This window comes from Balaenoptera ricei, chromosome 10 (assembly GCF_028023285.1).
Source record: "Balaenoptera ricei isolate mBalRic1 chromosome 10, mBalRic1.hap2, whole genome shotgun sequence".
NCBI classification, from domain to species: Eukaryota; Metazoa; Chordata; class Mammalia; order Artiodactyla; family Balaenopteridae; genus Balaenoptera; species Balaenoptera ricei.
In genome coordinates this window covers 95,811,406-95,882,117 of record NC_082648.1, presented here as the reverse complement: position 1 = coordinate 95,882,117, position 70,712 = coordinate 95,811,406, and the positions used below count along the sequence as shown (strand labels likewise).

Genomic DNA, 70,712 nt, shown 5'->3' with positions numbered 1-70,712 from the left:
GACAGATATGATCTCTTCCAAATAAAAGCAGAGAATATCAAGAGGTCCCTTTCCCTTCTTCCCCTCCTGTTGACTGAGCAGTCATCTTGGACTTTGAGATGTTAGCTGGGTATTGAGATGGCAGAGCACCAAGCTAGAAGGGGGCTGGGCCCTGGGCAACCATGTGGAGAAGAGACATCATGTGCACCTCCACCAGCTACCCACTTGGACTTTTCAATGAGAGAGAAATAAGTTTTGAGAATGTCTCAGTCACTGTTATGCTGAGTCTTTTTGTTACATCAGCCACACCTGAAACTCAACTTATACAGTGTCCTTGTCTCTGAAGCATGAACCATAACCTAGACGGTGGTTGTCAGGATTAAAAAAATCTGAATTGTGTCAAACGCTCAGTGAGGATCTGACGTGCGGTAAGGGTACAACACACGTATAATGGGAGCCATGTTGTGTCACCCAGTTCTCCCCCTCAGGACCAAGGCACCCACTCCCTCAGCTGCTGTGTGTGTGTGTGTGTGTGTGTGTGTGTGTGTAGCCTCCTGATGACTCACAGCTGAGCCCCTCCTCAGGAACTTACCTCAGCCCAAATGGAGCTGCCTCGCCCAAGGATACGCCTCTCCCAAAGGGCAGTCACTACATGAAAAGCCAAGAGCCCTTGCCTGGTTTGTGGACCTGAGCAGGTTTTAGATCCGAGGCCCTACTGACTGAAGGAGAGGCCAGGCCCCCGGAAGGAAGGCTCCTGCAACACTGTGGCAAGTGTAAATGGTAATGATTCCCCTGTCAAGCAGCCAAGATGGGTCTGACCCACCGAGTCATAAAGTCGAGTGAGCCCAACAGCAATCCTTTGTAAGTGGTTCACCCAGGAACAGGTGTGAGCAGAGACAGAGACAGATGGCTCCAGGAAGCCCCAGGGACAGGTGACACAGACCCCCATGTCATCCACTTGCTGTCATTCTGCTGTACCAGGTCCCTCAGCTCATACTATGTCTTTATGGATGGGTCCCTTGTGACCTCATGACAAAGGAGAAAAATGCCTGAACTTGGTTCCAGGATGGGTGGCTCAGTGTTTGTGTACAAGTAAAACTGGACAGCTATTGAACTACAGACCTGCTCAAGGTGTTCCAGAAAGAGAGTGGTGAGAAGTCCTCCCAGTGAGCAGAGCTTTGGGTAGGGCACCTGGTCATCTATTTCATGTGGAAAGAGAAGCGGCATGAAGTAAGAATATACATGCATTCATGGGCAGTAGAAGATGCCTTGACTTCTCGGTCAGGAGGAAGGAAAGAAGGAAGTTTGGGAACAGAGAGGTCCGGGGAAGAGTCAAATGGGTGGCCCTATGGGAGTGGGCACAGAGTATGAAGATTTCTGTAAAGCACACTAATGTTCCCCAGGAAACAGCCACCACAGGAGAGGCACTAAATCACCAGGCAGATAGAATGACTCAGCCAGTTGACATCAGCCAGTCTCTGACTGGCTAGCTCAGTGCTGGTACAACGGTACACGAATGAATGTGGCCTCTGTGGAGGTTCTGTGTGGACCCACTCACCCAGGCTCTCCAAGCTACCACCACTGCTGAATATCAGACCTGCCAGCAACAGAGACCCATTGTTTCTTGAGAAGACCAAACAGCAACTTGGTGGCAAACCGATTACATTGGATCCCTTGTTCTGGATATGGTGGCCTTTCCTGCCCACAGAATCTTGGCCAGCACCATTATCCAAGGGCTTGATCTGCTGACTCAGAACACTGCAACATATCACATTAGACTAAAGGACGACCCTCTTTACAGTACAGGAGGTGTGGGAGGAGCATGTGGCCATGGGATCCAATGGTCCTCTTACACATTTCACCACCAGAGGATGCTGGCCGGATGGAGGGATGGAGCAGCCTATGGAAGGTGCTGCCGAGGTGTCAGCTTGGAGATGATAAACTGCTTGGATGGAGCATGGTCCTCCAAGATGTACTATACACCCTAAATCCATGACCATTAGATGGCGCTCTTTCCCCAAGAGGTAATCTCCTGGGATTCAGGGACAAGGAAGGAATAGGAGTGGTACCATCCTTCTAGTGACCCACTTGGGAGTTTTCCTTTCTGTCCCTGCAACTATGAGGTCTAGAGATCCTGGTTTCCTGGGGGGTGGGGGGAGGTGGCACTTTCACCAGGGGACAAAGCAAGAGTCTCATCAACCTCTAAATTCAAACACACCTACTCCATGCCAGCAGCTCCATGTAAATTATGTCATTTAATCCTCACAACTCTTGCAAGTGGATCCTTCTCAGTTTAAGACACTGAGGGTCAGAGAGGTGAAGTGACTTGCCCTGGGTCACATAGCCAAGAAGTGGCAGTGCTGGAATCAAAACATTAGTTTGCCAGCACCTAAGCCTCCATCCCAGGAGAGGTGGATTCTGCATGCCTTTGGGGACATGCAGGGACAGAAGGAATGAGGGGCCATCCTCACGGAGACAGGAGCAGGGCCATAGCAAGGGAGGCAGCGTTAGAGGCTGGGACCTGGAACTCCTCTGTCAGGAGTGAAGGGAGGCTGAGTTCCAAGGTGGAAAAACCCAATCACCTCTAGTTGACTTTGGGGTGAAAGAGCAGACTTTTGTGTTTTGTTTGTTTGCTTGTCATTGTTTTCCTGTTGGCTGGGGCTTGTGTCCTGAAGGCCTGTTTCTGGCCCAGGGCACACCTGCTGCTGGAGGCCACATGGATTCCAGACAGGCTGCTTGTTGGAGAGAAGCTGGGTGGGAATTCCGTGTTTCTATTGATAATCCCCGATGTGGATCCCATGGCTGGGTCCCAGGCCGACTTCTCCTCTCTCCCCGCGGGGTCTCGTTAATCCCCCTCTCCCCTCCTGGGCCAAGGAATCACACACATACCCTCAGCTCCAACCCCTTCCCCGAGCTTCAGACCCTTCCATCCCCCTGTGTCCTGACCATCAGCCTATTTGTCACTGTGACTGAAACGGAACTAGAATTTCCCGTCAACCTGGCCTTCTTCCTGAGTTCTCAAGCTCTGGGAATGGCCCCCCAGATACCCCAGCCAGAACCCCAGGAGGCACCTTGACATGCACCCCCTCTCTCAACCTTGTGTCCATCACCAAGCCCTGTCCATCTTCTTTCTGTTTCCATGGCCTCCACCCCCCACACAACCCTGGACTCCGCTGTCTGGATGACTGAGGGCCTCCTGAAGTCTCGCTGCCTCCACTCTGCCCCTCCCATTGTCCTGGGGATAAAGCCCCCAAATCTTACCGGGTCCACCGGACCTGCTGGTGCCCCACCCTCATCTCACATTGGGCCCGCCCCTGCCCCAGGCTTGAGGCCTCCTGGCTGCCCTTCATGTGTTCCAGTGCGCTCTCTCCCTCCACGGGCCTTTGCACATGCTGTTCCCCCGTGTCTGGAATGCCCTTCCTTCTCTTTTCTGCCTAGCGGCTCCTACTCATTGTCTCCATCTCCTCCCAGGGGCCCTCCTGTGCTCCGTCTGGGCACACCCCCTCCCTCACCTCCTTCCCATCCCCGCAGCAGTTCTGGGATCTTGCTCCCTAAACAAGCCAAGCTGTTGGCTAAGGAAAGGCATGCTGGTTGAACACCTACTGTGTTTCAGGCCCTGGGGGCTCCAGGCTCTTGCCATCCACTCTCTTGTTTGATCCTGACCACAGCTCTGGAGGAAGGTATTTCTAAATCTCATTCTATAGATGAGGCACCCAAAGCTCAGAGAGGTTAAGTGACCTGCCCGAGGGGACACAGCTGGAAGGGGGCAGAGTTGTGATTTACACTCATCTGGGGCTCCAAGGCCACAACCCTCACATCGATCTTCAGAAACCAGGTATCTCTGCGCAAATCATCAAAACCCCATCAAGACGCTAAGCTTGGATATTCTGACACAGAAATGTTGACCACGGCTGACCACCAAGGAGAATGAAGACAAGATGCTGGATGATGTCTACAGTCTGAGCCCCTTTCTCTTTTTGGGTAAGAAATAAAACAAGGCCAACATGGTAGAGCTGGGGAAAGTGCTTTTTTCTTTTTCCTGGAAGAGTGGGTTGGCGTGAGGGTAGACAGGGGTTATTTGCCTTTTTTTTCATGCAGCTCTTTTCGTGGTTTGACAGGCGCATTCCTGAACCCTCTCAGTCCACTGTCCCCTTCTGTCAGGTCCTGACCCCAACAGGTGGCAGCTGGCCGAGTACATCTGAACCCTGAAACAGTGCTGACAGCCCCGAGCCTGTGGCACTCATCCCATGGTGCATGGGGGGATCTTCCAACCCTTCACCTATTTGTTTAAAAGCGGGGATTTCTCTCCATTTCAGAGCTGACGACACTGAGGTTCAGGGAAGGTGACAAGGACACAGCCTGAGGGGGGTCACTTCTGATTCCAAGCCTAGTGATGATGGAGTTTCAGGCACTGGTACAGCTCATGGGAGATGGATTTTAATGATAATAATAGTGACAATAATGATAAAAAACACAAAGGTATTAAAATGATGGTAACAACCGCCACCACCGCCACCACCATGAGCTCTGTTTACTCCTCACTGGGCTGTGCTTCCCACACCTCGTGAAGGCCACCCTTGGACACCGACCCACACACCCCGCGGCTGGGCTGCCCTCCGCACCCCGTGCCCAGGCCAGCTGAGTGTGCCCAGGTGCCGCCCCGGCCATCTCCCCAGCTCCTCTCTACTTCCCCTTTGTCCTTCCTCTTTCCCATCATATTTTTAGAAATCTGCTCGCAGCCCGGCTTCCAGGACAGCTGGCCCCGCTTCCCCTTTCCAGGGCAGGAGGAGGGTGCGATCCTGGGGCCCTGAGGCAGAGGATCCTCAGAGTCTGGGTGCGAGGGGGTCTGAGATGGGAGGCGGCTAGCAGAGCTGCACCCCGCCCCAGCCCCAGAGGGCCTCAGGCGCATCAAATCGTGTGGCTTCCTCCCCCAGCCCATCTGCCTCTATTTTTAATCTGCAGTCTTGCTGCAGCAGCCCCACGGCGGTCTTTGGTCACACTGGGGCTTTGTTGCCTGGACCTCTCAGCTTTTCAGCAGACGTAGGGGGAGGGGACCTGCTTCTGGGTGTCAGACACCCACAGCTGGAGGAGGGCAGGCTGTCCCTTTGCCACCATCCTGTCCATTGTATGAGCAGGGAAACTGAAACCCACAGAAGGAAGAGGCCCATCATGACCACTGGCAGGTTGGTGCACAGCTGGGATCTGAGCCAGGTCGGGCTGACTCCAAATCCTTGTTCTTTCCCCACTTCCCCGGGGTGAGGCCAGGATGATGGTGCCCACTTAGAGATGACAAATCGGAGCTCAGAGAGGGAAAGTCACCAGGCTGTGAAGGACCTCCGAGTAAGACCCAGTCTGGGTAGCAGAGAAATGACCTTCCCTCCCTCCACTTCCTCCAGGAAGTCTTCCCAGATCTCCCTTGCCCCAGGTAGAGAGAGTCGCTCCCTCCCTGGCTGCAGGTCTGTGCCCATTTGCACATCTGCCCTGGGTCGCTGTCCTATAGGGTTTTTCTCCCCCTCCCTCCATTCCCGAGCCAGCAGCTCCCTCAGGGCTGGGCCTGTGGCTGGGTCATTGCTGTCTCTAGCATTGCACAGCCCAGGACCTGCACACCAGAGGACTGCTTATTGAATGAATGAATGAATGAATGAGTAGATGAACTGATCAGTGGAGTCCTCACATCTCCCAAGAGACTGCCTGCAGTGACTCCATCAATCCCTGTCGTCCCAGGACCAGCCTGAAGCAAAGCAGTGACGCACCTCTTGGCCTCCCTGGGAGGCCTCGCCCCTCCCCTCCCTGACAGCCCAGGCTAAACTGGGGCTCTCGCTCCTCTCAGATCTTGTCCTTATTCTGCCACTTATTGGCCGTCCGACTTTGGGCAATTCCTTCCTCTCCTCCAGTTCACCTCTGTGGGCCTCAGTTTCCTCTTTGCTTTATGGGAACAACCATCCTAAGGACTTCTGTACATGAAGACCCCAAGAATAATGGTGGAAAGACAGGCAGTGTGTGGGGGGATTACTTCACTGTTTCTTGTCACCCTCGCATCTGCTGAGTGACCTTGAGCCAGGCACTGCTCCTCCTGGGTCTCCTCTTGCGTCCCTACTTGCCCCTAAGATGTGTTCACTGAGCCGTACAGTCTGTGAGCCACCTGCCCCCAAAAGCCCCCAGGAGAAGCATGGGGTTCGGGGAGAGAGCACTGGACAGGGAGCTAGGAGGTGGGGAGTCATCCTGCCTCCGCAAGACTGTCCCTCTCCTGGCCTCCTTTGTTCCAGCTGTAAATGGGGGCTGTTGAAATGGATCAGTGCTTCTCTGTGTTCCCCAGAACACTTGGGGCGAGGGGAGGCGCAGTGGGTGGGCTCAGACTGCTTTGTTTTAGGTTTTGTTTGAAGAAAGGGGTCTGTTGCTAGCAGGGTTCACGTCATCTGGACCTGGGGAACTGGACAGCTCCTGGCACCCCTTGTCTTCTGGAGTTCCAGGCCATGCTGGAACATTCTGAGATGCAGAGCGCAGAGACTTGGCCGCTCTCCTCTAGGCCTCACAGAAACACAACACAACACAGTCCTGTCCTCTTCCTGTACCAACTGACAGCCTCCTCTCCTGCTTACCAAGTAGGGTCTCAGCCATGGTCCCCTGCTGCTCATCCCCTGCTGGCCCCTCCACGGGCAAAGGTGGTGCCCTCAGCCTCCCCAAAGGCCACTGTCACTCACCAGAGGCCAAACGGGCTGCAGGGCCCTTGTGCCACCCAGACAGTTATCATTCTCACAGACATCATCATCTTCGACACAAACAACCTTTCTCAGTCCCACCTCAGGGCCTTTGCACTGGCTGTTCCTTTGCCTGGAATATTCTTTCCCCAGAAACCCACATGGATCACTCCCTTCCCTCCTACAAGTCTCTGCTCAAACGGTGTCTCCTCTTGAGGACTTCCAGCCACCCATCTTCCTTATCTCACTTTACTGGTCTTCATCCTGCTTGTCACCACCTGACATAGTACATTCATATATTTACTGTCTGTCTCCCCCTCTAGAGCGTAAGCTCATGAGGGCAGGGGCCACGCCTGCTTTGTTCGCGGGACTCCCTGCATATGCAACACAGCTTGGCACCTAGCCTAAGCTCATAAATATCTGCTGCCTGCTTCTGCATGTCCCATCTGTGTTATATCTATTTACACACCGATTCCTGTGAGGCAGGCACTATTATCCCCATTCTACAGAACAGGAAACTGACAGGGCGGCCCAGGTGCTTACCTGGGTGGCACAAGTCCATTCTGAAGCCCCCGGGGAAAGGTGGCCTGTGCTCCTGAGGCCCACTGACCCAGCTGCGGCTCGGGCTGCTCAGGCAGGGATCCGTCATCTCAGCTACAACAGGCCCCTTCCCGTCTGCCCCGCCCAGCACAGTGTGGGGAGGAAGTCCCGTCCTGCTGGGGTCTGGTGCGTAGTCTCTTGATGTAGCAGCACTTCCTAAAAACCAGCAGTTTTGAATAGCGGGGACTCTTTGCATTTTGGGTGTGGGCAAGGGAGGGACAGAGGCAAAAGAGACAGAGAGGGATAAAAAGAGAAAGATGGTGACACAGAGAAAAACACACACACACACACACACACCAGAGGAAGATGATTACTGGAGGACAGAACCTCCCTGCATATAAGCTTAAGGATCATTCAACTTGGACTGTCTAAGCTGAGCCCCATCAATTCCACCCCACAAGCTCTCTTTCATCAACTCTCCCTTGAGCAAAGAAAAATTAATTGAGTGCTAGGAAGGGCTTTGCTTCCCCTCAGTGAAATGCCTGGCTTTTTCCTGTCTAGTGATCAGTCGGGCATTATGTTCAGTTTCCCTTTTCCCCCAGGCTGCTAGGAAGCTCAGTCAAATCTGAAGCTCTTTTACAGCTGTTCTGTTGTAGCATACAGACTTTAAGGCCAGACTCAGCAGTGTGATTCAGCTCTGCCACTCAGGACCTGTGTGAACTTGGGTGAGTCACTTATCTGCCATGAGCCTCAGTTTGCTTAACTACGAAAGGGGAATAATAATCCTCACCTCAGGGTTATGGAAAAGATGGAGGGAGATAATGTGTGTAAGATGCTTGGCTATTCAATAAACACTATCTTCTTTACCCTTTTGGTTTAAATTTTCTTTGGGGGTTAAAATTCATAATTTTATTGCTTGTGCCTTTTTTTGGCAGGCTGATTCCATACTTTATGGAAAAAGGTGCAGTCTAAAGAAAGATCTATAAAGTAAATGCTCATTCCTTGTAACTTTGTGGCACATATCGGTTTATTCATGTTTCCCCACCAGTCTCGAGGCCCCGTGAGGACAAGGTCACCTCTGTGTCCCATGTCTGGTAAATGCTGGGAACCTAGGGGGTGTTCAAGCGTGCAATGAATGAATGGATGAATGAATGAATGAATGAAGGGCACACAGGAGAGATGGTGTGGTTGATGCATAAGTTGGCTACAATTTCCACCACTTCCTGTCTCCACACCCCTTTGCACTGTGACGCTGCCACTCTTCCCATCAAGAGGTGGTGTCTATTTCTCTTCCCCTTGAACCTGGACTTGGCTGTGTCTTCCTTCGACCACTAGAATGTGACAGAAGTAATGTTACATGACTTTCGAGGCGAGGCCTTAAGAAACCTTGTGGCCCAGCTGCCCCGGGTGGCCTGCTGAGGATGGAGACACGTGGAGAAGAGAAAACTGAGGCTCCTTTCGGGGACACGCTTGACCAAGTTGGAACTTGAGTGAGTAGCCAGCTCAGGACCAGCAGCTGGGCCGACTCACTGCTGGTCTAGAGCTCTCAGGCTCTTCAAACCTGCCCCCACGCCAGCACCCCCTGCCTGCCACTTCTTGCCTAGCTCAAGGTTATTTCCTAGGAAACTTGTTGAAATTATCTTCATGGTAAACTAGAATTTTCTCAACACATCAGGGCCTCAGGCACAATAAAACCATTTCCTGGGTCACTTCAAAAAGAGAAATGGAGAGAAAGGTGTCATTCCCTGTGCAGAAAAGTGTTAACGGTGGGTCTGAGACCATTATTTGTTAAAAGGCCTGCTTGCACTACTTACAATAGTCAAGACAGGGAAGCAACCTAAGTGTCCATCGACAGATGAATGGATAAAGAAGATGTGATACACACACACACACACGCACATGCACACACAATAGAATAGTACTCAGCCATAAAAAAGGAAATGAAATAACACGGATGGACCTAGAGATTATCATACTAAGTGGAGTCAGACAAAGAAAGTATCATATGATATCACTTATAGGTGGAACCAAAAATAAATGATGCAAATGAACTCATTTACAGAAGCAGACTCACCAACATAGAAAACAAACATACGGCTACCAAAGGGGAAAGGGGGGAGGGGGAGGGATAAATTAGGAGTTTGGCATTAGCAGATACATACTACTATATATAAAAGAGATAAACAACAAGGTCCTACAGTACAGCACAGGAACTGCATTCAATATCTTGTAATAACCTACAATGGAAAAGAATCTGAAATCTGAAAAAGTATATATCTATATCTATATCTGAATCACTTTGCTGTACACGAGAAGCTAACACACACTGTAAAACAATAATACTTCAATCAAAAAAAACCCCATAGGAGATTAACCAAGATGGCGGAGTAGAAGGACGTGCTCTCACTCCCTCTTGCGAGAGCACCAGAATCACAACTGGCTGCTGGACAATCACTGACAGGAAGACCCTGGACTTCACCTAGGAGGATACCCCACGTCCAAGGACAGAGGAGAAGCCACAGTGAGACGGTAGGAGGGGCGCAATCAGAGTAAAATCAAATCCCATAACTGCTGGGTGGGTGACTCACAGACTGGCGAACACTTATACCACAGAAGTCCACCCACTGGAGTGAAGCTTCTGAGCCCCACGTCAGGCTTCCCAACCTGGGGGTCCGGCAACGGGAGGAGGAATTCCTAGAGAATCAGACTTTGAAGCCTAGTGGGAATTGATTGCAGGACTTTGACAGGACTGGGGGAAACAGAGACCCCACTCTTGGAGGGCACACACAAAGTAGTGTATGCATCGGGACCCAGGGGAAGGAGCAGCGACCCTGGGGGAGACTGAACCAGACCTACCTGGTGTTGGGGGGGTCTCCTGCAGAGGCGGGGGGTGGCTCTGTTTCACCGTGGGGACAAGGACACTGGCAGCGGAGGTTCTGGGAAGTGCTCCTTGGCGTGAGCCCTCCCAGAGTCTGCCATTAACCCCATCAAAGAGCCCAGGTAGGCTCCAGTGTTGGGTTGCCTCAGGCAAAACAACCAACAGGGAGGGAACCCAGCCCCACCCATCAACAGTCAAGTGGATTAAAGTGTTACTGGAGCTCTGTCCGCCACAGCAACAGTCAGCTCTACCCACCACCAGAGCCTCCCATCAAGCCTCTTAGATAGCCTCAACCACCAGAGGACAGACAGCAGAATCAAGAAAAACTACAATCCTGCAGCCTGTGGACCAAAACCCACAGTTACAGAAAGATAGACAAGATGAAAAGGCAGAGGGCTATATATCAGATGAAGGAACAAGAAAAAACCCCAGAAAAACAACTAAATGAAGTGGAGATAGGCAACCTTCCAGAAAAAGAATTCAGAATAATGATAGTGAAGATGATCCAGGACCTCGGAATAAGAATGGAGGCAAAGATTGAGAAGATGCAAGAAATGATTAACAAAGACCTAGAAGAACTAAAGAACAAACAAACAGAGATGACCAATACAATAACTGAAATGAAAACTACACTAGAAGGAATCAATAGCAGAATAACTGAGGCAGAAGAACGGATAAGTGACCTGGAAGACAGAATGGTGGAATTCACTGCTGCGGAACAGACTAAAGAAAAAAGAATGAAAAGAAATGAAGACAGCCTAAGAGACCTCTGGGACAACATTAAACGCAACAACATTCGCATTATAGGGGTCCCAGAAGGAGAAGAGAGAGAGAAAGGGCCAGAGAAAATATCTGAAGAGATTATAGTCGAAAACTTCCCTAACATGGGAAAGGAAACAGCCACCCAAGTCCAGGAAGCACAGCGAGTCCCATACAGGATAAACCCAAGGAGAAACACGCCGAGACACATAGTAATCAAAGTGGCAAAAATTAAAGACAAAGAAAAATTATTGAAAGCAGCAAGGGAAAAACGACAAATAACATACACGGGAACTCCCATAAGGTTAACAGCTGATTTCTCAGCAGAAACTCTGCAAGCCAGAAGGGAGTGGCATGATATACTTAAAGTGATGAAAGGGAAGAACCTACAACCAAGATTACTCTACCCGGCAAGGATCTCATTTAGATTTGATGGAGAAATCAAAAGCTTTCCAGACAAGCAAAAGCTAAGAGAATTCAGCACCACCAAACCAGCTCTACAACAAATGCTAAAGGAACTTCTCTAAGTGGGAAACACAAGAGAAGAAAAGGACCTACAAAAACAAACCCAAAACAATTAAGAAAATGGTCATAGGAACATACATATCGATAATTACCTTAAATGTGAATGGATTAAATGCCCCAACCAAAAGACACAGACTGGCTGAATGGATACAAAAACAAGACCCATATATATGCTGTCTACAAGAGACCCACTTTAGACCTAGGGACACATACAGACTGAAAGTGAGGGGATGGAAAAAGATATTCCATGCAAATGGAAATCAAAAGAAAGCTGGAGTAGCTATACTCATATCAGATAAAATAGACTTTAAAATAAAGAATGTTACAAGAGACAAGGAAGGACACTACATAATGATCAGGGGATCAATCCAAGAAGAAGATATAATAATTATAAATATATATGCACCCAACATAGGAGCACCTCAATACATAAGGCAACTGCTAACAGCTATAAAAGAGGAAATTGACAGTAACACAATCATAGTGGGGGACTTTAACACCTCACTTACACCAATGGACAGATCATCCAAAATGAAAATAAATAAGGAAACAGAAGCTTTAAATGACACAATAGACCAGATAGATTTAATTGATATATAAAGGACATTCCATCCAAAAACAGCAGATTACACGTTCTTCTCAAGTGCGCACGGAACATTCTCCAGGATAGATCACATCTTCGGTCACAAATCAAGCCTCAGTAAATTTAAGAAAACTGAAATCATATCAAGCATCTTTTCTGACCACAACGCTATGAGATTAGAAATGAATTACAGGGAAAAACACGTAAAAAAGACAAACACATGGAGGCTAAACAATACGTTACTAAATAACTAAGAGATCACTGAAGAAATCAAAGAGGAAATAAAAAAATACCTAGAGACAAATGACAATGAAAACACGATGACCCAAAACCTATGGGATGCAGCGAAAGCAGTTCTAAGAGGGAAGTTTATAGCTATACAAGCCTACCTCAAGAATCAAGAAAAATCTCAAGTAAACAATCTAACCTTACACCTAAAGAAACTAGAGAAAGAAGAACAAACAAAACCCAAAGTTAGCAGAAGGAAAGAAATCATAAAGATGAGAGCAGAAATAAATGAAATAGAAACAAAGAAAACAATAGCAAAGATCAATAAAACTAAAAGTTGGTTCTTTGAGAAGATAAACAAAATTGATAAACCATTAGCCAGACTCATCAAGAAAAAGAGGGAGAGGACTCAAATCAATAAAATCAGAAATGAAAAAGGAGAAGTTACAACAGACACCGCAGAAATACAAAGCATCCTAAGAGACTACTACAAGCAACTTTATGCCAATAAAATGGACAACCTGGAAGAAATGGACAAATTTTTAGAAAGGTATAAACTTCCAAGACTGAACCAGGAAGAAACAGAAAATATGAACAGACCAATCACAAGTAATGAAATTGAAACTGTGATTAAAAATCTTCCAACAAACAAAAGTCCAGGACCAGATGGCTTCACAGGTGAATTCTATCAAACATTTAGAGAAGAGCTAACACCTATCCTTCTCCAACTCTTCCAAAAAATTGCAGAGGAAGGAACACTCCCAAACTCATTCTATGAGGCCACCATCACCCTGATACCAAAACCAGACAAAGACACTACAAAAAAAGAAAATTACAGACCAATATCACTGATGAATATAGATGCAAAAATCCTCAACAAAATACTGGCAAACAGAATCCAACAACACATTAAAAGGATCATACACCACGATCAAGTGGGATTTATCCCAGGGATGCAAGGATTCTTCAATATACGCAAATCAATCAATGTGATACACCATATTAACAAATTGAAGAATAAAAACCATATGATCATCTCAATAGATGCAGAAAAAGCTTTTGACAAAATTCAACACCCATTTATGATAAAAACTCTCCAGAAAGTGGGCATAGAGGGAACCTACCTCAACATAATAAAGGCCATATATGACAAACCCACAGCAAACATCATTCTCAATGGTGAAAAACTGAAAGCATTTCCTCTAAGATCAGGAACGAGACAAGGATGTCCACTCTCACCACTATTATTCAACATAGTTCTGGAAGTCCTAGCCACGGCAATCAGAGAAGAAAAAGAAATAAAAGGAATACAAATTGGAAAAGAAGAAGTAAAACTGTCACTGTTTGCGGATGACATGATACTATACATAGAGAATCCTAAAACTGCCACCAGAAAACTGCTAGAGCTAATTAATGAATATGGTAAAGTTGCGGGATACAAAATTAATGCACAGAAATCTCTTGCATTCCTATACACTAATGATGAAAAATCTGAAAGAGAAATTATGGAAACACTCCCATTTACCATTGCAACAAAAAGAATAAAATACCTAGGAATAAACCTACCTAGGGAGACAAAAGACCTGTATGCAGAAAACTATAAGACACTGATGAAAGAAATTAAAGATGATACCAACAGATGGAGAGATATACCATGTTCTTGGATTGGAAGAATCAACATTGTGAAAATGAGTATACTACCCAAAGCAATCTACAGATTCAATGCAATCCCTATCAAATTACCAATGGCATTTTTTACGGAGCTAGAACAAATCATCTTAAAATTTGTATGGAGACACAAAAGACCCCGAATAGCCAAAGCAGTCTTGAGGCAAAAAAATGGAGCTGGAGGAATCAGACTCCCTGACTTCAGACTATACTACAAAGCTACAGTAATCAAGACAATATGGTACTGGCACAAAAACAGAAACATAGATCAATGGAACAAGATAGAAAGCCCAGAGATTAACCCACGCACCTATAGTCAACTAATCTATGACAAAGGAGGCAAAGATATACAATGGAGAAAAGACAGTCTCTTCAATAAGTGGTGCTGGGAAAACTGGACAGCTACATGTAAAAGAATGAAATTAGAATACTCCCTAACACCATACACAAAAATAAACTCAAAATGGATTAGGGACCTAAATATAAGACTGGACACTATAAAACTCTTAGAGGAAAACATAGGAAGAACACTCTTTGACATAAATCACGGCAAGATCTTTTTTGATCCACCTCCTAGAGTAATGGAAATAAAAACAAAAATAAACAAATGGGACCTAATGAAACTTCAAAGCTTTTGCACAGCAAAGGAAACCATAAACAAGACGAAAAGACAACCCTCAGAATGGGAGAAAATATTTGCAAACGAATCAACGGACAAAGGATTAATCTCCAAAATATATAAACAGCTCATTCAGCTCAATATTAAAGAAACAAACACCCCAATCCAAAAACGGGCAGAAGACCTAAATAGACATTTCTCCAAAGAAGACATACAGACGGCCACGAAGCACATGAAAAGATGCTCAACATCACTAATTATTAGAGAAATGCAAATCAAAACTACAATGAGGTATCACCTCACTCCTGTTAGAATGGGCATCACCAGAAAATCCACAAACAACAAATGCTGGAGAGGGTGTGGAGAAAAGGGAACCCTCTTGCACTGTTGGTGGGAATGTAAATCGATACAGCCACTATGGAGAACAATATGGAGGTTCCTTAAAAAACTAAAAATACAATTACCATATGACCCAGCAATCCCACTACTGGGCATATACCCAGAGAAAACCGTAATTCAAAAAGACACATGCACCCGAATGTTCATTGCAGCACTATTTACAATAGCCAGGTCATGGAAGCAACCTAAATGCCCCTCAACAGACGAATGGATAAAGAAGTTGTGGTACATATATACAATGGAATATTACTCAGCCATAAAAAGGAATGAAATTGAGTCATTTGTTGAGAAGTGGATGGATCTAGAGACTGTCATACAGAGTGAAGTAAGTCAGAAAGAGAAAAACAAATATCGTATATTAATGCATGTATGTGGAACCTAGAAAAATGGTACAGATGAGCCGGTTTGCAGGGCAGAAGTTGAGACACAGATGTAGAAAATGGACATATGGACACCAAGGGGGGAAAACTGTGGTGGGGTGGGGATGGTGGTGTGCTGAATTGGGCGATTGGGATTGACATGTATACACTGATGTGTATAAAATTGATGCCTAATAAGAACCTGCAGTATAAACAAACAAACAAACAAAACAACTAATACTAAACTTTCATTGGGTTATTTGTATGGAAATATGTTAATATAAATGTTTCAGACATTACATGAAATTTCTAAAAATCTTATATTTGTATTTGTATGGAAATATGTATGGAAATATGTTAATATAAATGTTTCAGACCTTACATGAAATTTCTAAAAATCTTATATGTTCTGGTATAATGTTATAAGTAATAATCCTAGTTATTACTTTAAAATGTATATCTCAGAAATAACTAATGTTCTTGTCAACTGCATTATTATGAACTTTCATCAAATCTTTAACAGTGGTCATTTTTAAGTCTTTTGTCATTTACAGACAGTTCTGGGTGTACTCTGATGCTTTTGCAAAAATGTTCCTATAAAAGGGTTTCATCTTCAAGAAATTCATGGAAAAGACTCTGACAAGTACAGGTTTCTGGTAACTGACTACTGCTGAACTGAATGAATAAGCATTTTCAGAACTCTAATGAAAAACTGATGAACTCATAAAAGTGCTAACAAAAGATCAAGATGAAAAAAAAAATGAATTACATGGGACTGAGTGAACTGATGAGGATGAGTATAATTTTTGTGACTTTCTGTCTGAATTAAAAAAAAAAAAAATCCCACAAGGACTCAGAGGCAAAGAATATACAAATCAATTTTCACTGCAAAGTAAAGGAGCTGTTACAGTGGAGGATTACTGGACTGAATGTCAATATTATGACATAGTATGAGTGTGTTTCATGTTTGGTAATTGCAATCATTGTTGCTTTTGTTGTGGTCATCCGTGTACAATGCTTGGTGTCAGTCTATTTATCTCTTGTAAAAATAAAATGCAGTGTGTGTGTGTGTGAAAAAAAAAAAAAAAAGTACGCTACAAGGACATACTGTACAGCACAGGGAATGTAGCCAATATTTTATAATAACTTTAAATGGAGTATAATCTATAAAAATTTTGAATCATTATGTTGTACACCTGAAATTAATATTCCAAATCAACTATGCCTCAATTAAAAAATTTAAAAAGTAAAATGAATGTAGATCTATATTAAATGAGTGATATCCATGAAAAAAAAAAAAAAAAACCCCATATATACATATATATAAAAGGCCAACTTGCATTTTGGCCCCCGGCTGGCATCTGGGAACTTGGATTTCAGGAGGGTTCCTGCTGTCCCCTGGTAAGAGTGGCCCAAGCTGTTTGTGCAAACAGTGTGGTTTGTGCTGAACACCCGTTTCCTCCCGGGACTCTGGGATTTGGGTACGTGCTAGGCAGAGAGTGCCTACGCGAGCAGCTCCCAGTAAAAACCTGGGGAGCGGAATCTCTACTGCGCTTCCCTGGTTGACAACACCTCTCATGTGTTTTCACAAGTTTTTGCTGGAGGAATGAAGCGCCTCCTGTGTGACTCCACTGGGAGAGGATGCTTGAAAGCTCATGCCTGGTTTCCTCTGGACGTCACTCCACGTGCTTTCACCGATTTTGCTTTGTATCCTTTTGCGGTAATAGTGCACAGCTGCAGGTAAGACTATATGCTGAGCTCTGTGAATCTTCCTGGTGAATCGCTGAAACTGGGGATGGCTTTGGGGACCGCTGACACATGTTCTAATGCTACAGCCAGGCCCAGTAGGTGTCCCTTGCCCAGGGCCACAGTTTGGCATCTGGGACTTCACTTTTTGTCTGAAGGACTGGTTGAATGGTTCAGTATTATTACTATCTCTTTCTCTAAGACTCAACTCAAATACCACCTCCTCTGTGAAGCCTTCGGTGATTACACCTTCCTTCGCTCTTCCCCTACAGCCCCGATCATGTCTAACAGCTTGTATGCAGGTAACCTGGGAGGGAGGGTACTCTCACTGTGGGTGGCAAAGGGTTTGGTAGAGTCAACAGTAGGGGAGCTATGGAGACCTGGATTCAAATCCTGACTCAGCATCTGCCAGTTGTGTGAACTTCTACCCTCTGAGCCTTGCTTTTTGTCATCTGCAAAATGGGGACAGATAAGATTAAGTTTGCTTGGGCTTCCTCGGTGGCGCAGTGGTTAAGAATCCACCTGCCAGAAATGGGAACATATTGTATATGTATAACTGATTCACTTTGTTATAAAGCAGAAGCTAACACACTATTGTAAGGCAATTATACTTCAATAAAGATGTTTAAAAAAAAAAAAAAAAAAGAATCCACCTGCCAATGCAGGGGACACGGGGTCGAGCCCTGGTGCAGGAAGATCCCACATGCCGTGGAGCAACTAAGCCTGTGCGCCACAACTACTGAGCCTGCGCTCTAGAGCCCGCGAGCCACAACTACCGAGCCCATGTGCCGCAACTACTGAAGCCCGCACGCCTAGAGCCCATGCTCCACAACAAGAGAAGCCACCGCAATGAGAAGCCCACGCACCACAACGAAGAGTAGCCCCGGCTCAACGTAACTAGAGAAAGCCTGCGTGCTGCAACAAAGACCCAACACAGCCAAAAATAAATAAATAAAATAAATAAATTTTAAAAAATAAACTTGCTAAAAAAAAAAAAGATTAAGTTTGCTTACATGAAAAAGAAAACCCGAATAACAATGGCTTAAAGAAATTAGAGGTATATTTATCTCCTATGAGAAAGAAGCCTGAGGTAGGTAATATAGGACTGCCCTCATGGAAGCCTGGTAATCAGGGATCCAGGCTCCTTCTAACTTACCACTTCTATCCTTAAGGTCTCCTCATGGTCCAAAGTGGCTGCCTGATCTCCAGCCGTTATGCCTGAATTTGAGGTAGGAAGAAGGATGAAGATGGAAGGGCTCCCCTTAAAGGGCTCTTCCTCTAGTTCTTTCTGGGCTGAGGTCAGAGTCTCTGCTTCCTTCATGTACACGAGGTGGAGGTCCATAATTGGTTATGGGACAACACACAACAGTCCCCAACCATGGCGTCTGGGAGGTCCCCAAACAATCACCACAACCATTTATGGAGTGCTCACTACCTGCCAGGTGTTGTGCTAAGTGCACATCTCACTTAATCCTTTCCACAACCCAATGAAGTGTATTACAATCCCTATTTTATAGTTGGGAAACTGAGTTCAGAGAGGTTAAGTCACTTGCCCAAGGTCACACAGCCAGGAAGAGGCAAAGCTCAGATTCAAGCCCTGTGCTCACTTCATTCTCGTTCTGAATTTGTGCAAGCATCATTTTAAACATTTAGAAAGAAACTCAGCGGCCTGCCCACCCTTCAGGGGAGAGATAAAAAGGTCCAGCACTTGAATTGAATTGTAGCAAAACTACATGAGTGACACTCTCTGCTTGCCCCAAAGCTCAGAATTCTTCACCTTGATACCGATGGCTCTAAGGAAAGAGATCTAGAAGGAGCTTAGAGGTGGTCTAATACAATGACCTCATTTTACACGTAAGGTAACTTAGACCTGGAGAAGGAAGAGACTTAGAGTGGGTAAGGCCTGAACCCTTGAACCCCTTTGGGCTGCAGAGAGTACTCCATCCATCCATCCATCCACCCACCCATCCACCCACTCATCCATCCATCCATCCATCCATCCATCCATCCATCCATCCATTTGTCCATTCATTCAGTTGGTGTTTACTGAAGACCTACTATGTGCCATGTGCTGTTTTTGGCATTGGCACATGACAGACAAAAATCCCAGCCTTCATGGGACACATGGTTAAGTCAGTTGGACTGGGTGGGACGTGGTAGGTGGTGGGCAGGGTGAGTGCCTGGGATGAATCATCTCTGAAGTCCCCCCATTTCATAATTTTCTCCGATTTCTCATTTTATCTCATGACTCAGAACTGTAGATAGCCTCTGTCTGGTGGGTGGGGCATCCCTACATCCTGGGGCTGCTGAGGGTCTTGCCTATAAGGCCCAAGTGGCAAGCAGGTCTCCAGAAGCCCACGGGCTCTCCAAATGTTCCTGATTTCCATCATACCTGTCACTCCTCATCTGGGTTTGGCCACAAGACTTACTGGGAGCCTGTAGGACAGAAGGATAGAGGGAAGCTAGACCTGTGGGAGGGTCCACGGCTCAGCCAAAGACAGGGGTGGGGGTTAAGGGCAGTGAAGCACACTTTCATGTACAAGTTCACATCTGGAAATTGCCCCTAATGAGATGATTGCACGTATGTGGGAAGGGGTGAGCAAGCACACAGCATCACTGATAACTGGGGACTTTGGGAAGAGTCAAAATGTACATAAGGGACTAAATCGTTAATAAATTATTTGGGGTCCAGATGATGGGCCAGTGTGAGTCATTAAAGAGAATGGTGATATTCCAGAATTCAAGCATCTTTTGTTTTTAAGGAAATATAACTCAGTCTGGCTTAAACTGGAATATACTGGCTCAGTTCCTGGAGAGTCAGGGATGGGGTTGGCCTTGGTGATATGGATACCAGAGACTCAAAATGTCCTTGTTCTTTCCCCCTCTCTCTTCTCTCTCTCTGTCTGCCTTAGCTGTTTCTGTCTCTGGTTACAGATGGGTTTTCTCCATGGGGCAGTCAACCTGGCCACAGAAAGCTCCAGGCTCACATCAAATTACCTTTGACTTCAGAAAGAGGGCCTACCCAAAAAGATTCTCAGGGAAAGACTTTGATTGGCTAGGCCTAGGTCATGGGCCCATCTCTGGACCAGTCATTGCCACATCACTCAGCAAGGGCTTCACAGAGCAGGGATGCTTGTCTGGAGTCTTGGATATTTGTACAAGGAAGGAAAGAATCCTCTGGAAGATCAAGCAGGAGTTTGTGCTTCAGAGAAGGTGAGGGAAGGGTGTTCCAGGTTGGAGGAACAGCATGAGCAAAGGCTCAGAGGCTTGAGATGGAATGGAGGGTGGGACTTAGGATGAATCCAGGCCTGGATCTGGTTTTGCCTGGGGTCTGTCCCTTCCCTACACCTCCTCCTCCTCCTAGGCCTCTGCCCTCCACTCAGGGTCTCCCTGACTCCCACTTCCCCTTTCCAACCCTCCATAATTTTCTCTGATTTCTGATTTTGGGGTGGCAGTAGTTTGGGGACAGTAATTTCTGCTGGGCACAGGAGCACACACTTGCACATCAAGTGCATGTGTGCATATCTCACACACACACAGGAGGTGGCCCAGGCTCTACCCTCCTCCCAAGCTCACAGAAGCGGGGGCCTGGAGGAAGCAGAAGGTCTCCAGTAGGCCCGAGTGGCCAGAGGCCACGTCTCCCTGTGTCCTGCCTCCCTCGTTGTCACCAGATGGCTGCAGCAGCTCCAGGCATCTCATATCTATTTGACCGTGCCCACCGGGGCTCTGCTCATCCCATTTGGCCAAGGTGGACCCATGCTCACACCTCGATGCAAGGGATCCCAGGAAACAGAGCAGCTGGTATTTGCAGCATCTAGGTGGGTGGTGGACGCCCCCGGCCAGGGAGGCGGCTGCTGGTGGGAACCAAGGCGTTAACCTGTGGGGCCCTGGAGAGAGATGTCACCACAGGGAAGGAGGGGGAGCAGTCGGAGAGACAGGAGGAAACCCAGGAGTGGTCAGAGACCCCGAGATGAGGGCTTTTTAAAAAAAATAAATTTATTTTTATTTATTTTATTTTTGGCTGTGTTGGGTCTTCATTGCTGCGTGGGCTTTTCTCTAGTTGCAGCAAGCAGGGGCTACTCTTCGTTGCGGTGCGTGGGCTTCTCATCGTGGTGGCTTCTGTTGTTGAGGAGCGTGGGCTCTTGGTGTGCGGGCTCAGTAGTTGTGACTCGTGGGCTCTAGAGCGCAGGCTCAGTAGTTGTGGCGCACGGTCTTAGTTGCTCCACGGCATGTGGGATCTTCCCGGATCAGGGCTCAAACCCGTGTCCCCTGCATTGGCAGGCAGATTCTTAACCACTGCGCCACCAGGGAAGCCCAAGAGATGATGGCCTTTTAAGAGTTGGTCATCAGTGTCCCCGGCAGGGTCAGGGGGCGGGGGGAGGTGAAGGTCCCTGAATGTTCACTGCATTATAGCCGGGTGACTGGGGTGGGAGGTGGCCAGGCAGGGGCCACAGGCCGGGGAGCTGAGGAAGTGGAGGCAGTGAACGGGGGTGTCGAGGAGGGAGTGAGAGGTGGGGTCCGCTGATGGGCAGAGGAGGGCGTTTTTAAGAAGGGAGTGGCTTCACTTGAGCCAAGCCACCAGAGACCCAGGGCATTTGTGACTGGAGAGGGTCCTGGGCAGGAGGAGAGGATGGCCAAGAGTGGAGGGGCAGCCTGAGGGGGGAGGGCCAGAGGAGTCCCCCGGCCCGAGGGCGCCTCGGCTTCCCGCTCTACAGACCAGGAAATGGGCTCAGAGGGATGCTGCCGCCGGTGCCCCTGTCGCCGCCAGCAGGCTGGGATTTGGCTTGGAGTTTGGTTCTGACTTTTGGGTTATTGTGGTTGACATCGAGTCATCTTCCTGGGACATCAGTTCTACTTACTTTGGAGCCGCTCCTCTTTTAGTTTTTGTCAGCCCTTCAAAAGATGGAAATCTGATACTTCGTATGTAAACTTGGGTCAGGTTCCGTCTATCGTGGAGTCTCATTTTTTGCTCAGAAGTGTAATTACAGAGCTTTACCAAAGCGTTCTGTTTACACGTGTCCTCATGGGTGCCCCCCAGTCCCCTTTTCTGCCATTTTGGTCTCATCTCTTTGGCTGTCGTGTCCACGTTCGTGGGCCCCGTGGCATGGGGGCAGGCCAGGGCTACCCAGCTGCACCTTCTGGGTTTGAGTCCTGGCCTGTGGGGTTGCCACACCATCTAGAATCACCCCCACCGCCGGGTAGAGCTGGGGCTCCACGGGACCTCCTGCTTTGAAAACCAACCTGGTCAGAACCGTTTCTGTGAGCTCAGAGGGCAGGGCTCGGTGTTTTTTGTTTGTTTGTTTTATTTTATTTTATTGGCCGCACCATGCAGCATGCAGGATCTTAGTTTCCTGACCAGGGATCGAACCTGCACCCCCTGCAGTGGAAGCGCAGATTCTTTTTTTTTTTTTTTTTTAAACATCTTGGAGTATAATTGCTTTACAGTGGTATGTTAGTTTCTGCTTTATAACAAAGTGAATCAGCTATACATATACATATATCCCCATATCGCCTCCCTCTTGCGTCTCCCTCCCACCCTCCCTATCCCACCCCTCTAGGTGGTCACAAAGCACCGAGCTGATCTCCCTGTGCTCTGCAGCTGCTTCCCACTAGCGATCCATTTTACATTTGGTAGTGTATGTATGTCCTTGCCACTCTCTCACTTCGTCCCAGCTTACCCTTCCCCCTCCCCATGTCCTCAAGTCCATTCTCTACGTCTGCGTCTTTATTCCTGTCCTGCCCCTAGGTTCTTAAGAACCTTTTTTTTTTTTTTTTTTTTTTAGATGCCCTATATATGTGTTAGCATACGGTATTTGTTTTTCTCTTTCTGACTTACTTCACTCTGTATGACAGACTCTAGGTCCATCCACCTCACTACAGATAACTCAATTTCGTTTCTTTTTATGGCTGAGTAATATTCCACTGTATATATGTGCCACATCTTCTTTATCCATTCATCTGTCGATGGACACTTAGGTTGGGAAGCACAGATTGTTATCTTAACCACTGGACCGCCAGTGAAGTCCTTGGCTAGGTGTTTTAAAATGTTACCTGGGATTTGGTTTTATTCAGGTATGGTGAGGCCAACAGAACAGGAGATGACTGTCTGAAAAGACGGTTTGTTATACGCACAGGTTCCCAAGAGAAGGGGGCACGGCAGGCCACGCAGGGCCACACAGAGAAGGAGCAGGGCAGCCGGGGGGGCGGAAGAGTGAGAGGAAACATGGACAAAAGCCTTTGTTGTGGTTTTCCAGGGAAGAAATGGGTGAGGCAAGGTAAGCATGGAGCAGGGTTAGGATTGGCTAGTTGGAATACTTTTGGCAGGCTCTGGGCAATCGGGGTGGTTGCTGGTTGTCTAGGAAAGACTATTACATCCTGGAATGTAAAGCCAGACAGAGGAAACAGATGGGGATACGGACCCAAGATTGGTTGGTTTGCATCTGAAATTCATGCTGGCAGGCCCCTTCAGTTACTAGCTCTAGAAATTAGCTAACCCTGGTGCAGTGGAAGTCGCTTCCCAGCAGTGAGGCCCCAGGTGCCAGAGCCTCAAGAATGCAGAAAATAAGGAAATATGGTTAGTATATAAGTTAATACACTGGGTTGGTTTGGTTCCCTGCTGCTTCCGAGGGACTTAGAACAGACTGGGCACACAGTAGGTGTGCAGTGCATGCTTCTTGAAGGAATGAATGTGACACTGTCACCGGTGAGGCTCAGGATGTTTATGAAGGGTTGATGTGTGTTTCAGCTGGGAAACTGGCCTCTTCCTGGCGTCAGCCTGTAGCTCAGTGGGTCCTGGCTTTGAACCTCAGTGCCTCCACCTATGAGCTGTGGCAGTATCCTCTGGGACTCAGCATTCTCATCTGTAAAATGGGGATACTGCGGAGCGTCACGCTGGCTTGTAAAGATTGGAGGGCGTGGTTGTACAGTGGAAAGGGCCTCAGTGGAGGCAGCTACTGGCCCTTGTCTGTCTCCCCATGGCTCGTCTAATTTCCAGAGTGCTCCAGGACCCCAGTGCACAGTAGGCCCTGCTTTACTGTCTGTTTTCCTGAGATTTAGGAAAGATTCTCTTTGGCAGGTGACCCCTGGATATGTCCCCCTGGGAGCCTATTAATGTACAAACTGCCAGGCCACTGACTCCTGGGTCCATCCTCTGATGGAGGGGCCTGAAATCATTATTTTAAATATATGCTCAGATGCTTGCAACCCCGGCAAGGGAGATGTTGTCCTTCTCTCTGTAATGATGTCAGGATACACTCCAGGCTTCAGAGCTCTGGGGTCAGCCTTTAGCAAAGAAGTTATTACAGGAAATAAGGAGACCACTTCTGTATTTGCTGTTGAAGGCATGATGTCACTCAGCGCTCCTTACATCAAGAGCACACAGAGCTTTCTTCTAGCGGGGTGTTAGGAAAATGCAACTCACCGGAGAACTGGCCTGTTTCCCCTTTTCCAGTAAGGAGAACTGAGTAACTTGCCCTGTTCTCTTTTTACTCCAGCTGCCCGGAAACTCAAGCAAATCTGAAGCTCAACTGCAGCATCATTTGGCACATTTGCCTTCTTTTCTCCTGGACCTGATTGTATACTTTCCTATTCCTAGTTTTTTGTATATATGGGCAATAGTCTGGGAGATACAAATTCTCATCATAAAAGAAAGGGAAGAAGGAAGGAAGATAGCATAGAAATCTCGGGCAAAACCCAAGTATAGTGGTCAGAGGAGACCAGACTTAAAGTTTTGGCCACCAGTCTGCTGTGTGCCCTTGGGCCACTCACTCACTCTCTGACTCCTGACCTCCTAACCACTTCCCAGACACCTCTGCAGGCTCCCCTTTCTCTATGTGTCCTGAGATGTCTGTTCAACACATTTATGAAGTGCTGATTGTTCTGCTACGTAACAAGCCACTCCCAAACTTCCTGGTGGATCTAAATGACATTTATTCTGCTCATGAATCTGCAATGTAGGCAGGGCTCAGTGGGGATAGCTGGTCTCGGCTCTACTTCGTGTCAACTGGGGCAGCCCAAGAATGGCCCTGGGATACCTGAAGGCTCGCTGTCTTGCATAGTTGGCGGTGGGTCTGTGGGCTTGAACATCTAGAACTACTTGGCATCTCTCTCTTGCTCTCTGTGGGCTCTCCACGTGGCCCCTCCAACATGGCGGTTCCAGGTAGCCAGTAACCTTGGGAGCCATGAGAGAGCCAGGTGGAAACAGTCGCCTTTTATGACCTGGCCTTGGAAGTCTCTCAGTGTTACTTCCACCATAGTCACCGGGTCATATTATAAGATTATGTAGATGGGAGATGTTGGTGCCGTCATCTTTGGAAAATACCACTTGCCACTCTTCCTCACGCCAAGCAACGCGCTGGTCCCTGGGGACATGGACACAGTGGTGTGTAGGAAGCTGGGGTTCCTTCGGGGCCTGTCCCAGCACCTCTTTCTTTATCATTCAAGGTCCGAGAGTGCACACCGACACTCCCGCCCAGTGCTCTGTTCTGACTCGTCCCCTACGTTTCCAGTTTCCCACCTGACAACTCCATTTGGGTGTTTCCTCCGCTCAGTGGGTCCCAAACTGGCCCCTTGTATGTTTTCCAGCTCAGCAAACGGCAGCACTGCTCCCCCGCCCCGCCCCCAGTCACCCAGGCGGGACCCCGGGCATCGATTTAGACCCCTCTCTTCCCTCCGCCCTGCCTGCATAATCAGTGTTCCCTAGAGTCTGGTGTCCCAAATGACTCTCGGAGCCATGGACTCCTCAGGCACCCTCACTGCCACCTCCCTATTCAGGCCACCATCACATCATCTTTCCTCTGGTGACAGCTTGAGTAGGTTTTTGGCCTCAAGCCTTGCCCCAGCCCCACCCCGAATCTTTGCCCTCATAGTACCCAGACTGATTTTGCTAAGACATATCTGGTCACGTCACTCTTCTGCCTAAAAACCTTCAGTGGCTCCCTGTTGCCTTCGGGATGGCATTGAGACTCCATAGCATGACCCACAAGACCCTCTGGAGGCTGGCTGCTGTCTGCTGCTCTGCCCTCTTCTCCCATCCACTCTGTGCTACAGCTCTGTAGGCCATCTTTCTTTACCTTGATCAGACCGTGTACTCTCATGCCCCAGGGCCTTTGCACGTGCCACTCCTGCCACCAGATGTGCTCTTTCTCCTTGCCTTCTCTGGCCAATTCCTACTCAAGCTTCAGGTTTTGGCTTAATCTGTTTTCTCTGGGCAGTTTCCCCTGACCCACATGCTCACGGCTCTCAGCGCACCCTACCAGAATCCTAGGACCCATCACTATAATTACTTGCTCAATATTTGTTTTCATCGCTGGATTATAAACTCTAGGAGGGATGGGGCTGGTTCTATCTGGTTAGCCTGTGGCACATGGTGATGCTAAGTAAGTATTTGTTGTATGAATAAATGGCTGGGGTGAGTGTCAGGGTTTGACCAAATCAGCTCTGAGGGCCTTTTGATCCCTGACTTTCTACGTCCTACAACCATAAAGTTCCATCTAACCAGAAGGCAGGTGGCCAGCCGGCACCTCTTCTCCACCTGCAAACCACGGTTTTGGAGGTGGTAACACTCCCAACAGGGCCCTGGGATGAAATGAGAGCTGCTTCTAGTGTCACTCTGAGGTTGGTCATCGCCATACGAGCATGGAACTCTGTTAACCAGAACCTTCAGATATCAGGAAGCCAGGTCCCTGGGCCAGGCTGGGCTGTGCGAGTCATGTCCAGGAATGGTGACATAGACCAGCTTGTGAGGGCAATGAGCTTGCAGTCCTGGAATCCCAGAATGTTCTGCTGGAAGGCCCCTTAGTGTGTCTGAGATCTCTCTCCTTGTGGTTATGGAAGAGAGAACCGCGGAGGTAGGGAGGTGTTCCCAAGTGCCCTGAGGCCTGGTTTTTATTCTTTTCCTCCTGTCCGTCCTGTCCCCTCGGCCGCCACCCATCCTCTGCCCTTCTGCCCACACCAGGCTGTCGATGTGCTGGGAGGAGGCCCCATCTGGTTTCTGTGACCCCAGGCCCACAGGGTCCTGAGATGACCCTGGGACCGACGGAGAACATGACCTGGCCAAAGTCAGCACGGAGCGGGGAGGGACAAAGGCTGCTGACTCCCACCTGCTATAACTTTCTCTCTGGGCCCGGCTGAGTCTGCAGGCCAGGACACAGGGCCTCACAAGCGGGGGTCACGCTGGTGGGGTCAGGGCATGGGATGGTGCTGGGCAGTCCCAGGCTTCCCCTGCTTCCTCCGTCCCTCCCGGCTGTGTGACGGGAGCTAAGGGACTCAGTCACGCGAGCCTCGGTCTCCAAATCTGCAAAATGGGCCTGTTTGCTCATTTATTCCCAAGACCGCCCAGAGTGCCCTCTGTGAGGCATGGGGCCTCTGGACTCCCGGTGAGTGGTTGGCGCAGGTCAAGGAGCCCTGCAGACACGGCCAGGTCCCCACCAGCTGCCGCCCACTTTCCCTTTCTGGGCCTCTTTTTCCTTCTCTGTAAAAACGGGGATAATGACAGCACCTCCCACGAGGGACGGTGTGAGGGATTTCATGAAAGAATCCACGTCAAGCAGCCGGCACCCAGCGCGGCCTTGGGAGATCCAGGAGGCTCTGACCCCCTTCCCTTGTCCCCTTCCGCGGGTTCCTCGGAGACCAAAATCAGCCCACGGGCTCCACCCTGTGGTGGCCGGGGGAACGCCACGCAGAGGAGCCACGGCCTGTGTGTGGGGTCTATGGGCGGTGACTGTAGGGGCGGGGGCGGGCAGGGCTGGGCGCTGGGAAGAGCGTGGCAGCCCCCTCTCTCGGCCTTTTCTTTCATTCTCCATCACTTCCTTCCCCGACTCTCCATTGCCGGCCTCAGGGTGGCGATGGGGGTGGTGGTGAAGTGATGGGCTGGGGGTGATGGGTCGGGGGTGGGGAGGTGCTGCGATGGTAGGTAAGGCCTGGACTAGGGGGAGGTCGTATAAACGCTGGGGCAGATTTGATCTTTATTTAAATTAAAAAATATTAACATTATTTTTGATATTTTGTTCATTATGGTTTTTTTGCATTGATTTTGATTTCTAAAGATATCACCTAAAGGATTATTTATCTTGATTAGTGACTTTGACTTCCCTTTAGATTCTGCACCCGAAGTGAGTGCCTCACTTGCCTCACCCTATCCCAGCTCTCTTTGGGGGCTAGGTGGGGAGAGGCTGGGCTTCAGCTGGGAAAGCCTCACATGGAAGCCTCCTGATTCTATCCAGTGACTGGTCCACCCCGCCCCGCCCCCCAGCCTCCTTCCATCATCCACCACCCGTTCTTCCCTCCATCCCGCTACCACCTGTCCGTCTATCCATCTTCCATAGTGGTTAAGAACTTGCATTCTGCATTTAGATGACCTGAGTTTGCATCCTGGCTGCCCATCCTGTGTGAGCTATAATGTCCATTCAACACCCACACTTGCCATCTGATACAGTTTTACATTTAAAATTATTCATATAATACTTGAATACATTGTTAAAAAATCCGTTGGCCTCTGATCTTCACAAACATTCAGTGAAATAGATATGATTATCCCCATTTTACAGATGAAAAACTGAGGCCCAGAGGGTGAAGTGTCTTGTCCAGGGTCCCAGGGTCTGTAAGTGGCAGGGATGTGAGATCCCAGGAGTCTGAGTCACAAGGCCATGTCCATCTTTTCACGTCACTGCCTCTCCTCAGGACAGAGCGAGATCCAACCAAGCCCTGGGGAGCCAGTCCAGTGGGGCAGATCATCCTCTGATGATTCTACAGGCACGTGGTGAGTTCTCGGAACAGGTATGTAGGTAATGATGGATTCCCGGTGGGGACCACAGAGGAGGAGGTTATGTGAACTGGCTTGGAGGAGAGAAGGTAGAAGAAGGAAGGGCATGAAGTGGTGGGAACAGCGTGTGCGGACTGAGGAGGTGAGGCTGAGCGGGTGACCTCTAGGTGCATCCATGGGCCAGAGCTCACGCTGTTAAGTGAGTGAATCTGTGCGTGTGGCTTTAGTGGGGAGCGGGGAGATGAGCCTCAAAAGAAAAATGGGGGCCAGACTGTGAGAGGCTTTGCATGCCAGAACACAGCGTACATTTCTTATCTTACCTGACTGGTAATGAGGAAGTTAAGAAAGGAACCACCCTTGGTAGGAAATCTCTCTTGTGCCAGACACCGCAGAGGGTGTTCAAGTCTTTTGTCTCAAGCGCTCCTCACCACATCCCTTTGAAATGGCCATTGTGATCCTGTTTTGTAGATGAGTGAGGCTGAGCCTCAGAGAGTTTCTGTAACCCCGCCCCCCCGGGTCACACAGCCAGACGTGGGAGCGGGGAGCCAATCCTACCACTGATTTGCAGTTTAGAAAGGTTGCTCTGATGATTATGTGAAAAAAGGACTCGATAAGACAGATTAAAAGCAGACAAAGGAGCTAAGACCATTCAATGGGGAAAAGAATATTTTCAACAAAAGGGGCTGGGAAAACGGGAGAGCCACATGCAAAAGAATGAAGTTGGTCCCTTACTTAACACCACCAAAAATTAACTCAGAATGGATCAAGGACCTAAATGTAAGGCCTAAAACAAGAAAATTCTTTGAAGACAACGTAGGATAAAATCTTCATGGCACTGGATTTAACAATGATTTCTTGGATAAGCCACCAAAGGCACAGGTAACAAAAGAAAAAAATACACAAATTGGAGTTCATGAAAATTAACAAGTTTTGGACATTAAAATAAAAAACACTATCAACAGAGTAAAAAGGCAACCCACAGAATGGGAGAAAATATTTGCAAATCATATATCTGATAAAGGATTAATATTCAGAATATACAGATAACTCCTAAAACTTGACAACAGAAAAACATACAACCCGACTCAAAAATGGGCAAATGACTTGAATAAACATTTTTCCAAAGAAGATATACAAATGGCCAATAAGCACATGAAAAGATGCTCAACATCACTGATCATTAGAGAAATGCAAAACTACAATGAGATACCATTTCACATCCATTAGGATGACTATTATTTTAAAAAGCATACAAACAGAAAATTACAAGTGTTGGCAAGGATGTGAAGAAATTGGAACCCTTGTGTGCCGTTGGTGGGAAAGTAAAATGGTACAACTGCTGTGGAAAACCATATGGCGGTTCCTCAAAAAATTAAAAACAGAATTACTGTATGACACAGAGATTCCACTTCTGGGTATAGACCCCAAAGAATTGAAAATAGAGTCTCAAAGAGACATTTGTATACCCACGTTTACAGCAGCATTATTCACAATAGCTAAGATATGGAAGCAACCCAAGTATCCATTAATGGCTGAATGGATAAACAAAATGTGGTCTATACATGCAGTGGAATATGATTCAGCCTTAAAAAAAAAGAAGGAAATTCTGCAGTATGCTACCACATGGATGAATCTTGAGGACATGATGCTAAGTGAAAAAAGTGCCTCCCCCCCCCAAAAAAATACTATATGATTCCACTTATATGAGGTACTTTGAGTAGTCAAAATCAGAGACAAAAAGTAGAACTGTGGTTGCTAGGGGTTGGGGGGAGGGGGATGGGGAGTCATTGTTTAATGGGGACAGAGTTTCAGTTTTACAAGATGAAAAGAGCTATGAGTGGTGGTGCTGGCTGCACATTATGAATGTATTTAATACCACGGAACTGTACACTTCAAAATGGCTGAATGAATTTTATGTGTATTTGTCGTATGTATTTACATATTACAAGTGTATGTGTATGTTATATGTGTTTATACATGACATAGTGTAGTCGATTGATACATTTGGAGCTGCATAGCAAGATCTGCTTTGAAGACATGCATCTGGGTGTCATCACCATGTAGATGTCCACAAGGTTACGGGACTGCGTGAATTCCTGGTGGCTTTGGACTGAGAAAAGGATTGAGCTCAGAGCCCTGTGGAGCACAGAGTTACGAAGTCCAAGCTGGAAGAAGGGCCCAGAGATGAGGATGAGGTTAGACAGGTAGAAGAACTGGAGGAGAGAGAGAGAGGTCAGGGAAGGTGAGGTCAGGACCTAGAGACATCTGCTGTTTGTGCTTACCAGGCATCTGCTCTACCTTATCCAGAGAGGGTCTTTGCTTTCTTTTGGGACTAGCACACCTCCACTTTCAGTCCAGGTGATTTATAAGGCTGACCTCATCCCTAGCTCTAGGAAGGGGGTGGAAAAGGCATGACCTAGGTCCAGCTAATAATATTCCATCCCCTGACTGTGGTGATTGGTTCAACAGTGGTCCCGTGACCAAAGCAGGGCCAATGAGATTCAATCCTGGGAATTTTGCTGGAATAATGAGGAAAACAAAACTTTCAGGTGTGATTTCTAGCTGTGAAGATGATGCAAATCTGGAGCTGCCTGTGCCACCAGAAGGAGCCTGAGAATTAAGCCAAAGCAGAGGACAGTGAGTGGAGAGATGGAGAGCAAGAGAGAGTGAGTCTGGATGACATCATATGAGCTTCTGGATCTATCAGTGCTTGAAGCCAGGACAACTAATTCCCTTTATGGCTATGGCAAACATTAAAAATTGGCAATCATTAAAAATTCATTAAAATCATTAAAAACATTAAAAATTCCCAATCCATCTCCTCTTTTCCTTCCTCTACTACAGAGTCTGAAGAGCTAAATCATTATTTTCCAGCTTCCCTTACTGCCAAGGGTGGCCATGTGACCCTTTCTGACCAATGAGGAAGTCCCTGGGGAGGGTGCCCCTTCCTTAATAAAAGGAAATTCTCATTGGGAGAATGAGTTTGGGCCCCCTCACCCTTTCCTTTTCTTGCCACTCGGAATGTGATTGTGAGGCTGGGAGGTGCGGCCATCATCTTGCAGCTACACAGCAACAAGCGCAAGATGTAGGACAAGCGCTAAGGATGATGGGACCAGAACACAGGATGAGCCCAGGCTCCTGGCAGCGTTGCGGGGCTGCTGCTCCAGGCCTGGGCTGCCTCCTCCTGACGTTTCGCTGAATGAGGCAATAAGGCCCTGCCCGTTCAAACCCCTGCTGCTGGGTTTCTGTTACCTGCGCTGGAGTGGAGTCTGTTGACACACGGAGCCGGGGCAAAGGAGGGCAAGCCGATGCAAGGCAAGTGTTTAAAAAGTACTTAAGGGAATTCCCTGGCGGTCCATTGGTTAGGACTCTGTGCTTTCACTGCCGAGGGCCCGGGTTTGATCCCTGGTCGGGGAACTAAGATCCCACAAGCTGCGCAGCGCAGCCAAAAAAAAAAAAAAAAGGGGGTACTTAAAAGGGGAGGGAGTGGCCCACAGCCCCATGATGCAGAGAGGCTGGTTGAATGGGGCCTGTGATGGAGCCATTGGAGGGCTTGCTTGCCTTCTGTTTTACCCTCCCCTCACTGGGCTTCCGTGTGCCACGCAGCCTGGAAAGTTTCCTGCTGGTGGCCTTGGCAGCAGTTCCCCTTGGTCAGTTCTGCAGTGTTCTGGGAGTCGTTCCTGGAGACTCACCCACTCAGAGAGTACCTCCTGTGATTTTTAAGCACCCAATTCCCCACCTTAAATCCCTTTCTGCTGAAGACACCTAGAGTGGTTTTTAGTTCCTGCACCAAAACACGACTGATCTAGGATCAAGAAGTGGCCTTTGGGTTTAGGAATCTGGAAGTCCCAGGTGACCTTTGAGAGAGTGGTTTCAATGGAGGGGTGGTGAGGGGCGATCAGTTTTGGAGCCCTGTTGGTGCCTTAGGAGAGCATGGCCTAATCCATAGAAGTGGGCCAATCTCCAGAAGGACAGTACTGTGGAAGAACCCGAGTATGTCGATTTAGCCCCTAAATGTGTCCTTGGCTCACTGGGGTCTCTGGTCCCCCAGCCCTTCTTGGCCCAGTCCTTGGACCCCTCATCTTTGTGTATTAACGCCTGGGTCTGGTCTCGCTCCAGCTATGCCACAGAGGAAACCAGATTGCAGTGGGTGAGGGGTTTCCTAAGAGGTAAGGCGAGGAGATGGCTTGGATGGATGGGTGGGTGGCAGCTGGGGGGGACATGGAAACAAAGTCTCAGGGCTATTTCCTTGTAAGACGTAAGATGTGGGAATGAGTGAATGTGCGAAAGCAGTTGGAGAAGCTGGAGAAAGAGCAGAGCAGCGTCCTAGAGGAGACGAGAGGGATAGACTATGAAAAGGGAAAGCGGGCCCCGTGGCCACAGCCTCCCCGATACTGACGAGCATTTGTGGCTTGCACAGCACTGGCCTCGTGCTCACGGCTCTCCAGCAAGTGGAGGAGGTGGGTGTGATCACACAGCTGGTTCCAGGCCCGTGAGAGGGTGAGGGGGGAAGCTGGAGGAGGACCCATCTCTGGCCGGGTTTGAATGGGATGGGAGCTGAGGTCCCCTCTTGAAGGAGAGGGTTTGTTGTTCCTGAATAAGTGGTGGTCAGAGGGCCAGGGACGTGTGTGAAACAGCGCCTTCTAGGGCTCGGCAAGGGGATGGCTGAGAGCTCAGGGCCTTGCTGAGGCTGAAGGTGGAGTTTGCCCCAATGGACTGTCTCCATCCACTGTGTGCAGCCCGTGGGTGGGCTGGGTGGGTCTGGAGGTCTAGGTCCCTGGATGGGGCCCAGCCAGTGTGTGGTTGGAAAGACAAAGAAGGAAGAAATTAAGGGTGCTTTGGGTAACTTGGGCAGGAAGAGTGATCTGAGAATGGGCTGCTGGCTGGGGTGCGGAGGGAGGGAGGGGAAGGCGGGCCTGGGCAGGAGGCCAAAGTGAGTGCCCCGAAGCTGGGTGAGGGCAGGGCCGGGAAAGCCCCGAAGGGGGACAGATATGCCTCCTAGTTATTTCATACTCAGTGACAAGTGTGTGGTAGGAAAGGGTTTCCTTGCCTCCTGCCCCCCTCCCAGTTCCTCGGGTCATGCAGCTCAAGGCAGAGAAGGAGGCAGCCCGTGGAGGCTGCAGGGCTCCGGCTCGGTCCTGCCTGTTTGAGCGGTGCCCCTTCCCTGGCGGACCGCCTGCTTTTAAATACCATCTGCATCTGGACAACTCCACGCTTATGTCTCCAGTCTGGATTCTTTCCTTGCTCCAGACACATCATCCAGCCCCACACTTGACATCCCAATGTCCAACCGGCTTCTCAACCGAAATTTGCAGAATGGAAGCCTCAATTCCTGATCCTGCAAACCCTCTCCTCCCACAGTCACCCCCTCTTGGTTAAGTGGCACTTCCACCTGCCGAGTTGCTAAGAATGAAACTGGCACCCTCCTTGAATCCATCAGCAAATCCTGTAGACTCCACAGAATATATCCTGGGTCCAGCCAGTTTGCACATTCTCCACCACCACCTCGGTGGTCCAAGCCTCCATCCCCTCTTGATTGGACACCTCAGGGACGACCGGGTCTCCAGCTTCTGCCCTTGTCCCACTACGGTCTATTCCTCACATGGCCACCAGAGAGCGCCATCTAGATGCGGATCCCGCGGTTTCCCTGCTCGCAGATCGAATGCACAGCCGTTCCTGGTGTCTCCAGGCCTGCGGGCCACTCTGCCTGGTGCGCTTCATTCAAGCCCCATAGGCCTTCTTGCTGCCCCTGGGAACACTCCGAGCTCCTCCTCACCTTTGCCTTTGGCAGGTCCCTCCTGCAGTGCTCTTTTGAGAGCTCAGCCAGGTTTCTAATCAAGTCTGCCTCTTCCCTTCTGTGTCATTCTCTTCTCCCTGGCCTCTTTTATTATTTTTTCACAGCACTTTCATCACTGGTATTATCTTTATATTGATTATCTTGTTTATAGTCTGTGTCCCTGGCGGCTGTGAGCTCTCCCGGGCAGGGACTTGTCTTTGTCCCCTGCATGTCCCCAGGGCCCAGCACCCAGGATGAGTTATTAAATATGTGTTGAGTAGCGCATGTCAGCCTGGCGTGGCACTGGAGACCCGCGGGCAGGGGGCATCTTCCCCACCCCCCAGGCCAGGCCCTGTTGAAGGTGTCTTCCCCTCCCCTTTCCTGTTTAGTGTCAGAGCCTCTGGCCCACCCAGGACACCCATGGGAACGGGCAGAGCTGGAGGACAAGGAGATAGGCAAGAGCAGAGGGGTTAAATGGCCTGGGGGTCCATGTGGGAGGGAAGGGATTTTGAGAGTCAAAAGGAGACGGGGGCACGCATGGGATGGAGTGGAGAAGCTGCCCCAAGACTCCTGGCCTCTGTCGTCTGGAGCAAAGGCCTGTCTGTACCTTGGCTTGTGCTGTGCAGCTCGTGTGGGTTCCTGAAGGCTGACAGGCATGCTGGCTGGGTGTCTCTGCTCCTGTCTGTCATGGTAAGTGTAGGGGTTGTGCTGAGGAGGGGGGAGGTGAGTGGTGGGAGCTTGGGGTCCAGGGGGGACACTCACTGTGGAGTCTTGGGGAGAAGTAGGATCTGGCCAGGTAGGAAGAGGAGCCCAGGTTTTTGGCAGAAAGAATGGAGGGTGTAAGACCACACTGAATGGGTAGTAGAAGATCTCAGGGGATCTGGCCTGGCAGTGATAGAGGAGGAAGGTGCGTGGGGACCAGCATGGAGACTCTCCTGCCCTAAACAGATGGGAGTGGGCCTTTTCCGGGGAAAACAGGCTCCCATTGAGAGGTTGGAAGACTCCCGCCAGCACTGACACTGACATATCTGAACACTCCTGGGGAGAAATGCTGAGCTCTGAGCCAAGCTGCGAGGGGGACAGTGAGGGAGGGAGGTGGATTCAGGAACTGTTCAGGAGGGAGGACCCCAGGCCCTGGATGCTGCGACTGAGATGAGGGAAAGCCCAGGGTTGCTGCCCGGCCCAAGGCTAACATAGCACGAGATGAAGGCCGCTTTCAGTCAGTGGGGAGAAAATACACTCTTGGGGTAGATGACATTGGTCAAGGGGTAGCCATCTGGAAAAACATAAGGTACGATCCGTACCTCACATGGTGCAGCAGGATAATCAAGCATAAAAAGCTAGACAAGGACTTCCCTGGTGGCACAGTTGTTAAGAATCCACCTTGCCAATGCAGGGGACACGGGTTTGAGCCCTGGTCCGGGAAGATCCCACATGCCACAGAGCAACTAAGCCCGCGAGCCACAACTGCTGAGCCTGCGTGCCGCACGCCTAGAGCCCATGCTCCGCAACAAAGAGAAGCCACCGCAATGAGAAACCTGTGCGCCACAATGAAGAGTAACCCCTGCTCACCCCAAGTAGAGAAAACCCGCACACAGCAACGAAGACCCAATGCAGCCAAAAAAAAAAAAAAAGCTAGACGATGGTAGCAAGAAGAAATCATAGAAGAAGGTTCTAGGAATGCAATTTTAGGGTAGCAAAGGCCTTTCTAAGAATTACAAAGAACCTAGAAGCCAGACAAGAAAAGACTGGATGGACTGAATGACAAGAATATGAAGAAGTCTGTGTGGTTCAAGCCACTATTAGTAACATAGTGACAAGCTGGGGAAACATGGTTGTAACTCATGTGACAAAGAGCTAATTTCCCTAAAATGGAAATCAATGAAAAAGACCAAGCCGGAATAAGAAAATGGGCAAAGGGTATGAAAACACAGTTCACAGAAAAGGGAAATGCAAATGGCTTTCAACGCTATGAAAAAATGCTCACTCGGATTAAAAGAAATGGAAATTAAGACGCCATTGCTATATCCTTCTTGGCTTCCTGGAATATCAAACATAAGAAAGTCACCTAAAAGACTGTTGATGAGGACGTGGAGAAGCAAGCTTTCATTCATTGCTGGTGGGAGGATGCGTGGGCACAGCCCCCGAGGAGGGGATCTCACACAAATGACACACTTTATCACCCAGCAGCCTCCAGACACTTGCACCTGGCAAAACGGTGTGTGGACATTGCTATACACGGCAGCACAGTTGGAGGAGCAACAGGTGGGCGGGGGGAAACCCCAGCCGTCCTTCAGTAGGAACTAATCAGATCACTTCCACCATGCCGCAACAATGGAATTCTGTTCAGCTGCAAAAATGAATGAGGAAGCTCTTTATAAGCAGACATGGAACAAACTTGAAGGTAAATAGTGAATGGAAACCAGCAATGTACGGGACACCAGGCATTGTGTGCTTCCTTTTGGGGTGAGATAAAGGAAATAAAGAATGCTTTTTTTCTGCTGGGATATCTCTGGAAGGACACATAAGAAAATGGCAACAGAGGTGGCCTCCTAGGAGGGGACTGGGTAGCTGGGCTGGAAAATAGACTTATTCATGATTTGTCATGGTCAGTTCTTGTGTGCCTTTTGGAACATGTGAATGTATTACTCATTCAAAGGTAATATGAAAATATTAAAATAATGAAAACCTTTAAAAGCTTAAAAACAATGCTGTCTAGGCCCCCGTTTAGGGGACTGGGATAGTTGTTTTGTACTGGGATGGGAGATGGGGAAGACTGTCGAGTTGGAGGGACCAGTGGGGCATCTGGGGTGGGGGTGGGGTATCTCCAGCAGGCAGTGGAGCGAGACCCAGGAGCCATACTTTGGGGACGGCGATGGAACCCATGGCGTGGGGCCCCAGGGGGTGTAAGAGAAAGGCCAAGACAGCGCCCCGAGGAGCAGGTGTGTGAGGAGGAGGAGGAGGGTGCACCAGCATGGGCACCAGGAGAAGCGGCTCTCCCTAATGCATCAGTCGGCGGCTGGCCTGGGGGGAATGCAGGGAGGGCTCCCGGGGTCTGGGGGCTGGGGATCAATAGCAGTCTGGCTGTGCTTGGTCTCTGGGTGTGTCTGGGACACAGAACCTGATCCAGGGGCAGAAGGAGAGCCCCTGACGAAGAAAGGGCCCCGCACTCCTGATCCAGGGCTTCATGGAGAATCTCCTGGGAGGAAATCCCCTCCCTGTGCCCTGGACTTGCCCTCATGGAGGCTTCTGGGCCTGAACTTGACTCTTCCAGCAGGAAGGAGGGAGGTGACTAAACTGAAGAGTAGCTTGTGGCGGTTGGCAGAGGGAGCTGGGTTGGGGCCCAGGGGTGGGGAAACATCTGTTTGAACCAGGCCCTGAGGAATTTGACCCCTGAAATTCTGGGAGGACCGTGCCAGGCTGGGGACCAGACTCCAGTCACTGGGCACTGCCCAGAGCTGGCCACTCCTCTTCTTCTTCTTTTTATTTTTTAAATTTAGTTTTTGACCACGCCCCGCGGCATGCGGGATCTTAGTTCCCCAACCAGGGATTGGACTTGTGCCCCCTGCAGTGGAAGCGCAGAGTCCTAGCCACTGGACCGCCAGGGAAGTCCCTGGCCACCCCTCTTCTGACACCTCCCTGTTGTGATGCTGAGCCTGGGGCTGACCAAGGCTGAGCGAGCCTCCACCCAAACCAGTTCCCAGTGCTGCCTCCAGGGGGCCTGCCAGAGACACCCACGCCACCCCCACCCCATGGGTTTTCTTTTTTTTTTAATTTAAAATTTAATTTAAAAATTCTTATTTCTATAACAATTTACTGAGTGCCAGATCTGCACCAGAATACAGTAAAGACTTAGAAAATGTTGGCTGCTATTTTAATAAAAGGTTAAAATGTTTATGAAGATTTAATAATTTTAAAGTTGTAAGCATTTGATGATACAGCCTAAAGATTTATAGAGCAAAAATAAAATAAAATAAAAGTGATAGAATTACAAGGAGAATTGACAGATTCATCAGCATAGTGAGAGAGTTAACATATCTTTCTCAAGAGCTGATAGATCAAGCGAGACAAAGGAAAGCAATGATTTGTAATGATATAAAAGATTTAAGCAGCACAGTCAACATCTCTGATTCATTAGACACATAACAGAACACTGACTGTCTACACATTTATGAAAAAAAAACCTCATACTAGGTCATACATAAAGCAAGTCTCAACAAATTTAAGCAAATCAGTGTGATACAATCCATGTTCTTTGATCACAATACCATTAGGAAGACAAAACAAAACAGAACAAAATCCCTTTCCCCAACATTTGAAGATTAATAACACACTTTCAAATAACTCATTGATCAAAATAAATCATAAGGAAAATCTTAAGATACTTAGAACTAAAACACAATAAAATATTACCTATCAAAATTGTAAGTTGTGGTAAATGTTATGTATATTTTACCACAATTTAAAAAAAAACAACTATAGGTTGCAGCTAAAGTAGTATTTGAGGAAAATTTATAGGCTCAAGAGCTTATATGAGGAACAAAACAAGGCTGCAAATTGATGAACTAAGCATTCAAAACTGAGAAGTAAAATAAGGACAGTAGAATAAACCCAAAGGAAAAAAAGAAAGGAAATAATAAAGATAAGACCAGAAATTAAGTGGAAAAAATTGTATAGTAGAAAGGATATACAAGGCCAAAAGTTGGTTCTTTGAAAAGACTAATAAAATTAACAAATTTGGGGAGGAATTAAGAGCAAAGGTTGGAGGCAAAAATAATATTAGCATGAAAAGAAGGGATATAACAGAAATTGAAAAGTGGAGATTAAAAAGATATAAAGTAATACTATGAATAGCTTTATATCAGTGAATTTGAAAACACAAGCAAAATAGAAAAATATATTAAATATTTCTAGAAAAATAGATAAAAGATGACTCAAGAAATAATATAAATTCCAAATAATCCTATATCCATTAAAGAAATTGAATTAGTAGTTTAAAATCTACCACTCCCTCCTCCCACATCATCCCAAATCAGGCCCAGATGGCTTTGCAAATATTACAAAATATTCAAGGAAGAGATAATTCAACATTATCCAAACTTCTCTAAAAATAGAAAAAAAGATAATATCACCAACTCGCTTCATGAAACTAGTCTAACTTTGACACCGCCCCCACCCCCCCCACAAAAAAAGACAAAGACAGTGTGAAAAAGGAAAATTACTGGCCAATCTCACCGATGAACTTGGGGACCCCCCACCAATATTGGCAGTATGAAGCAAGCAACGTATAAAAGACAATCATCATGACTGCATTTGTTAGGGTATAGTTTAAGCTGCTGTAACAAAAAGACCCCAAAGCACAGTGGCTTAAAGAAGACAACCACTCACATCCAGAGGTCAGTGGTTCCGATCGATCATCCCCCACACATCCAGGATTGCACCAGTGTTTCTACTTCCTGGCCAATGAGGAGGGAAGAAAGATGTACAGGACATGTGGCATAGCCTTCAAGGAGATGGTAACGGAAGTTGCACTCACCACTTCCACACATACCCTTTCCCCCCCAAACGTAATCATGGGGCCACACCTTGCTGCCGGGGACACTGAGAGTTGTGGTCTTCAGCTGGGTGAGCCTGGGGCTGGCTACAAGTCTTGGAGCTCTGTTCTTAAAAAGAAGAAGTGGAGAATGGCTGTTGGGAGCCAGCAGTATCCCCCAGAGCAACTAAGTTAGGTTTATGCAAGAATTCACTGGTAAGTGTATATTAATGTTATCCACATCATCTCCATAGATACAGAAAAAAAAAGCACTCAATAAAATTAAACACATATGATCAAAACAAAACTGTTGTTACTAAGAATAGCAGGGAAGCTTCTTTAACTGATAATAATGTATGATAGTAATATCTGCCAAGGGCCTGCATCATGTTCAGTGGTGAAACACTAGAAGCATTCTTTTAAAAATCAGAAATAAGCAAAGACGTCTGCCATCAATGATTCTATTCAACCTAAGGAATTATGTTACAAAAATTGGGAAGGAAGAAATAAAACTGTCATTTTCCACAGATAAGACTGTCTACAAAGACGGTCTTAGACTTGTTAGTAGCTCTCTAGACAAACTCTAGATAAATTATAATAAGAATTTCCATCCAAGTTGCCATATACATAAATTCAGTCTGCAGCGTTTGACATTCTCCTACATATAAGCAACAGACAGAAAATGCAATTTTAAAAAGTTTTAGTTACAATGACACTGAAAGTAATAAGGTATCAGTGAATAAATCTAATGAAAAAAAAGTGCATGACCTTTCTGGGGGAATTTATGAAACTTTATTGAAAGCTATAAAGAAGAAATATGACATGTTAATGGGTAGGAAGATTGAATGTTACAAAGATGTCAATTCTCCCCCAAATTCCTCTATAAACTGAATAAAATTCTAACCAAAATCCTGACATAGTTTTTCTTGGAACTTGACAAGCTGATTCTAAAATTTCTATGAAAGAGCAAATGGTCGTTGACAATTATAACAATTCTGAAAAAGTTCAAGAGAGGAGAATTTGCCCTGCCGGATATAAAGACCTGACATAGAATTTCAGTAATTTAAGCAGTGTGATGGTGACTGCAGCCTGGACAAATAGACCAAGAACAGACTCACATACACACAGACACACTGGCCATGAGACAGCTTGGCTGCCGCTCACTGGGAACAAGGCAGGCAGCTCTCCTCGATAAATGGTGCTGGAACAGCTGGTCATGGAGACGACGAAATTAAATCCTTAATCTCACGAAAATTGAAGAAATCCTATCTTACCACACCCTAAAATCCATCCCAAGTGTGTAAGGACCTGAACATGGGAAACAAAACTTTAGAAGTTTTAGAAGAAAATGCGGTAGAACGTCTTTATGAAATTGGGAGTAGGGAGGGACTTCGTAGGCAAGACTCACTCTGCAAGCACAAGTCTCTAGGGAAGAAATTTACATTAGACTACATCCAAGTGAAAATTCGTGCATTCAAAGTCACAGCTGATTAAAAGACATCCCAAAGACTGGAAAAAAAAGATTTGTAATGCATATAGCAAATTTAAGTTTGAAAATCAGAATATACAGGGACTTCCCTGGTGGCGCAGTGGTTAAGAATCTGCCTGCCAATGCAGGGGACATGGGTTTGATCCCTGGTCCGGGAAGATGCCACAGTCTGCAGAACTACAAAGCCCGTGCACCACAACTACTGAGCCTGCACTCTAGAGCTTGTGAGCCACAATTACTGAGCCCGCATGCCACAACTACTGGAGCCCGCATGCCTAGAGCCCGTGCTCTGCCACAAGAGAAGCCACTGCAATGAGAAGCTGGCTCACTGCAACAAAGAGTAGCCCCTGCTCGCTGCAACTAGAGAAAGCCTGCGTGCAGCAGCAAAGACCCAACGCAGCCAAAAATAAAGAAATAAATAAATAGAAACAATGGGATAATATATTAAAGCAAAAAAAAGGAAATCAGAATATACAAAGAACTTCTCCAAATAAGTATGGGAAAGTAGAGAAATGGACAAGAGATACGAAAAGATAATTTATGGAACAGGAAACACCAGCGTCCAATAAATACCTGCAAAGATGCACAACATCACCAGAAACAAGTTAATATAAATTAAAACTGCAATGAGATGCCAATTCACACCCATAGGTTGGCAAAAAGTATAAAGTCTTACAAGGCCAAATGTGGCTGAAGGTGTGGACCTTGAGGACCCCTGAAAAATGACTTCTCACTCTGTATTAGGGTGAAAGATGTAGGTGCCCTACAACTCTGCTGTCCCACTTCTGGAGAAACCTCACCCACCAGCTCCAGGAGTCCACAAATATCCGCAGCAGAACTGGTTGTAAAGCAAACATCGCAAGCCTCATGCATACGCATTAACAGGAGATTGGATAAATGCATTTTGATATAGTCATATCATGCTTGTGTGTATCATACACACAAGCAGAGATAACTGAACTAGGGACATAGGTTAAACATTTACCAGCACACCGCTGGGTGGAGGTTGTACTTCGGGAACCCTAAGGCCTGTGGTGGGGAGGAGGGAGGTGACTGATCTGAGCAGCCCCTGGATAAGTCCTAGGACCTCTGTGGGCACAATCTAGGGGGTGGATTGGGCTGAAAATGAGGAAGGGTTTTCTAACAGGCCCGGCTGCCCAAGGGTGAAAAAGACTCTCTCCTAAGGGAATGAGTTCCCCGTCACTGGAGGTATGTGAACGGGGCTGCTTAGTGGGCAGTGAACCAAGCAATGGATACCAGAAGTGCAGAGGTGGGGTTGGATGTAGATGGCCTTTATGATCCCTCTTCGCACGCCCAGAGGCCCCGTGCTTCTGTGATTCAGTGAGTTTGCAAAGTGTGGTTAAAAGAGAACTGACTGAATGAATAACCAAAGTGTGACACATCCCTGGATGGAACGCTGCTCACTAATGAAAGGGGATAGACCACGGCTCATGCAACAGCACACGGATGGATCTCAAAAACACGCCGTGTGAAAGAAGCCTTGTGCAAGAGGCCGAATACCGTGATTCCATTTATGTGAAATGCTAGAAAATGCAAAGTAATCTGTAATGACAGAAAGCAGCTCAGAGCTTCCATGTGAGGGTGCAGGGGGTTGGGGGATGGACTGCGCAGGGGTGCGAGGAAACCTTCCATGGAAATGGAAATGTTCTCTGATGTTTGGCATCTTGACTGTGGTGGAGATTTCATGGGTGTATGTATCTGTGAAAATGAATGGAATTGTACACTTTAAATGGATTCATTTATTATATGCAAACTATGTCTCAATATAGATATTTAAAAACAGAAAAGAAAAAGAAAAAGAAAAGGTGAAGAGGCCTGGACAGGAGGCCGGGGCTGCTGCATCTTGGCCTTAGTCTCGTGCACGAGAGCCTCAGTTTCCCCATCTGTAAAATGAGAGTAGTGGACAAGGAGACCTACGTTCACTTCCAGTGCAGTGGTTACAAGTGTGCCGCGTGATCTGGGGCAGATTCATGAACTTCTCTGGGCCTCGGTTTTCTCATCTGTAAAGTGGGGGAACAATAGAGCCACCACCAGCCTGGGCTTAAGAGCAGTGGTCGCTGCGCTGGAAGCACGCAGAGACTGCCACTGCCCTTCTAGCCTCGCAGAGACTGCCACTGCCCTTCTAGCCTCGCAGACACCTGGTGCCTGTCGTCCAGGCTGCCTCACTCCCTATCTTGTTCCCCTGCCAACCCTGGCCTATCCTCACAGCCCCAGAGCCACTGGCAGATTGGGGCCATCTCAAGGTCCCTGAGTCACTCTCATTACAGGTCACAAGTTCTTCAGGGGCAACTTCTTGTCTTCCTTGTTTTGTATCCACAGCAGTACCAAGCCCAGAGCCAGGTATTCAAGTGGTGTATAATGGGTGCACGTGGAATGAAGGAGGGAGTCGAGTGGACCTAATTCCAGGAGAATTTTGCTTGGGTTGTCCTGGGGAAGCGGCTTTCTCAGGATGGAGGGCAGGTGCAATTTTAGTGCTGTCATAACCATGTATGGTTGAGTAGGTTGTTTACTGCACAAGGAAGCTCCACCGCAGGGGACAAATGGGGGATAAAACCCAGTACATATAGCTCTTTCCAAGTCACGTGACCATACTCATTGGCTGTGTCTTCCCAAAGAGGTGCATTATTCCTTTTTATTTTCTTTTCTTCTTTTTTAAATAAACATTTTATTTTGGAATCATTATAGATTTACAGAAAAATTGCAAGGACAGTAAGAGAATTCACCATATCCTTCACCCAGTTTCCCCTTAGGTTCACAGCATTTACATAACCACAGTGCATTTGTCGAAACTAAGAAATTAACCGTGGTACAATAGTATTATCTAATTTCAGATTTGTCTTGTATTTTATTACTTTTTCCATTAATTTGTTTTTTCTTGTTCCAGGATCCAATCCAGGATCCCACATTGCACTTAGTACACTGTTTTTGTTAGATTAACACAGAGGTTTTCCTATGGGCTCGGGATTGCAGTGGTTGGGAGAAGAATGTGGATTTGGGGGAGAGTAGCCAGAACAGAGTCCGTAGGTGGCCTGTGAGGTGCCCAGGGTGGGTCATGCGGGGATGCTTGGCCTTCCTGACCCCGGCTGGGCTCCGTGAAGCGCTTTCCACTGTCTCAGCTCAGCCCATGTAAAGCACAGAGCGACGACGTCAGAGTTTGGTGGCAGGTTTTACTCACTGGCTGGCCAAGTTTTTGGAGCAGGTCCTTGGGGAGGTAGCATTTCCCTTTCGGCAGAAGCTGTCTTTGGGAAGCCCGTAACTTGTGTGGAAGGTCTGGGAAGGTTCAGATCCAGGTGCTGGAGTGACGGGGGTGGGGTGGGGTGGGGTGGAGGTGGGGGGGATAGCGTGGGAGTGGCGCCGGCTGCCCCGCACCCGGCGCTCCAAATTCTCCGGCTGGTTTCCCGGTTTGACCTGAGTGACCCACCGGGGTGGGTGACGAGTGGCTTTGCCCATCTCCTCCTGCCCCTTGTCCCTGCAGCCGGAGGGGTGCTGGGCATGGGGAGCGGTGGCAAAGAAGAGTGAACTTGGAGCCCGCTGCGGAGATCCAGTGCTGCTCAGATCCCGAGGCCCCTCGAGGCTGAGGGGGCGCACTCGCCCTCCCCACCCACTGCAGCACTCAGGCTTTGTCCCCCAGACAGCAGCCGGGGTGACAGAAGAGTTTGGAGTCACCTGGCCCTGGGTTTGATTTCAGGCTGGGCTATCCTAGTGAATCAACTGGCTTCTAAGGCCTTCTGTTTCAGCATCGTTCAAACGGGCCACGGCTCCTGAGCCAGGGTGCCCGGTCCCCCAGGGCTGCCTCCAGCACAGGGCCTGGCTGGCGTGGGGCACTGCCCATCACTTCCCTTGACGTTTCCCCTTCTCTGTCAGCTGATCCCCACCTCCCTTCCTGCCCCATCATATCACCCCCCCCCCCCCCCGTATCTCTCCCATCGTTCCACACTCAGGGGGTCCCACACTGGCCCCTGCTTGGGTAGCATCCATGTGTTCCCCTCTGGAGAGCCCTATCTCTGACACTAGCTTTCAAGTGCCAGCTTGAAGGCCACCTCGAAGGCCCTAGCTCGCCCTCTGTGTAACTCTGAGGTCCCCTCCCTGTCAATCTTCCGTGGCCCCGTCACTTCCTGCCTTGTTTTATGGACACCTATGATGAAGCCGTATCTTCCCGCTCACATCCTAGACTCACCAGTACCCGATCCTGTGCCTGGCACTCAGTAGGTGCTCATTAAATGCTTATTGACCAGAACCGAGGTGAACTACATTCTTAGGAGCCTCAGGTTCTTGGAGAACAGCTCTGGCCCTGCCCATGGAAGTGAGTCTCCAGCCCAGAGGGTCCCCAGGTCTCCTGCTGGTGTCCCGGAGCAGGGATGCCCGCGGGGGTGGCCAGGGCCCAGCCCAGCCCCTGAGGGCCATCCCCCCCTTGAGCCGTTCTGCCAGACCGCAGGCTCCGCCTTCTGCAAACGGCCGTGGGGGCAGCCGCTTGGGTAAGTTCCCCTTCCGCTTCCTCCCGCCTCCTGTCCCGCTGCGGCTGCTCCTTGCTCAGGGTGCCTCTCCAGCTCTCCATACCCCCGTGTCTGCAGAAGCGCTCCGGGCCCTGAGCTGTCAGCACCACCGCCCCCCAGGCCTCGGACACGATGCAGGCCATAAAGTGTGTGGTGGTGGGAGATGGGTAGGTACCCGGCTGGACTTGCTGACAGCTCCGTCCCGGGGTAGCCCTGGACCCTCCCGCCCTGGCGCCCCTGGGGAAGCCCCCTGCCCTGCAGATGGAGGGGTCCCTCGGAGGCCGCCGGAGGAACGGCTCCCTTTTTCTCCCAGGGCCCAGAGGGAGCCCCAGGGGTGGGCTGAGGACAGCTCCACTCTCTCTGCCCACCTCACCCCGGAAGCTGCCTGGGTGGAGTGTACAGGATTAGGGTTGGGGGTGCCTGGGGCCCCTCGCCTGCACCCTGAGAGCTGGGGCTGGTCTCCCACGGGCCCTCAGGCTTCGATTCTGTGGATGCCGGCTGGGGGCAGGGGTGGGTCCCCAGGCTGACCTGGGCTCTAGTCACTGGCTTGCGCTGCTGTGTGGCCTTGGGCAAGTCACAGCGCCTCTCTGAACCTCAGCTTGGCCATCTGGAAAGAGGCCCATGTCCTCAGGGTTGATGTGGGGTCCCTTGAGATATTTTGACTGGTTGTCCTGCACGTAAGCGTGTTCAGTGCAGCCGGCCTCCTGAGCCTCAGCCTGCGTGGCTGGGGAGGTTGTGTGGAGGCTGTGGTGAGGAGCAGAAGGGGGAGGGGCGTGAGAGACAGAGCTGGGGAAGGAGGAGGAAGGGGTGGGAGGGTGACTGGGGGGGTCAGTGTGGGCCAGGCTGAGCCGAGGCGCCTTCTCAGCTGTTAGATCTCAGCGACCTCAGGTTGTCATGTCCCCCACTACGGGCCTCAGTTTCCTCATCTGTAAAATGACAGCTTTGATATGCCCATCTCTCGTGCCTGCCAGCAGCACTGTCTTAGGGTCCAGCCCGCAGGTACCGTCTGGGGTTTTCTGTAGGTTCAACCCCGACACATTCCCACATGGTCTGGCTGGGCGGGCCTCTTATCCAACCCTCCCATCCTACTGAGGGGCAGCCTGAGGCCTTAAGAGACTTGATTTTCCTGACCTGGGGTGGGCTGATTCTGATGCATGTTATCTGCCCGCCTGTCCAGCCCTGCTCACTTCTGCTTTATATCTGATCTGAGGAGGGGAGGGCGGAAGCCAAGGGCAATGTTCCAGTCACTTAGAGTTACCTTGTTGGCAGGCCCGGGGGAGTGGGTGGGGAGAAGAGGGCAGCCGGTCCCCTCGGAGCAGGAAGTGACGAAACCAAGTGGGGCAGGGGAAGGCCCAGGGCTACCTGTGCCCCCTGCCCCCTCCCAGCCCAGCAGACTGAGGGCGAAGACTGTGCGAATAATGGCGATCACTACTAACTTAGTACTTACTATGTGCAGGCCCTGGGCTTAGTCACACTCCTCTATTTTATCCTCCCACCAACCCTAATATTAGGCCCATTTTACAGGTGGGAAAACTGAAGCTCAAAGAAGTTGTCATTTGCCCAAGACCTCATGGGATTTGAATCCTGGTCTCTCTGATTCCTAAACTCCATGCTTTTAACTGCCATGGTGAGGTGGGAGGGAAAGAGGAGGGTCAGGCTTTCCCCAGCATTTGCTGGCTGCTACACTATGCCAGGACAGTGCTCAGTTCTTTTACCGGCTTCGTCTAATTTACTTCTCAGTCCATCCTATGAGATCAACTCACCTTATCCCTATTTTCTGGATGGGGAAACTGAGGCATAGGGAGGTTAAGTGACTTGCCTAAGATCGTGCTACCACTGGGTAGGTGATGAAGCTGGGATCTGGATCCCAGGGGAGTGAAGGCAGAGCCCTGGACAGGTACCAGGGGCCTCCTGGGGACCCCCTGCTCTTAACCCTCTGTCTCACATCACTGTCACCCGGGGAAGCCTGTTACAATACAAATTCCCAGATCCACCCCACACCCCTGATTGAGAATCTCTGGGGTAGGACCCTGAAGTCTGTCCTTTAACAAACACCCCAGATGACTCTTAGGACTCTCAGGTGTGAGAACGCTGGTACAGGGATTCTCAGCCGGGGACACTGAGGCCCAGAGGGGTGGGCCTGGGTCTTCTCTGAGGGCTGGGCTAGGGGACTGGGCAGGTGCTGAGAAACCTCCCTGAGTCTCGGGCAGGGCCCATGACCACTGTCCTCTCGAACTTTCTGTCTTTCAGAGCCGTGGGCAAGACCTGCCTGCTCATCAGCTACACCACCAACGCCTTCCCGGGAGAGTACATCCCCACCGTGTGAGTTCTGTGCATGGGCGGGGCGCTCGGAGGCTGGGGAGACACGCATCACCAAGCCCACCCCCTTTTCAGGCACATCCTGTGAGCCAGGCCGTGCTCCAGCCGGTCTCTGCCTGGCAGAGCTGCCCACTGATTCAGCCGGGGAGGCAGCAACCAGCGCCGGGATGAGTGCCGAGGGCTCCCAGAGGGGAGAGAGGCCGCCGTGGGGTGGGGAGGTGCAGAAGGCGTGCCAGGGAGCGGGTGGCCTTCAAGCAGGGAGATGCAGAGGGCTGGCGTGAGCAAAAGCGGGGTGGAAGAGGGGCGGGGGCGAGTAGTGGAGGGCCTTGACACCGGGAGATCAGAGACATCAGGGCCCACGTGTGTGTCGGGGGAGAGGGCAGTGCCACCTGGAGGCCTGCCCTCGTGTTGGATGTGGTGGCAGGGCTGTCACCTGACACACGGGTATGTAGGAGTATGTGGGGTGAATGGGAAGCACCAGCCCCCTGTCACCGATGCTCGATGGCCCCATGCCTCTCAGGACAGCCCCCCAACTCCATAGCACAGCATCCAGGGCTCTGTGTGGCCTTCTCGCACCTTCCTTTCTGGCTTCATAGCCCAGTACTTTGCTTCTTGTCCCGTCTGCTTCCCGCCCCTGGTCACCAAACACTCCCTGGGCATTTCCACCTCAGGGCCTTTGCTCCAGCTCTTCCCTCTGCCTGGACTGCTTTTCCTTCCCATGTCCACGTGTCTAAGACCTCCAGGCCAGCTCCAGTGCCTGCTCCCCCAGGAAGCCTTTCTGATCTAGCCTGAAAGTGTCTTTCACTCCCCAGAGAGACTTTATCTGATCTTTCCCATGATCATGAGCCTACAGAGGGCAGGGGGCCACGTCCAGTTCTTATCGGGTCTCCCCGTTGTCTTAGGAGAGTGTCTTATGCACAGCGCAGTCTGCACGTTGCCTTAGACACGATATATCTGTTTTGAGCCGACCTGAATTGAACTTCATGGAGAGGCCCTAGCAGGATGGGTCACCGCTACCATCTATCAAGGGCCTACCGTGTGCTGGTCCCTGGATGAAATGTCACACATGTGTGACCTCATCTGATGCTCACGGGAGGAGGTGACTATTACTCTAGCCCCAGGGCGCCCGCGGGGGAAGCTGAGGCTCACGGCTGCTAAGGGGCCTGTCCCCCAGGGTCACCAGGTGGGCTGGGCTCCCTCTACTGATATCTCTCCCTGGGACACCGGCCCAGGCTCCAGTTGCCTCAGGGACCCCAGCCCGGGCAGGAGGATGGCAGCCAGGAGAGGGCAGAGAAACCTGGGTAGGAAGCCTGGAAAACTGATTTCTGCTCCGGTTCATTTCCCAACTCCCCCTACGGCGCCAGTGCCCCTCTCCGCATCGGCCCTTACCTGCACACTCACCATCAATCACCAAATGCCTCCTGGTGCTGAGGGAGGGCTGGCTCTAGACCTGAGCGGGAAGGCAGGTGCAGAATCGGGGAAGGCAGCTCCTGCAGAAGGCCACTATCACCAGGACTGTGCTGGCGCTACCTGTGTCCTGTCTCTGCCTGTTGCAGCTGGGCTGGAGGGCCCACTTGCTCAAAGATATTAGACCAATGGCTTCCCCTCTGTGAGCCTCAGTTTCCCTTTCTTTAAGAGGAGGGGCAGGGCTGGGAGATGCCAAGCTCATTGCCTGGGCGCCTTCCCCGTGCAGGGGGATGGGAGGCGAGTTCGCTGGTGCAAGATGGCGGGACCAGCAGCGGCCAAGGTAGGGCCAGTTGCGCTCAGCAGCCCGGAGAGACTGGCCCCTGGTGGCCCCGAGTGGATTCGATTGTCCTGGACAACCTTGTGGAAGGACAGACAGAATGGACCAGGCAAGGTTTACCTTCCCAGGACCCTGAGGGGTTGGGTCAGAGAGCAGGGCCGGCTCCTGGGTGAGCCATCTAGGCAGGCACACACTCAGGTGGGTCCTGCACTTGGTTTAATGCTCGGATGCCCCCATCCTGAAATTCTTAATGTTTGAACAGGGGTCCCTGCATTTTCATTTTGTGTTGGACCCTGCCAGGTATGTGGCCAGGCCTGCACCCCACCCTCTTTATCTTCCATACGGAGCTACTCGGCTCTGGACAAGCCCCCAGAGGGGCTCCTGCTACAGTGCTTGCACCCCTGTGACAGGGAGGGGAAAATAAGCCACCCTGAGCCCTTGACAGTGGAGGGTGGGGACAGCCGGGGAGAGCGGAGTTGGGGAGAACAGGCAGCCTGAGATCTCTGGCACAGAGATAAAGGTCAAGAGAGTTCTGGGGCTGGGGGTGGTAGGGTTTGCTGGGGCCGGAGGCATGTGCCAGTGGACCAGATCAGATAAGCGAGAGAGCTGAGCTGAGCTTGCTGCCTGAGGGTTGGGGGATAAGAGCTCAGGGTCAAAGCCCCGTCTCACAGATGCGGAGACCGAAGCCTGCTCTGTGGATGGCCCTGTGCTGGGTGTTGGGGATACAAAGACAAGGCAGGAAGACCCTGCTCTCGGGTACCTGTGACCTAGGGGTTCTCCCTTTTCCCCTCTCCTTATGACCATTCTCAAACCGAAGCCCAGGTGAGCTTTCAAAAGCGAAAATTACATGGAGCCACACCTTGGCCTAAATTCCTCCCTTAAAACCCACCTCTTACTTACTCCATTCTGGTCCTCGGGGACCAGACACGCCAGCCTCCCCCAGGCTTCTGCACTCGCCACTTCCATCACTCGGTTCCCGGCTGAGGTATCCCCTCCCTGACCCACTGTCTAAAGCAGCCCCTCCCTCCGCCCAGGCCCCCTCCACCTCTCCACCCTGCTTGACATTCTTCGTAGCCCTTCCCGATCTGACTTCTCCTGCTGGGATGGAAGCTCCATGAGGACAGGGCCCTGGTCTGTCTAGTTCACTAGACCAGGGGTCCCCAACCCCCGGGCCACGGCCTGTTAGGAGCCCGGCAGCACAGTAGGAGGTGAGCAGCGGGTGAGTGAGCGAAGCTTCATCTGCAGCTCCCATCGCTCCCCATTGCTTGCATTACCACCTGAACCAGCACCCCCCACCCGCCCCCCGCATTCCGTGGAAGAATTGTCTTCCATGAAAGAAGACATGGTGCCAAAAAGGTTGGGGACCGCTGCACTAGACCAGCTTCTAGAACAGAGATGAGCACATCGCTGGTGCTCTGTAGTGACAGGGCCAGCCTGGCAGGCGGGGAGGGCATGCGCCAGCCTGTCCTGAGAAGGTGCTGGAACTCAGCCACCAGCAGGGGGCTCAGCTCTGTGGGGGCTTGTCTCTGGGAAGGAAGAACACAGGTGGTTAATTTAGGTCGGATGGGCCAGTACTTGGTTTTCACCTTCCTTTGTAAACTGGCAAATCCAGCCCAGATTCCCATAGACAGGATGGCGTGCAGCCTCCCTAATGGACGTACCGGGGGCCCTGCTGAGCTTTCCTGTCTGGCCTCGCACCTCCCCCTCACCCCATACTCCTGCCACCGGGCGAGTTATTCCCTCACTGTGTCTTGCTGGCTCAAGCCTCCCCACTGCTCATACACGCCCTCTGTCCCCTCGCATCCCACCTGGGACACCTCTCCGCTCCCCCATCTCCTCCAACCACCCGCCTCTCTCACCAGTGGCTCTGTCTCCCAGCTTCCCCTCTGACCCTTCTCTAAGACTTTTCCACCCAGTGGCCAAGAGGGCCTTTTCCAAATGCAAAGCTGATCATGTAACCCCTGCCTGGTGAAGCCCCTCGGTGGCGCCCCATTGCCTGGAGGACCACGCCCCAAATCCAGCAGTGGTCCATACCTCACCTGACCTATCAATCCTCCCTGGTCCCCAAGTCACAGCCATACATGCCCTGTGGTCTCTGTGTTCTGTGAATCCACCTTCTTTTCCCTGGAGGCTTGGGTGGTGGTCAGGTGATGCCCGGCGCTGAGCCCCCTTTCACCTGCCCTCCATACCCCTCCTCCACTCCATGCTGGGGTCAGGGCCGGGCCTGCAGCCCTGGGGGTGCACAAAGAAGCCACACAGACTCTGGGTGAAAGCACTCCAGCCGTGTGACTGTGGGCAGGTCACTCTCGGGCTTTGACTCTCAGTTTCCTGGTGTGTAAAATGGGCACCACGGTAGAATCCACTTCCTGGGCTCACTGAAACGATCTAAGTATGAAGGGCCTGGAACAGCACTTGGCACCCCTGGGTGCTCAGCCAGCGTGAGCTCCCTGCCCTCTCCACAGCTCCCGGTCAGCCCCCACACCCCAGCTCAAACTCCGCTGAGTCTCCAGCCATGAAGTCGCAGTGATGCTTACACCATGAGCTTTTCTGAATTGGGTAACAGGATCTAGTCCTGGCTCTGCCGCCAACTGACTGTGAGATCTTGGGCAAGTCCCTTCCTGTCTGTGAGCCTCAGTTTCCTCATCTGGAAAATGGGAGTGAGGGTTGGCCACAGTGGTGGTATAAGGTTCCTCTGGTCCTGGCTGCCTGTGGGTCTCTGAAGTAGGGGACCCCGGAAGTCGTAGATCATTGTCCCTGCAGTAATCCCTCAGGCTCTGGCAGCTGGTCCTCTGTGGGGGGCCGGTGATGCTTAAGGATGAGATTGTTCAGCCTCTCAGCATCTCCCCATGAGGTGGCTTGAATGTCCTCTGTCCCTGGATCCTCCTAATGGCCCCAAGAGATAGGGCTTTTTTCACAATGAGGAAAGTGAGGCTCAGAGAAGCTGGGTTACTCACCCAGGGTCACACAACCAGCACAAGGCTTCACAAGGAACTTACTGTTCTCTCCCACCTCTGGGTGGCTATCTCCAGGCGAATCAACCCTCCTGCAGTGCATTTGTCCACTCTCTCGCTCACATATGAGTGTACAGAGGAAGCCAGGTTCAAATCCTAGCTCCTATGCTTGTGAGCTGGCTGGCCTTGGAAAAGTTATTTGACCTCTTGGGGCCTCGGTTTCCTCAACTGTCTAATGGCAATAACTCGAGGTTCTTTTATCTTGGATCACTTGGGACTTCAAGACCTAACGTATGAAGGTCCCTAGCCCTCTGACCAGCCCCAGAGCAGGTGCTTGGTGCTGCTAAAAGTCCCAGGAACCAGCTCTTTCCCCATTGCCACGGCCCCTGAGACCCTGGAGTTGGTTCAGAGAAGACAGATGCCTTTGGCTCAAGGAATCTTGGGGGGCTTTTTGGTGTCAGAATTTCAGACTGGACATTAAAGGAAAGAGTGTCCCTGCATCCTAAGCTCCTCCCAAAGGAGTGTTTCTGGCAGAAGCCAAAGAAAGCATGGGCACTTCTTTCCCCATCATGCCCAGTGATGTCTCCCTGAACAGTGCCTTCCGCCTGAAATCCCACTATGGTATGGGTGGTACGAAGAGTAGGTCTACAGAGCACCTACTACGTGCCAGGTGTGAGGCTGGTCTTGGTGCAGTGAGGAACAAGCCAGGCTTGATGTCTGCTGTTTGGGTGCTGAGTCCACCACAGATTACTGAGTTGGGATGGGGTGGGCGCTCCAACCTGGCTGGGGCTCGGGAAAGGCTTCCTGGAGGTGACCTTGAAATGGGACTGGAGGGAGGATGAGTAAGAGTCAGCCCAGCACCAGGAAAGAAGAAGAGTGGGGAGCTGGTGGGCGTTTGCAGGAACTTTCCAGGCAGGAGGGAGCAGGGCCATCTGCGGAACTTAAGGCTGGACAAGCGTGGGGTGTTAAACATGTCAGGTTGCCCACTTTTTTTTGGGGGGGGGATTGCCTGTCACAGGATAGATGTCTTTGGAGTTGCTCTGAAGCATTACGGCTTCTGCAGCCTGTCACTGAGCAGTGTTCTGGGAGGGCTTCGTGGAGGAGGTGGCATCCCAAGGGCTTCAGTTCAGTTTGGTTTAACTCTGTTCCACCTACACTCACTAGGTGCCAGTCCTGAGTCTTCAGAGATGAAACAGACATGGGCCCCACCCTCACGCGGCCCGCAGCCCACAGCGGGACAGAGACACACTAAAACCAGTTCATAGTCAGGCAAAGCAGTTGCCTGAGAGAGGGGACGACAAGCTCTTTCCAGGTCGGGGACAGGGAGGGAGGTGTCTGGGATGTTTCCCCACAGTGGGAGCTTGTGTGATTGCCCTGGAGGCCTCTCTGGTTTTGGCAGGGAGATTTTAGCCTCTGTCCCACCCTATTCCTTCAACATGTGCCTTTCCAGTGTGTGCCAGTGGCATTTCCTGAAATCTCCAGTAACTGACAGTTTTTGGTGTGCACTAGGGGTGGGCTGGAAGGCCAGGGAATTAACACTCAAGGACTTCCCTCTGCCAGTGGGAGATGGAGAAGGTGGATAAATACCCCAGCTCCTTGCCTCCTCTGGGGGATGCCCTGAGCTCAGTGGCCCCAGCAAGACGGAGCCCCAGTTCCCGCACAGTAGCAGCTCAATAGCTGCTGTCCCTTCCCCTAGGCTGCCTGGAGTCACTTCCCAAATAAACCACTGGTGCCACTCCCTCATCTCAGGGTTTGCTTCTGGGGGGACCCAACCTAAGATGGGAATGAACACTCATTCAACAAATATTGGGTGACCAGCCGCAGCGTCCAGCCTAGGAGGTGGGTAAAGTTTATCCTGATCATGACTTGGAGAGAATGTTATGCAGCCTTGAAAAATCATCTCTCCAAAGGGTAGGTAAGGGCAGAAAAACAGTAGAGACAATGTTTTCCTCTTTATGCTTACCTGCGTTTAAAATTTCTTATGTAATAGATCAGTATTTAAAAAAAATAAAAAATAAAACCCAACTGCATAGTGCTTTGTGACTTTCGTCCTGTTGTAGCCCCTCTCTGGGTCTTGGCCTCTGCCATGGAACCATGGACTGCAAGTCCCCAGACTCTGGGGCTGGAGACTGACCCTTCAATCTTGCCTGTTCCCACAGGTTTGACAACTATTCAGCCAATGTGATGGTGGACAGCAAGCCCGTGAACCTGGGGCTGTGGGACACGGCAGGGCAGGAGGACTACGACCGCCTCCGGCCGCTCTCCTACCCGCAGACGGTATGCTGCCCCACCCCCTCCTCGTGGTCCTGGGCTTTGCGTCCCTGTTGCCTCTGCCTGGTGAACCCTGACCCTCCCCTTAAGGCCCAGCGCAAGGAGTCCCCGCCCTCCATCAGTCCCTTGTCATTACTGTGCCCTCTGTCTTCCCAGCCCCTTTGCCTCTTGGGCTCTGGCACCACCTGGTTCTCAGTGGGTGGGGCAGGCAGACTCTGGACCAATGGGAGTTCAGGATGGCCAGCTCTCCGGGCTGCCAGGGGAGGGGAGGAGTGATGAGGGCACATCTGCACGTGGCTCTGTGGCTGCTGGGCTCTCTCTCCAGGGTGGCAAGGAAAGCGCTGGGGCTGGTGACCAGACAGGGGGTGGGGGGTGGGTAGTGAGTGCCCGGTGAGGAGCATGGATTCTGGAGTTCCAGATGGCAAATGCTTTAATCCTTGTAAGCCTCCCTTTCCCCATCTGTAGAATGGGGTAGCAGCAGCACCGCTACAGTGTTGTGTGAAGATTAACCACTTAGAACAGGCTCTGGCCTTTAGGAAGTGTTGGATAAACAAGCAGCAGCCTGGTGTAGAGGTGGGAAGGGAATCCCTGCTCTGCCGGATCCTAAGCGCCCCGCATCGCCTGGGCTGCTCCAGCCCTCAGTGGCTGCCCAGGTGTGGGAGGGCCCAGGTGGGGTGCCCCCAGGCCTCCCCTCACGAATAACCCTTGTCTGACCCCCCAGGACGTCTTCCTCATCTGCTTCTCTCTTGTCAGCCCAGCCTCCTATGAGAATGTCCGGGCCAAGGTGAGCAGGATGGAGCGGGGGTCTTGGGGGGATGGGGCAGGTGACCCTGAGGGAGGGGAGCACGGGAGGGTGGGACCGCTGACTTTGGCCTGCCTCTGAGGCAGCAGAGGATGTGGGCAGAGAGGGTCCCTAGTGCCACCCAGTGCTGGTGGGAGGGAATCGGGGTGAGACTCAGAGGGGGTCTCAGAGGGGGCTGTGATAGTTAGCTTTACTCTCTAACCTGTCCTCTCTCCTCCCCACACACCCTCATGCCCCCCTATTATCTCCTCCCAACATGGTGCCCCTCTTCTCCCCCTACCCCCTGCACGACCTCCTGCCCCCACCCACCGGCCCAGTGGTTCCCGGAGGTGCGGCATCACTGCCCCAGCACGCCCATCATCCTGGTGGGCACCAAGCTGGACTTGCGGGACGACAAGGACACCATCGAGAAGCTGAAGGAGAAGAAGCTGGCGCCTATTACTTACCCGCAGGGCCTGGCGCTGGCCAAGGAGATCGGTACGGGGCTCGGGCTCAGACAGGGGAGCTGGGTGCAGGGTGATTGCAAACATAGCTTCCAGGGCCAGGCTGTGCGGTTCCACCCTGGGTGTGCCGTGTACTAGCTGTGTGACCCTGGACGAGTCACTTAGCCTCTCTGGGCCTATGTTTCCTCATCAATGAACCATGGCAACAGCAGTAGCTCTGGGTGGTTGGGAGAATTAAATGAATTCACACCCATGAGCTCCTAAAGCAACACTGCACATGGGAAGCACTCTGTTAATTATTATTATAGTATTAGTGTAATCCATAAACAGATATTGAAATAAGTGCACTTGGACAGAGAGAAGCAGGGATGGAGCGGGGTGTGCTGTGGTTTCTCAGAGGACGAGCAGCCAAGTCAAGCTTGGGTTTTCCGGGAAGGCTTCCTGGAGGTGGTGCTTCTGCTTGGGTTTGAAGGGTGACGGTTTTCCCTCTGCATCTTTCTCACCCCCCGTTCCTCACCCTCCTGGCTTCTCAGCCCAACTCCTCTTTGCCTCCCGGCCACTGGACCAAAGAAGTGACTGCTCAGGGTCACGCAGCTGGTAGGTGGCAGAAGCAGGATTTGAACACAGGACCACAAACCGCTGGCTTGGGGGCCTCCTCGTGGTGGCTCAGGGCTGCCTGCACCAGGGAGGTGATGACCGATGGGTCTGGCCTCTTCCGAGGCGTCCAGGTCTGCTGTCCTTCGTCAGGCCCTGACCTGCCTGGGGACAGGGTACTTGCCCAAGAGCCTGGGGCCACCAGTGGGGTTTGGCCACTATGAGCAGTGACCCAGCTGCCCAGGGTGCTCTGCGTCACCGCAGGGTCCTGCAGACCCAGGGTTTGGCCCCTGAATTGGTGGGGCCTGCTGCAACCCATCCCTCCCTCAGCCCTACCACTCTTCCTTCCGCCGGAACTGGGAGGGCCCTGGGGACTCACATCTCTTCACAGGAAGAGAAACCACAGCCATCACCCCCTGCTTCATGTGACTAGCCCAGTGACATGGCCGTCTTTCCCAGGGGCCCCCGCTGCCACTTAAACCCTGGGTCCTATGCCCCATCCTAGGGGCTCTGGCTCTCAGGCCCTCTGGTCTTTCCTCACAAATATTGGGGATTGCACCCCTGCCTTCCCTTCTTTCTGAACAGCCTGTCCCCCCGGACTCCTTCCACCCAAGACAGTGACTCTCCAGGCTGTGTCCGACCCCATCCTTCTTAAAGCACAAGCTTTGGGATAAGATGGGACCTGGAAGCCTGGATTCTGGTCCTGGCACTGACTGTCTGCGTGACCTTGGGCCAGTGGCTCCCCCTCTCTGGACCTCAGTTTCCCCATCCGTACTAGCCAGCCTACACACTCCCTAAAGTTCCTTTCTCCTTCATGAGGAGAGGACTTGGGGTTCCTGCCTTGGCCTCTAGCCAATCCATCTTGGAGCCAATACCAGCTGGGGGTGGCCAGGGGCAGTGACTAATGACTTTGAACTTGCCTCGGACCAGCCCAGGCCAAGGGGGAGAGCTGGGGGGCCTGCAGGCTAATGAGGACAGCAGCTGCCTCTGCCCACCAGCCCAGGGTAACGAGCTGTGGGGCAGCTCTGATCCCAGCTGCTAATCACAGGATTGAGCGCTTCCTGGGTGCTGGGCCTGTGCATTCTCCTGCTTCATCGTCATAGCAACTATGAAGGAGGGACTCTCATCACTCCACTTTACAGAGGAGGAAACTGAGGCTCACAGAGAAGTCACTGGCTCAAGGCCACCCAGCCGGGATGTGCCAGAGCCGAGACTCGAATCCGGGCTGGGTGGCTCTCTCAGCCATGATCAGGGTGGTCTGCTGCCCCCACAGGTGGGAGACTGGGGCGCAGAGAGGGGGGACAGGCTGAAGTCCTGGAGTGGCCAGGCCCCCAGTCAGGACCCTCTCTCTAGACACTACTGATCCAGGAAGTAGGAGGGTGGCAGGTACCAGGGAGGACGCAGCTGGAGGGTGTGGAAGAAAGAAGTGGACACTGGCTACGGTCCCTTGCAGGGAGACAGTGGCCAAATGCCCAGTGACACCCTTCTGGGCACAGAAGGTTATGGTGACGAGACTCCCAGACCCAACTCGGGGTGCTCCGTACCTGCCAGCTGAGCCCTGGGACCACTGCCTGTGCTCCCTGGCGGGACAACACTCCCATGTGCAAGGGAGACATCCAGCGTGCCACTCAGGACAAGTGACATCCTCTCTGAGCCTTGGTTTCCTTGTCCTTGCCCCACACTTTCTTTCCCTCGTCCCTGGGCTGCCCCTCCTGAGATCCTGGCTCCCCTCTCCCAGCTGTGTGTCTCTGGCCCCGGGGCATCCCCTCTCTGGGCCTGATTCCTCACCTGGGAAGCGGGGAATCACAGAATTTCTTCACAGGGTTGTCGGAAGCGCCCAGCTCAGTGCCTGGCAGGGAGCAGGTGCTGATCAGTGTTGGTCTGCTTCCTTCCCCCCACAGAACAGCAAAGTTCCCCCTTCCTGCCCCTCTCCTTCTCTGTTTCCTGAAATCGGCCCCCAGGCCTCTCGCAGAGGGGGTTTTTCAGTTGCTCACTTCAGGGAGGCTGCCTGGGTTGTAATGGACACAGGAACTCGCACAGGTTCCTTCCAGAAGGTCACAGAACACTGCCCCTGGGAGTGGGGCTCAGCCTGCCTTCCTCTCTGTCTGTGCCCCGTGCTCCAGCCCTGAGTGGTCACGTGGGAGAAGGCTGGTCCCCTCATGGGGGAATGGGTGCTCCCCAGTTCCCATTCCTCTTGCTGAGGGCCCCCAGCTGCCCCTGGGGGAGGGGAAATGTCTAGTGTGTGACTTTGGATAAGTGACTTTTCTGAGCCTCAGTTTTCTCATCTGTAAAGTGGGGAGATGCGAAGGACTGGTTAGATGACATTTGGAAGGTCCTAGTGAGCGGGCCACGGGTTCCTCAGGCCTCCTGGGGGAAGATGGAGGCAGGCATGTGGCAATTTTCTAGAAGAAAGTGAGGCGCTGAGAAATTTGGTCACCGTAGCTTGAGCCCCTTTCTTACCAGGAAGGTATCCTTCCTCAAATTAAGGACTTTTGTGTCCAAGAAAGACACAGACCTGCTCTCGTAGGGGTGTCTTAACCTCTCCCTCTGAATAAAACTCTCCCTTTCCGACATGAGGAGACTGAGGCACAGAGGGGTAAATACCCTGCTCTGAGTGACACAGCGCAGGTGGCCACCACAGCCAGTGCAGTTGTATGGCGTGGGAGGGGGTTTTGCCCAGCCCTGACCTAGGCCTCTACCCTCTTGCTGCCCTAACCCAGACTCAGTGAAATACCTGGAGTGCTCAGCCCTCACCCAGAGAGGCCTGAAAACCGTCTTTGACGAGGCGATCCGGGCTGTCCTGTGCCCCCAGCCCACGCGGCCACAGAAGCGGCCCTGCAGCATCCTCTAGGGGTAAGAGCCCCTCCCTCCCCTCCCCCACTCCCCACACACAGCAGGCTCTGGCTGGGAGGGAGGCGTCCAGCCACTCTTCGGTGGCCCTAGGTTTCATCGGGAGTGGCATTTCGGTTGGGACAGAAGAGGGACCATCAAAGGGGCTTCAGGTTGCCCATTTGCCTGAGCCGGTCCTGCTCTGTGAGCCCAATTCCCAGAAGGAAGGTTCAAAGTGTCAGAAAATGCCAGGTAACCTGAGGCAAGGCGTGGTGTCACTGAGCTCCCCCTCTGCCGTCCCTGCAGCAGGGCGGGGAGGATCACGGCAGAAAGATACCTCAGCCCCTACCCCTTGGAAGAGGCCGGTTGAGCCAAGGAGACCTGACACCCACATATAGGGGTAGAGGTAGGGCAGACTGAGTTATGAGGCTACTGGGGCAGAGGAGGGATGGGTAGGGGTTGGAGGCACCCACGAGGCTTCCAGGATGGGTGGGACAAGAAGGACGGAGAGGACTTGGCCAACCTTGAGCAAAAGCTGGGAGCTGGAATGAGCCGTGAGCCAGGAGAGCCGGGAGTGGGCTGTGGGTTCTGCTTGGCCCCAAATTCTCACCCACTGTCTGTCTTCCTTCCAGGACACACCCAGCCCTCCCAGCCAGATGGTTCTGACCCTCCAGGGCCCCCACCCAAAGCCCCATGGCACCCCCGCTGGCCATGCTGTCCCCTTCCTGTGGCGTTTCTTAGCAAGATGGCTGCAGAGCTTGGTTCATCATCTTCTCTGTGCTGGAGTCCCCCCTGGGGAAGAGTGTGAATTTGTAGGTGCTGCGTCCCCATTCCCTCATGCTCCTGCCTTCCCAGGAGCCAGGGGGGAGCCCCAGGACCGATAAGCCACCCCTGTGTTGCTGTGGTCAGATGCCACACATGGCATCATCTACCTGTTTACTCCTCCCTCCCAAAACCTGAATCCCCTCTGGAAACTTCGGGCCAGATGGTTGCCGGCCACCACTTATATACCTTCAGGGATGGGTCTCTCACTCTCCCATGAGGCCGTCTACTCCAATATTGATGGTCCTGCTTGTCTGAGAGTTCTCCTACTGAGCTAAATTAAGTGCCTGAGAAGTTTGTTCTTCTGGTCTTAGTCCTCCTTTTGGGGACAACATAAAACATTCAGATTTTCTAAATCTCTGTGGGCACCTGCCCAGCCAATCAAAAGGCTGGGTCCTGCTGACTTCTGCCACCTCTCAAGTCTTTCTGCTCCACTCACAGGATCCTGAGCTACATTTACCTGTGCCAGTCTTAAAACTTTCAGACCCTGCCAGTCAGGATTTCTGTCATTGCAAATAGAAACCCAATTCAACCTGCTTAAGCAGAAAATAAATTTACTGATTCAAGTTTGGAAATATCATGACTTCAGGTGCAGCTTGATCAAGGGGGCTCAAATGATGTCATCAGAACTCACTTTCCTGTACCTTCTGATGTCTGGTTCATTCTTAGGCAGGTGACTCTCAAGGGCTTCATCCTTCCAGTTTCAAGCTCAGCAAAAAAGAGCAAGTGTCTGCCCTAGGCAAAGTTCTAATTAAGGTTTACTCTGATTGGACCAGCTCAGGTCTTTTCAACCAATCACATTTGTCAGGAGAATGCTGTGTTCTGATTGGTCAAGCCTGGACTACATGCCACACTAGAGCATGGAGCGGAGGCAGCCCTTTCAAAACCATACCCACTAGAGTGGAGGGAGGGGTTGGTTCTCAAAGGGAGACTGAGAGCTTTGCCAGAATTTGGGAATATGGGTGTTGAGCAGCCAGAAACCCCTAGTCTCCACTATTGGAGGTCCCAGGAAAGTGTCCCAACAGTGTAAGGAAGCAATGCCGGTCCCAGCAGGCACAAAACACAGGCAACTTTCTTTAAAAGAGAGATGGGGCTGCTGTAGGATTTGCGAAGCTCATCCCTAAAGTGTCGCGGTACAGGCATGGAGCCAGTCCCACCTCAGTGTTTGCTAGTTCACGAATGCCAGACTTTCCAATCCTCCGGACGACTGTGCTTCTCTATCTAAATGTCATCCATCCATTCAACACAAATTCACTGAACACCTACTCTGTGCCAGGCATTGTTCTGTGGTCCAGCGGTACACCCAAGTTCTTGCCCTCAGGGGCTGACACTCTAGAGAAGCTAAAATAAAGGATTAAAAAAAAGAGATATAAGATCCCGTCCCTGACAACACAGAAGTTCCCCCAATTCCCAGCCAGTGAAATGATTTGGGTTTCATTTTCTGCTCTTCCAGGCTCCCGGCCACTTCCACTGCCCCTCGTTAAGTCCTGAAGTTCTGATGCAAGACCTCAGCTCACTGGCCTCCTGAGAGCCCAACCCTCTTGAAAGGGAAGGGGTGCAGGGGGGAAATCCCATGGCCTTTCTTAATTTCAGCTCAGACAAGGTCGTTATGCTTTTAAAGTTACTTCTCTGAAACAAACCAAAAAACCATTAACACCCCTGCCCCACCCCCCAACACACGACACAAACACAGACGTGTATCGGTCAGAACTCACACCCTAAAACATCCAATGTTTAAAAGTCCTGAGAAGCCCCTTCCAGTGGGCCAGAGTCGAGGAGAGCCTCTTTCTGTTTCCTGCTCTTCCGGGGCCTCGAGATAAACTTCAGGACCACCCTCGTGGCCCCAAGGCCTGGCTGCACCCCACCTCCCTCGTTCCTCCTGCGCTTACACCTCCTCTGCCATGTGCCTCTTCCCCTGAGCCTGCCCCAGTGGATACAGTCCTTGTTTTATACCAATAATAAAGTCAGGAAATAAATTCTCTCACCATTGTGTGGTTTCACCCAGCACATATGATCTCATTTAATTCTCCTAGCAGCCTTCCAATGTAGTACTAACAGCTCTGTTTTGCAAAGAAGGAAATAGAGGCACAGGAGTTAGAGCTCAATTCACTAAGGCAGACACTGTACTTTTCCACCTGATACCACTACTTCCATCCTCTTTGCTAACGGGATTCTAGTTTTGTGCAAAGCAGCAGTGTAATTAGCCCCAGACAAAAATACTTGTTCCCAGCCTGCTTTGCAGCTGGAGTTCCAAGTTCTCACAGTTCTGGCCAACAAGACATAAGTGAAAGTCAGCTGGAAAGGTAGCTTCTGTGAAAGTTTCTGTTTTCTTCCATAAAAAAATAAGGGACCCAGCCGACACTGACCATTGCCCTGGCCCCTTCCCTGATGAATACTGATGAGATGTCTGGAGCTGCAGCAGCCATTTTATGAACCTGAAGCCACAAACATGAAAATACAACCTAACATACGAAGAACGGAGTAGCAGAAAGATAAAAAGAGCCTGGATTCTTCACAACTTTGGTCAGCAGCTGAACAAATGCCAGTGGCTGCCTCGTTAAGGGAACAGAGCAAAAATGAAATCACTTATTTGTTTATGTCACTGTTAGGCCTTCTGTTACTGTTAGTTGACAGCATTTGTAACTGAGGACTTAGGACTCCCAGCTCTGTGCTCCTTCCGCTGTATCATTGTGTCCAGAACTCACTGGGTATGGGGTGAGTCACTCATTTCTGCTTTGCAAATTGGCTGAGGACCAGAACCCCTTCAGATAGGAAAGAGAAACCTCGAGGGAAGTCGGTGAGGAGTTTTGAAACAGGAAGAACTGTTAGTTGTGGGCAGGAGCTGACAACATGGTGATGCTCACTCATTTGACAGCAGCCACTTCCATGGACCCGCTTGGTGCCAGGCCCAGGCTGGGTATCAGGGCTTGGGTGCATTATATTTGGCCTCTTGCAATAAAATCATCATCTGGTGGGCAAGGAAAGCACCTGCCAGATAAGCCTACTTCATTTGGGGCTGTCTGTCTTGGAGCCTGGCTTCTCCTTGTGTCTTCTTCCAAAGCAGAGGCCTGGGGGTGTCCCTCTGGCTTCTCCCATTCTGTCCCCCCATCATTCACTGGACACCAAGCCTGGAAAATTCAGCTTCCCAATATCTGTTAAACCCACCCTTCATCTGGCCCACTGCCACTCCCTACTATAGGTCTTGCAGCCATCCCCTGGACAGTAGCTATGGCCTCCTCACTGGCCTCCCTGCCTCCACTCTCCCTGCCTTCTCCAACCTTCATCAGGAAGCCTGGCGGAATCTTCCTCATTTACAAACATAATTATGCCACTCAGATGCCTCGATGTAGCGTCACCATGATCCTAGCAAGTACCTGGCACCTAGTAGATGCTGATAAATGTCTGTTGTTTATATAAATGAATAAGCAGGTGAAAGAACGGACTTTAAAGGAGAGAGAGAGAGACCCAACCCTTCTAGTGACCCAGCTGAGCCCAGCCTTCCAGCATCCTCACCATGGCACCAGTCATGTGCATGAGCCATCTTGGATGTGCCAGCCCAGTCGAGTCCCCAGATGACTGCAGCCCCAGCCAGCACCGTGTGGAGCAGACGAGCCACTCCACTGAGCGCAACCAACTCACGCAATCATGAGAGATGACAAACAACGGTATACTGAAACAATGCCTCTTCTGGGGCCAAAGTCCTTGCTGTCTCTTCCTTTGATCTCTTACTTCTCCTCCCTACCCTCTTAACTCCTCCACTGCCCAAGAAATATTCACCTCTGGGGACATCTGATTCCACCTAGGCCTCATGGGATGTGCAAGGCAGGGCAGAGTAAGCTCTGGGGAGTGAGACAGAGATCTAGGATAGTTCTAGAAGACTTCTGAAGGCTTTGAGAAAGTGAGATGATGAACAGTCATCCATATAATCTGAGGTTCAGATCAATTCAGTTCCCATGTGCTAAGACTATGCTCTGTGCCAAGTGGCGCTGGGAGCTGGAGGTGCAGAGAGGGGTGAGACCCAGCCGTCTGCTCCCCAGGGGCCCAGAAGCCAGTGGGAGAGACAGACGTGTAAATCAACACCTGCCACGGGGTTTGATCAACATACCACAAAAGTGTACTCAACAGCAAACGGAAGAGACCCTGGTTTCAAGGTGCCAGGTAGAGATGTTTCCGCCCCCTCACCCCGGCTGAAAAGCAGCCTGACAATAAGGAGAACACAAAGCAGAAACACAAACTCTCATCTTCAAAGAAACCAGGAGACACCTGTGACCCCAAACCGCAGCACGCAAGCATGAAGAGCAGATGGAGGGGTGGTAAATGATTTAACAGGGCCCAGGAAAGACAAACCTAAGTGCCTGCTGTTCCATGGCAGGGTGGGGTGGGAAGCTTGGAGATGGGGAAGATGCAACCAACTGGCCTTACAGAACCGCAAGGGGGCTCCAAATTAGGGGACCTAGATACCACAGATGGCGAGGCAGGAGCCTGAAAACAGGTGGGTTGTTTGGAAGTCTGTATCAGGAGCGGTTAGACCCCCTGGTCCTCTCCCCTGCACTAGGCAGTCAGCCAGGCAACAACCCTTCCCTAACGCGGGCAGGGAAATCCAACTAGAGAGTTCTGGACCCAAGGACACCAGCCGCAGAGCAGGTGGGGGTGAGGCTCCAGACTGATTACTGGAGATGCGGTAGATTTGAGTACACTTAGCAGATAATCACTCCCTCCATCCTCTACCTCTGGGGGAGGAGCGTACTTCCCCACTCCACTGATGCTGCCTTGGCCATGTGACTTGCTTTTGGCCAGTGGGATATTAGCACGTGCCTCACAAGGAGAGATTTGATGTGCTTGCACCCTGTTCTCTTGTGCTGACAAAAGAACAGGCCCTGGCAAGCCTGCTGGTTCTAAGAGTATAAAAGAAATAGGGAGCAGGGGTGCCCAGATGACCTGCAGACCTGCAGCTCAAAGCAGGTCAGCCTGGCTGAGCCCAGCCTACATCAACAAATCCCAGCTGACCTGAAGGTGTGTAGTGAAATAAATGCTTATTGTTGTGTACCACAGAGATTTTTGCGGTTATTTGTTTCACAGTAGTAGCTGACTGATATGGGAGGATTCACTGAAAGTCTGAAGATTTAACAGGGTGATCCCAGCCCCCTTCCCTCACCCAATTTAGGAATGCAAGCACCCATGCATACATTCATCCCAGACAGGAAACTGTGGATGGGATCTGACCACCCCAGTGAAAAGTCTTACAGATGCTGACAGCTGGTGACATCTGATGTTCTTGACAAAACGTTCAGCTGTTCCTACAGAGGTGTTCACTATTTTGCAAGCCCTGTTCACTATTTTACATAGAGCTTCCAGTCCAATTTTTAATGCTTTATTCTGCAAAATGAATAGATAGCCAAAGATGACTAGTTAATTGAGGAAAGTTCTAACATGAAAGAGATCCAATCAAACAAATAGAAAAAAAGGAACTAGCAAGAAATAGAGACAATGCAGTGATCAGAAGAAAGCTTTAAAGAAACCATCATTGCTATCCTTAGAGAGAAAAGGAAACATATTATGTCCACAAATAAATACAGAATGCCATAACAAATGAATAATCAGGAAACAGAGAAGAGCTCTTAGAAATTAAAAATATGTTGATTAAATTTTTTTAAAAAATAGAGGAGGTGGAAGATAAAATAGAGTAAAAAAAAAAAAAAAAACCTCTCAGAAGATAGAATAAGATGGTAAAAGTAAACAATAAAAAATTAAAGGATTACAAAAATGGGCGGAAGACCTAAATAGACCTTTCTCCAAAGAAGATATACAGATGGCCAACAAACACATGGAAGGATGCTCAACATCAACATCACTAATCATTAGAGAAATGCAAATCAAAACCACAATGAGGTATCACTTCACACCGGTCAGAATGGCCATCATCGAAAAAATCTATAAACAATAAATGCTGGAGAAGGTGTGGAGAAAAGGGAACCCTCTTGCACTGTTGGTGGGAATGTAAATTGATACAGCCACTATGGAGAACAGTATGGAGGTTCCTTAAAAAACTAAAAATAGAACTACCATATGACCCAGCAATCCCACTACTGGGCATATACCCTGAGAAAACCATGATTCAAAAAGAGACGTGTACCACAATGGAACATGGAAGCAACCTAAGTGTCCATCGACAGATGAATGGATAGAGAAGATGTGGCCCATATACACAATGGAATATTACTCAGCCATAAAAAGAAACGAAATTGAGTTATTTGTAGTGAGGTGGATGGACCTAGAGTCTGTCATACAGAGTGAAGTAAGTCAGAAAGAGAAAAACAAATACCGTATGCTAACACACAGATATGGAATCTAACCAAAAAAAAAATGGTTCTGAAGAACCTAGGGACAGGAAAGGAATAAAGACGCAGCCGTAGAGAATGGACTTGAGGACACGGGGAGGGGGGAGGGTAAGCTGGGACGAAGTGAGAGAGTAGCGTTGACATATATACACTACCAAATGTAAAACAGATAGCTAGTGGGAAGCAGCTGCATAGCACAGGGAGATCAGCTCTGCTTTGTGACCACCTAGAGGGGTGAGATAGGGAGGGTGGGAGGGAGACGCAAGAGGGAAGGGATTTGGGGATAAATGTATACGTACAGCTGATTCATTTTGTTATACAGCAGAAATTAACACAACATAGTAAAGCAATTATACTCCAATAAAAATGTTAAAAAAAATAAAATTCTACAAAAAAAAAAAAAAAATAGATAACCAACAAGGACCTACTGTGTAGCACAGGGAACTATATATATATATAACTGAATCACTTTGCTGTACACCTGAAACTAATACAACATTGTAAGTCAATTGTATTTCAATAAAAATTAAAAAAAAAGAAAATTAAAGGATTAATCTAGGAGGCCAGTAGTAAAATAACAAAAGTTCCAGAAGGAAATAATAAAAAATCTTCCCTAGAACTGAAGAACACAAATCTTCAGATTAAAGTAATTTGCTGCATGCCCCAAACACTTGCTGTTGCGGGGGACATGACCCAAGTGTTATAAAATTTCAGAAATTTAGGGATATAGCAAAGACCCTAGAGGCTTCCAGAATAATGCAAAAAGCTACCTAAAGTTACACACAAAATATTGAAAATAAGAATAGTGCTGGAAGCTAGAGACATGAACAGATGCCTTCTACCACCTGAGTCAAAGTCCAGGTTCTCAACCTAGAATTCTAAACCCAGACGGGCTATCAACAAGTGTGAGAGAAGAATTAACAATTTTCAAACCTGCATCCTTTCTCAGGAAGTTACTGGAGGATGTAGACCAACAAAATAAGGGAGTAAACCATTAAAGAGGAAAACGTGGGATTCCAGAAACAGGACAGAACATAGGAAGAAGATGAAGGGAATCCCTGATCCGATGGTGGAGAAAGAATCCCAGGGTGTCAGCTGTGCACAGGCCTGGGGGACAGCTGGGGCAGAGAAGAGGAGTTAGGAGTCTCCAAGAAAAAATTATCACTGAGATTAGACCCTGGAAATTCCACTGTGAGGTTTTTATGAAGCTACAGGCGTGTATGGAAATACTTAGTCCAAGAAAACTAAGATTTTTTTAAAAAAAAAACCCTGAGCAAATGAAAAAATGAGACAATTATTAACTCCTGGCTGAACAGGAAATAATATTTACATTGCATTAATCATGGAAACACTGAATATGCATTTAACAGAAAATACGTTGTGTTGAGAGGATAGGGAAAAGGGACCAGAGGGTGCAAGAAATCTAAAATCTTCACTTTCCTTAATATGAAGTCAGTAGATAATAGGTAAAGTTGGGGATTCAAGTGGTAGAAAAATAAACTGGATATTTAGCAAGATGGAGATAAATACAAGGAGAAATAGCTAAGAGGGTGGAATTGCCTCTGGGACAGAGGATGGGTCAGGGCCATGGGAGAACTATTTTTTGCTGTTATAAGTCTTTTTTAGCACTATTGTTTTTTTTTTTTTTAAATTATTTATTTATTTATTTATTTTTGGCTGTGTTGGGTCTTCGTTTCTGTGCGAGGGCTCTCTCTAGTTGCAGCAAGTGGGGGCCACTCTTCATCGCGGTGCGCGGGCCTCTTCGCTATCGCAGCCTCTCTTGTTGTGGAGCACAGGCTCCAGACGCGCAGGCTCAGTAGTCGCAGGCTCAGCAGTTGTGGCTCACGGGCCTAGTTGCTCCACGGCATGTGGGATCTTCCCAGACCAGGGCTCGAACCCGTGTCCCCTGCATTAGCAGGCAGACTCTCAACCACTGCGCCACCAGGGAAGCCCCAGCACTATTGGCTTTTAAAATTTACTTGCAAACAGTACTTTGATAAAAACATATTAAAAATAATTGCGTTACAGATGAAAAGGAAGCCCAGAGGAGGGAGCGTCAGAGAATGAAAAGGCTTCAGAGAGGGCTCCCCTGAGCGGCTGTTGCCCTAAACCTGTTGAAGGATGAAGAGAGGGCCAGGGAACAGCCTGTGCAAAGGGCCTGGGGCATGTGTGTTCAGCCTGAAGGCCATGGCTCTTAGAAAGAGAGGAAGGGTGAGTGGGAAGAGAAGCAGGCAGAGGCAGCTTACATGGGCACCCAGCCATGGTAGGCATTGCAGATTTCGTTCTACAGCAACAGGTGGCCCTAGGATGGTCTCAAGGAGGAAGCAACTGGCATGATTTGTTTTTAACAGACTCTTTCTCCTTGCTGCGGAGGGGGTGAGGGCAGAAGCAGGGGGACCAACAAGAGGTGGTGGTGGTTTGGCCCAGAAGGGAGGCTCTGGGGATGGAGAGCAGTGGACAGGTTAGAAAGATGAGAGTTCGAAGTAAAAGCAATAAGGCTTGGTGTGGGGAGTGGTGGGGACAAGCTGACAGGCATTTCCTCCATTTGACCTTCACGTGAAATTTTGGGGCTGGGTGGGAAAGGGGGCACATTATACTGAAGAAGGTGTGCAGAGGAGTTTTTCAAAGTTATGCTGCTTGACTGAAGCAGATCTGGGGCTCAAACTCACCTGCCCAGTCTGCTAGCCCATCTCTCCCGACAGCAGGAGGTGTCTCTGGGAATGCCTGCTGGGTAAAGAGGTTACCTAATTCTAATTCCCAGCAATCCTATGCAGTAGGTCTTGAAGAAGAGGGACTGAGGCTCAGAGAGGTTAAGTCACATATCCAAGGTCACACAGCCAGTAAGTGGCAAAGCTGAGATTCAACCCCAACAGGAGACAGCTGGGGCTGATGAACCAGAGGACGCCCTTAATAGGGACTCCAGTGACGAAGCCCCAGGGGCTGGGCTGGGAAGGCATTTTGGCTCATCTTGTCTTAGTTGAGAGGACAGACCTCAGCATCGGTAGCTGATCCCCCCACCCTGCCCTGTGGCCGGCTCTGGCTTGGGCATTGTGGAGGAGAAGGAGGAAGAAGAGGCTCTGTCCTGGCTCTCAGGGATGGGAGAAGCCTGGGCACCAGCTCCTGGAAAACCGCCTGTCCGACGGCAGAGGCACAGTCATTGGTCTTGGGGAGCCTTCCAGTCTGAGGGTGGAGACATGGCCCTAGTTTTGAGGAGGCCGGGATGTGTTGGGGGAGACATAACATTATTCTGTCTTGGGGAGGCAGGCCCGGCAGCCCCTCCAGGACACCAGGGACAGACGGAGGTGCCAGGTCCAGGCCTGAGGTTAGAGGCGCTCAGGCTCCACGACCTCAGTGCCAGGCAGGGCAGGGCCACCTCACAGCTCCCAGACACCCAGTGTCCCAGTTCCCCAGAGCGCACAGGTGTGGAGTTGCACTTTCTCTTTCTGCCCTGCCATCCCCAGGAGGAGGGGCTGATCGGGGCGCCAGGGTCACTTTTGCTTGGGGAAGGCACCTGGGTGGGGGTCAGGGTCTAACTCACGTCACAG

The 70,712-nt window shown here is 50.2% G+C and overlaps 2 protein-coding genes across 4 annotated transcripts in view; one reads left to right on the top strand and one right to left on the bottom strand.

Annotated features, from left to right (window-relative positions):
• CYTH4 (cytohesin 4) overlaps nucleotides 1-7,301 on the bottom strand; it is a 30,171-nt gene extending 22,870 nt beyond the window's left edge. Inside the window, exon 1 of the mRNA XM_059934844.1 lies at nucleotides 7,221-7,301. Coding sequence (XP_059790827.1) covers nucleotides 7,221-7,239 — 19 coding nt within the window. The 5' untranslated portion in view covers nucleotides 7,240-7,301. The remainder of the gene's footprint in view (nucleotides 1-7,220) is intronic.
• Nucleotides 7,302-46,087: 38,786 nt separating this feature from the next.
• RAC2 (Rac family small GTPase 2) lies at nucleotides 46,088-61,365 on the top strand. Of its 3 annotated transcripts, none has more exons than XM_059934841.1 (7): nucleotides 46,088-46,200; nucleotides 48,305-48,376; nucleotides 55,228-55,345; nucleotides 56,061-56,123; nucleotides 56,459-56,618; nucleotides 59,899-60,031; nucleotides 60,640-61,365. In XM_059934841.1, the coding sequence occupies exons 1-6, from the start codon at nucleotides 46,187-46,189 to the stop codon at nucleotides 60,027-60,029; spliced, it is 558 nt and encodes a 185-aa protein (XP_059790824.1). In that variant the 5' UTR covers nucleotides 46,088-46,186; the 3' UTR covers nucleotides 60,030-60,031; nucleotides 60,640-61,365. The 3 variants fall into 3 exon arrangements, with proteins under 3 accessions (XP_059790824.1, XP_059790823.1, XP_059790826.1); XM_059934840.1 differs by having other exon boundaries at nucleotides 46,088-46,221; XM_059934843.1 differs by lacking the exon at nucleotides 60,640-61,365 and adding an exon at nucleotides 58,554-58,557 and having other exon boundaries at nucleotides 46,088-46,221; nucleotides 59,899-60,026.
• Nucleotides 61,366-70,712: the final 9,347 nt, after the last annotated feature.

What these genes read in the sequence shown, in the direction of transcription:
- RAC2 (XM_059934840.1), top strand. Translation starts at nt 46,187, where the DNA reads ATGCAGGCCATAAAGTGTGTGGTGGTGGGAGATGG. An exon ending in GGAGAGTACATCCCCACCGT is followed by an intron (nt 48,377 to 55,227) that starts GTGAGTTCTGTG and finishes CTGTTCCCACAG; the next exon opens with GTTTGACAACTATTCAGCCA. An exon ending in ATGAGAATGTCCGGGCCAAG is followed by an intron (nt 56,124 to 56,458) that starts GTGAGCAGGATG and finishes CCACCGGCCCAG; the next exon opens with TGGTTCCCGGAGGTGCGGCA.